This window comes from Schistocerca americana, chromosome X (assembly GCF_021461395.2).
Source record: "Schistocerca americana isolate TAMUIC-IGC-003095 chromosome X, iqSchAmer2.1, whole genome shotgun sequence".
Classification (NCBI taxonomy): domain Eukaryota; kingdom Metazoa; phylum Arthropoda; class Insecta; order Orthoptera; family Acrididae; genus Schistocerca; species Schistocerca americana.
In genome coordinates, this window is record NC_060130.1 from 892,393,448 (window position 1) to 892,465,536 (window position 72,089).

At 37.5% G+C, this 72,089-nt stretch overlaps 1 protein-coding gene across 1 annotated transcript; it reads left to right on the forward strand.

The window, feature by feature from the left end:
• The first annotated feature begins 21,851 nt into the window (after positions 1–21,851).
• Positions 21,852–52,247, forward strand: LOC124556377 (sushi, von Willebrand factor type A, EGF and pentraxin domain-containing protein 1-like). The gene is made up of 6 exons (XM_047130340.1): positions 21,852–21,911; positions 21,967–22,043; positions 22,193–22,398; positions 35,268–35,480; positions 41,556–41,628; positions 52,206–52,247. Exons 1-5 carry the CDS (start codon positions 21,852–21,854, stop codon positions 41,588–41,590), a joined length of 591 nt encoding a protein of 196 aa, XP_046986296.1. The 3' UTR covers positions 41,591–41,628; positions 52,206–52,247.
• Positions 52,248–72,089: the final 19,842 nt, after the last annotated feature.

A 72,089-nucleotide genomic window follows, 5' to 3' on the forward strand; every position in this document is an offset into this window, starting at 1 on the left:
TTCCTGTGAATTATTATGGGTGGAGGTTACACTCAACAACTGAACTAGGTTAATAATTGGCTCCTTTTACTGACCTCCTGACTCAGCAGCATTAGTGGCAGAAAAACTGAGAGAAAATTTGGAATACATTTCACATAAATTTTCTCAGCATGTTATAGTCTTAGGTGGAGATTTTAATTTACCAGATATAGACTGGGACACTCAGATGTTTAGGACGGGTGGTAGGGACAGAGCATCGAGCGACATTATACTGAGTGCACTATCCGAAAATTACCTCAAGCAATTAAACAGAGAACCGACTCGTGGAGATAACATCTTGGACCTACTGATAACAAACAGACCCAAACTTTTCGACTCTGTAAGTGCAGAACAGGGAATCAGTGATCATCCCTGAATATGGAAGTTAATAGGAATATAAAAAAAGGGAGGAAGCTTTATCTGTTTAGCAAGAGTAATAAAAGGCAGATTTAAGACTACCTAACAAATCAAAACGAAAATTTCTGTTCCGACACTGACAAAGTTGAGTGTTTATAGAAAAAGTTTAAGGCAATTGTAAAATGCGTTTCAGATAGGTACGTGCCGAGTAAAACTGTGAGGGACGGGAAAAACCCACCGTGGTTCAATAACAAAGTTAGGAAACTACTGCGAAAGCAAAGAGAGCTTCACTCCAAGTTTAAACGCAGCCAAAACCTCTCAGACAAACAGAAGCTAAATGATGCCAAAGTTAGCATAAGGAGGGCTATGAGTGAAGCGTTCAGTGAGTTCGAAAGTAAAATTCTATGTACCGACTTGACAGAAAATCCTAGGAAGGTCCGGTCTTACGTTAAATCAGTAAGTGGCTCGAAACAGCATATCCGGGATGATGATGTCATTGAAACAGAGGATGACACGCGTAAAGCTGAAATACTAAACACCCTTTTCCAAAGCTGTTTCACAGAGGAAGACCGCACTGCAGTTCCTTCTCTAAATCCTCGCACAAACAAAAAAATGGCAGACATCGAAATAAGTGTCCAAGGAATAGAAAAGCAACTGGAATCACTCAACAGAGGAAAGTCCACTGGACCTGACGGGATACCAATTCGATTCTACACAGAGTACGCGAAAGAACTTGCCCCCCTTCTAACAGCCATGTACCGCAAGTCTCTAGAGGAATGGAAGGTTCCAAATGAGTGGAAAAGAGCGCAGGTAGTCCTAGTCTTCAAGAAGGGTCGTCGAGTAGATGCGCAAAACTATAGACCTATATCTCTGATGTCGATCTGTTGCAGAATTTTAGAACATGTTTTTTGCTCGAGTATCATGTCATTTTTGGAAACCCAGAATCTACTCTGTAGGAATCAACATGGATCCCGGAAACAGCAACCGTGTGAGACCCAACTCACTTTATTTGTTCATGAGACCCAGAAAATATTAGATACAGGCTCCCAGGTAGATGCCATTTTCCTTGATTTCCGGAAGGCATTTGATACAGTTCCGCACTGTCGCCTGATAAACAAAATAAGAGCCTACGGAATATCATATCAGCTGTGTGGCTGTATTGAAGAGTTTTTAGCAAACAGAACACAGCATGTTGTTATCAATGGAGAGACGTCTACAGACGTTAAAGTAACCTCTGGCATGCCACAGGGGAGTGTTATGGGACCATTGCTTTTCACAATATATATAAATGACCTAGTAGATAGTGTCGGAAGTTTCATGCGGGTTTTCGCGGATGATGCTGTAGTATACAGAGAAGTTGCAGCATTAGAAAATTGTAGCGAAATGCAGGAAGATCTGCAGCGGATAGGCACTTGGTGCAGGGAGTGGCAACTGACCCTTAACATAGACAAATGTAATGTATTGTGAACACATAGAAAGAAGGATCCTTTATTGTATGATTATTTGATAGCGGAACAAACACTGGTAACAGTTACTTCTGTAAAATATCTGGGAGTATGCGTGCGGAACGATTTGAAGTGGAATGATCATATAAAATTAATTGTTGGTAAGGCAGGTACCAGGTTGAGATTCGTTGGGAGAGTACTTAGAAAATGTAGTCCATCAACAAAGGAGGTGGCTTACAAAACACCTATACTTGAGTATTGCTCATCAGTGTGGGATCCATACCAGATCGGGTTCACGGAGGAGATAGAGAAGATCCAAAGAAGAGCAGCACGTTTCGTCACAGGGTTATTTAGTAACCGTGATAGCGTTACGGAGATGTTTAGCAAACACAAGTGGCAGACTCTGCAAGAGAGGCGCTCTGCATCGCTGTGTAGCTTGCTCGCCAGGTTTCGAGAGGGTGCGTTTCTGGATGAGGTATCGAATATATTGCTTCCCCCTACTTATACCTCCCGAGGAGATCACGAATGTAAAATTAGAGAGATTCGAGCGCGCATGGAGGCTTTCAGACAGTTGTTCTTCCCGCAAACCATACGCGATTGAAACAGAAAAGGGAGGTAGTGACAGTGGCACGTAAAGTGCCCTCCACCACACACCGTTGGGTGGCTTGCGGAGTATAAATGTAGATGTAGATGTAGATATAGTATACCACTCTCCTGGCTGCATGTGAGTTTCCCAGACCAGAGCCGCTATTTCTCAATCAAGTAGCTCCTCAGTTTGCCTCACAAGGGCTGAGTGCACCCCACTTGCCAACAGCACTTGGTAGACCAGATAGCCACCCAACCAGGTGCTAGCCCAGCCTGACAGCACTTAACTTAATGGTTCTTAGGGTACCATACATCAGAATACTCACAGGTGTACAGTAGTTGCTGAACGCATATTGTTCTGTAGCTGTTTCATTCTGATTTTGTATACATACATCAAATGAGTCACAGAATGATGTTCTTCAAAAGTATATGTATAATAAACATCCTGTTCTGTTAGAGCAGAATGCCAGTAGTACACCTTGAGCAATAAAGGATAAGACATGAATTCTTTTGTTCATAATACTATTTATATTAGAACTTTTGAAACTATGTCAGTAATCTTCCCACCTCACATCAATTTTACGGACAACATAAAATAATTTTGTTTATCTTTCAGCTTATCAGAACATTTGGATAGGTGGAAGATATGTTGATGGAAACTGGATGTGGGTTCCAACTGGAATAGAAATACCAAGTAAAATAGGAAGTGATGGCTATCCTCCATGGGCTATCAATGTTAGAAGAGCCAATTTATGTCTAACAATGAACAGATTATTTATTACTCGCCCAGTCTTATCAGATCTCAACTGTGATCGGAAGAGGAATTTTGTGTGTGAACATGGTAAATTATGCACTACTGTCTATTTAAGAAATTATTTAAAGTAGTTTCATGAATCTTCAGGCATTCTTACCCAATACAGCTATTAATGTTATTTTTAACAAACTAATGTAGGTGCTGATTTAATAGTTAGTTACTTTCATGTTCCACATATCATTGGTATCATAAATTATAATGGTGCTGAAACAGTCATTTTATATTCGAAAAACAAATTAATTCATAAATATGGCCGTCTGATAACTCTTTTTAAATATAGTGATTTGACTCAGTAAGTCCTTCCCCCTGCTTTTACATGTTTCAATAATAGAAATTCTTCATAGAAGGAGTTGTCAAGGAGCAACTTTTTCAGTTTGTTTTCAAGTTTTACTTTGCTGTAAGTCAGATATTTTATAAGGGAACATGTATACTGTGAATAAGTAATCAAAATGCTTAATTCCTCAAACACATGTCTACAGGATGACCATGGATAAGTGTCACATATTATTCTTACAGCATGTTTTTGAACAATGGAGATTTCCTTCTTACAGATGTGTTACTTGCCCTTATATTTTCTATCACATTTAGGAAATGATGAAAGTAAATGCTGAACATAACTCGTATTGTTACTGATGATTTGACAATGGTTGATAGTAATTTGATCAGCAAAATGGAAATTCTTGCAAAATATTATTTTCCTGGGAACATTCTTTCTAGATATCATGAGTTGCTACATACTAAATCTGGCAGTTAAGACTATAGCCATTTATTTTTAATAATCAGAATGTTGTAAGCAGCCCTGCAGCCAAGCGACTAGCGCGAGGCTTGGTGTTCTCGTAAAGATAAGTTATTTTAGATTATAAAACACATAGATTAGTACTGATTACGTGGTAAATAAGTGAATTAGTGTGCCGTTTAAGTGTACCATTAAAGGTTTCATTTCTCATTACGTAATATAGCAGAAAACGCGAAAAGACCGTACAGTCGTATTTTCTGTTTACGTTCTGCTGCAGCAAATCTATAGAATTTCGTTTAGTTGTTCCTTGCTCTCTCCAGCAATTTAACTTAGCGTACCTCTTCATTATTTAACTAGCATTTCCGGAAAGTAGCGTAAAGTTTAACTTGTTGTTTCAGAAACTTTGCACTTTTGTTTTTGTTTACACACAGTTGCGTATAGGCCAAATTTGTGTAACCATATTTTCGTGTTTATCTGTAATTTAACTGACTTATTCTTAATAAATTATTACGTTTATCATGAGTGAAAAGTGCTTGACTTGCCGTAGAATTGTTAGGTCGGGGCTTTGGTGTGATGGGTGCTGTAGTTTTTTCCATGTGGGTGACTGTAGTGGCGTGGGAATAGGGGAAGTAAATGAGACTCATCAGTGGTTTTGTAGGATTTGTAGTAGAGATAGGAAGATACTGGAACAGGAGGGGAAAATTGCTGCCCTTCAGGCTGAGTTAGACAAGGCCAGGGGAGATCTTGACAGGTTAAGGAGGGAGAAGGGTAAAGAGAGGTGGGAAGTGGCAACAGGCAACAGGAGGAACAGGCCTAGAACTTTGTCTGACAGCTTTATGGTGAATGTGGAAAATAGATTTGACCTGTTGCTTCAGTTAGAAGCTGGTGAGCCTCAAGCAGTTACAGGTGTAGACAGGGCACAACAAACTTTCAGCAGCAAATTAAAAAGTAAGAATGTAGGGAAATCAGTAAAGAGAAAGAAAGTGTTGTTGTTAGGTAGTTCCCATGGAAGAGGTGTTGGCCAACTCTTGCAGGATGAACTAGGATCAGAATACCAGGTCACCAATTTTTTTAAACCTAGTGCTGGTCTGGAGCAGGTGACAGAGGATTTAGGATCACTTTGCAAAGATTTCACTAAGGAAGACACCGTGGTTATAGTGGGTGGGGCAGGTAACAGTATTGACAGAGATCCTGGGTACAGCATAGAGTGTGACCTGGCGAAGATTGCATCAGCATCGAGGCATACCAGTGTTGAGTTTGTATCTGTTCTTGGGCGCCATTACCGACCTCATTTGAACTCTTCTGTCAAGAGAGTTAATTTGGAGCTGGAACGGCTGCTCATGTCGGGTGCGGGGTCACACATTGGTGTGGTTCATGTTGATTCTGTCAGTAGGTGGGATTATACTAGGCATGGCCTTCACCTCAACAGGAAGGGGAAGGGTAAATTGGCTGGGGAAATAGCAGGAAAGTTAAAGGGGGGAGGCACTGTCATGAGTGGTAAAATACCAGTGGTTATAGGATTCAGAAAAGACCCTTTTTTAGGGTAGGGAGGACAGAAAGAAAACAAATTTTAAGAGAGGTTAGAACTGAGACAAACCTTCAGTTTGAGAAAGAAATCAAAAAACATAATTCCAGCTTATTACATCAACATAAACAGCCATTGGTTAAGAATTTTCAACTGTCAGCAGATATTTTAACTCCATCCAATTTTAAGTCAGTCAATGTGAAATGTCAGCTATCTTTATTGCATCAAAATATTCGAGGACTGAGAAATAAAATTAATGAATTAACTATCTGCATAGATGAATTAGAGTCTTCAAACCCAGCTGACATAATCTGCCTCTCTGAACATCATGTGACCACTGGTATAGAACTTTTAAGTGTTACAGGGTTTAGGTTAGCATCTCACTATTGTAGATCAGAAATGGAGAAAGGAGGAGTTGCCACATTCATCAGGAACTGTCATAAATTTAAGAACATAGACATTCATAAATTTTGCCTAGAACAGCATATGGAAGCATGTGCAACAGAATTAGATTTTCACAAAAAATCTTTCATAATATTAAGTGTATATCGAGCACCTGCAGGTAACTTTAATCTGTTTGTAAACCACCTTGAAGCTGTACTGGCCCATTTAACAACCAAAAACAAAGAAATAGTGGTTGCTGGTGATTTCAATGTAGATTTCCTTAAAGACTCTCCCAATAAGAACCTATTTGAGTTAGTAACACTATCATTCAACTTAATTCCCACAGTAAAGTTCCCCACTAGGATAACCACTTGCTCACAAACAGCCATTGATAATATCTTTATAGAAAAGTCAAATGAACAAAATTATATTACAAAACCAATAGTCAATGGCCTCTCAGACCATGACATGCAGTTCCTTCTGTTAAATGTTAATACTGAACAGGATATAAAATCTGTTAAATCTGAGCTCAAGAGGGTAATCAGTAAGCCAAAAATTGATTATTTTAGGACACTCCTCAGAGACATTCACTGGACTGATGTTTACAGTGCTCATGGCATGAATGAAAAATATAACATTTTTGCTAATAAAGTGCTTACCTTATTTGAACACTGCTTTCCCCCAAAACTTACCAAGGTTAGAGCAAAGTCTACAAAGAAGCCATGGATTACTCGAGGAATAGGGGTATCTTGTAAAACAAAAAGAAGACTGTATCTGTCAATCCGAAACATTTCCAATGTTGATGCTATAGCACATTATAAGAAATACTGCAAAATATTAAAGACTGTAATACGGATGTCAAAGCAAATATATTACAAGGAAAAGATAGTCATATCAGATAACAAAATAAAGACAATATGGGATATAGTGAAGGAGGAGACCGGTAGAACCAGACATGAAGAGGAACAAATAGCATTAAGAGTAAATGATGCATTGGTGACAGATGTGTATAGTGTTGCAGAACTTTTTAACAAACATTTTATAACTGTTACTGAAAAGATGGGGTTGTCAGGTTCGGTAGATGCTGCTATGGATTACCTTAGACCAGACATTTCAAGTAACTTCCATAATATGAATTTGACCCTCACTACCCCAACAGAAATAATGTCCATCATAAAATATTTAAAATCAAAAACATCTAGTGGGTATGATGAAATATCAACAAAGTTAATTAAAGAATGTGATTCTGAGCTAAGTAACATATTAAGCTATCTGTGTAACCAGTCGTTTATCAGTGGAATATTTCCCGAATGGCTGAAATATGCTGAAGTTAAGCCACTGTTTAAGAAGGGAGATAAAGAAATAGCATCAAATTTCCGTCCAATTTCACTGTTGCCAGCATTCTCAAAAATTTTCGAAAAAGTAATGTACAGTCGTCTTTATAACCATCTTATCTCAAATAACATACTGTCAAAGTCACAGTTTGGATTTCTAAAAGGTTCTGATATTGAGAAGGCTATCTACACTTACAGTGAAAATGTACTTAATTCATTAGACAAAAAGTTGCAGGCAACTGGTATATTTTGTGATCTGTCAAAGGCATTTGACTGTGTAAATCACAATATCCTTTTAAGTAAACTAGAATATTATAGTGTAACAGGAAATGCTGCAAAATGGTTCAAATCTTATATCTCTGGCAGGAAACAAAGGGTGTTATTAGGAAAGAGACATGTATCAAGCTATCAGGCATCATCCAACTGGGAACTAATTACATGTGGGGTCCCACAAGGTTCCATTTTGGGGCCCTTACTTTTTCTTGTGTATATCAATGACCTTTCATCAGTAACATTACCAGATGCCAAGTTTGTTTTGTTTGCTGATGATACAAATATTGCAATAAATAGCAAATCAAGTGTAGTCTTAGAAAGATCAGCCAATAAAATATTTGTAGACATTAATCACTGGTTCCTAGCCAATTCTTTGTCACTAAACTTTGAAAAAACACACTACATGCAGTTCAGAACTTGTAAGGGGTGTCCCAAGAGTATATGTCTAACATATGATGACAAGAAGATAGAAGAAGTGGACGTTGTTAAATTCTTGGGATTACAGCTTGATAATAAATTCAACTGGGAGGAGCACACCACAGAACTGCTGAAGCGTCTTAACAAATCTCTGTTTGCAATGCGAATTTTGTCAGACATAGGGGATATAAAAATGAAAAAGCTGGCATACTATGCTTACTTTCATTCCATAATGTCATATGGGATTATTTTCTGGGGTAATTCATCAAGCCAAGCTAAAGTTTTCCGGGCACAAAAACGTGCAGTAAGAATTATATGTGGTGTGAACTCAAGAACATCCTGCAGAAGCCTGTTTAGGGAACTAGGGATACTAACTACAGCTTCCCAATATATTTATTCCTTAATGAAATTTGTCATTAAAAATATATCACTTTTTCAAACCAACAGCTCAATTCATGGAATCAATACTAGAAATAAGAATAATCTTCACAAGGATTTAAAGTTACTTAGTCTTGTACAAAAAGGTGTGCATTATTCAGGAACACACATTTTCAATAACTTGCCAGCAGCCATAAAAAGCTTAACAACCAATGAAATTCAGTTTAAGAGAAGCCTAAAGGATTTATTGGTGGCCAACTCCTTCTACTCCATTGATGAATTTCTGAGGAAAACCAACTGATTTGTATATAAGTACAACATAACTTCTGCACAATTTCAGTGCAGTAATGTGTTCACTGAAAATTTGTGTGTGTGTGTGTGTGTGTGTGTGTGTGTGTAAGTATAATCTAACTTCTGCACCATTTCAGTGCAGTAATGTGTTCATTGTAAATAAGTATTACAGTAGTTGTATTACATGTTTCTTACCTTATAAATAAATATAAAACTTTTTTATTTTAAATTCAGTGCAATAGTATTTGTAAAATGACTCTTAGTGTTCATTAAAAAATGACGATCATTCCACTTGGGACCTGTGGAATGGTACATTAGCTTATTTGTTTTAGTTTAAATATTTGTCATGTATTGTTGTTTTTCTGACATGTTCCACATCCTGGAGGACCTCCTCACTACGGATCAATTGGAATGAAAGTAAATCTAATCTAAAAAATCTAATCTAAAGCAAAACGATTTGAAATCTGTGACTGTCAGGGGCTACTGAACTCTTAAAGATGTAGATTTAACTTCTTTAGATTTCAGGAAGGCATTTAAGTGTGTTCATAGGGACCTCTAGACAAACTAACCTGAGAATTTGGTGTTAAAATTAAACTAACAAATATAGCCCATGAATTATTTACAGACACAGTGTCAAAAGTAAGAATCAGAGGTGAAATATCGAAGTCCTACAAGATAAATAGATTTGTAAGGAAACATGATGGCTTATCTTCTGTGCTCTTCAACTGATTATTAGAAAAAAATTAATAAGAATTTGGAACAAAAAATTAAAGGTATATCACCAAAGCACTGCTAAGAAAGAAACAGTGTCTTGAAGTAAGAATTCTGGTACCATACTTTACAACAAGTTTGCTCTATGCTCAAAAAATTTGTCAGATGAAAAAATACAAGTCAGTCTCTATGGAACAAACAGTCAGCAGAGCAGGCTTAAACACTTACAATGAAAACCAAATTTCTCACTGACATAATAAATGCTCTACAAATTTTAGATGTCCATTGGTTAAATAGAAAAGATCAAAAAGCTCAAGTATCTACGACAGATAATTCAAAAAACCAGGCTAGAAAATTTTGCCATACATGTGACATAACTAAAAATGAAATTGACATATAGAATAAAAAACGTTTTCAGTAAAAAGTGCATGCAAAAATAATGCAATACAACATGGTAGTGAATTGCGGCACCCTTCTAGTAATAATAGTAATTTGGTACTTTTTCATCAAATTTTTGGACAATTAAGTATTTGAAGTAATGTATATGTTTAAGCAATTTTTATGTTGAATACAAATGATAAAACTTCAATGTCCTTGCAGGAGGTGATTGAGATACCGGTTCTGTATTCAAACTTATTTACTTGTCTTCATTTTCCTGTATCTAATTTTCAAAAAGTTTAGAAGCCATTACAATATTTAACCCCAAGTGCATTGTGTTTACACAAAACAACTGACATACATGAACTAATGAGAGCTTACATGAGCTTGCAAGAATAATCACTGGCACATGTTTTTACTTATTTATAACCCTTCATTCCATCTGCAAAATTTTGAGAAGGGAAAACTTCTCAAATTACGAAGAGTTTTCTAAACAAAAGTGAATTTCACTGATTATGACATTTCGAAATTACTATTTAAATTTGGAAAAGTAGATTTCTATGTTTTTAGTTAAATTCTCATTAAATGGACATGAAACCTCATTACTAAACACACAATCACATACTATTTTGTCTTTTTACTCTGTTTCTTTATTCCACAAGTAATCTGGGATGACGAATTTTGCTTGAAAAATACTATGTTTACATAGCGTACAAAATGACAACAGAAAAGATTGCCCACATTAATTGCTGACAAGTTAAGATAAAGTTATTTTTTCAGTAGCCCAAATGTATTAAATAGTTCATCTGGAAACATGTATTGCTAATTACTAACCAAAAATTCTATTATATGATACAATTTATGTTTGATATTTTTTTTTTTTTTTTTTTTTTTTTTTTTTTTTTTTTTTTTTTTTTTTTTTTTTTTTTTTTACATTAGGAAACTAGCCTAGTTCCGTTTCCGTTGTACTTTACGAAGTGAATATTAGCACTGAATTATAAATTAGACAAAATAGAAATATTAATGCAAAGAATAATGAGAGAAATTTTAGATCCCATAAGAAGCAAAGAATCCTGGAAACCAAGAAGCAGTGATGAAATGTATCAAAATATGGAAGAAATGAGAGACAATAAGGAAAATAATACTGATATTTTATAGACATCTAAATAAACACAAGCATTTTAAGCAAAATTTAAACAGAATGCATGAATAGACTGGCAAAACAGATCTTCAGGTATCTAGGGAAAAATAAATCAACAACAAACTGGATCTAACAAACCGAAATATATCTAAAAATACACAAGAGATATGGTGAAAAGATGAAAGAATATTACTGGGAAAGAAAAGAGCAAAAAAGATGGAACTGAGAGTGTCACATGTTCCCTTGGTGACCATAACTGAAAGAAAAATTAGTTTTTTAATTTTCCAACTGCCAATGAAATCTGAGGTATTACAGGAAAAAATTATGTTCCCATCCTTTGTGTTAGTGATTGTTCTGCTGATGGCAGTTAGCTTTAAAGTAATATATGACAAAACTTTTAGACATTTTCCGTAACAGCAAAGCCTTGTATTTTGTTACTCAGTTACTTGTAGCTTTCTACACTTGTATTATTTTTTTATTTTAGTTATGGAATGGAAATATTATTTTTTTTAAATTTCTTAAAATTACATTTAATGTGCATAAGTATTCAGTTTGGAAGAACCTTGGGATACATCTTAATTTGGGAGTAATAAACTAAAAACTCTATGTACAAATTTTGTAATTACTCTGCCATATGAATTTTGGTGTATTATCATGAAAAAATTAAAAAGAATTCATCAATTATGTTTCAGGCTGTGCTCACTTGAAGAATAATGAAAGGCAGACTTGGGATCCTCCTTTGTGTTCTGAGACTTTCAGTGAATTAGGGGATGAATGCAGCCTTGTTTGCAATAATGGATATGAACTTGCTGGAAGTGCTACAGTCACATGCACTGCTGATGGCTGGAATGGTACTGGTGGTTTGAATAAAATACCTGTATGTAAAAGTAAGTGCAATAATTTTTACAACTGCATCTCAAAATACATTTTATTTGCTTATTCCTTTGTGTAATTGCAATATTAGCTGTTATTAGTTTGACTTTTTCAGAAAATACTACGTTGTATTTGTGGAGGGTACATATTGACATACTGTCAGTACCAGAAATTTGTGTGCACAGTTTATGTTTTCAGTTTCTCTTTGTGCATATTGTAGGCCAGTGCATGAGTAGTCATTCATTGAAGAAAATTACTTATTGATACATAACCAACACGGATTCAGAAAATATCGTTCTTGTGCAACACAGCTAGCTCTATATGCCCATGAAGTAATGGGTGCTGTCGACAAGGGATCTCAGATCGATTCCATATTCCTAGATTTCCAGAAGGCTTTTTATACCGTTTCTCACAAACAACTATTAATCAAATTGCGTGCATATGGATTATGGTCTCAGTTGTGTGACTGGATTCACGATTTCCTCTCAGAGAGGTCACAGTTCATAGTGATAGATGGTAACTCATCAAGTAGAACAAAAGTGATATCTGGTGTTCCGCAAGGTAGTGTCATAGGCCCTCTGCTATTCCTGATTTATATAAATGATCTGGGTGATAATCTGAGCAGCCTCTTGAGATTGTTTGCAGATGCCGCTGTAATTTACTGTCTAGGAAAATCATCAGACGATCAATTTCAATTACAAAATGATCTAGAGAGAATTTCACTGCACTAAACAAAGAAAAGTTGAGATCATCCACATGGGTACTAAAAGCAATCTGCTAAATTTTGGGTATACGATAAATCACACAAATCTAAGGGTTCTCAATTCGACTAAATACCTAGTAATTACAATTACAAGCAACTTCAATTGGAAAGACCACATAGATAATATTGTGGGGAAGGCGAAACAAAAACTGCGCTTTGTTGGCAGAACACTTAGAAGATGCGACAAATCCACTAAAGAGACAGCCTACATTACATTTGTCCGTCCTCTGCTGGAATATTGCTGCACGGTATCGGATCCTTACCAGGTAAGATTGAAGGAGGACATCAAAAAAGCACAAAGAAGAGCAGCTCGTTTCATATCACGCAATAGGGGTGAGAGTGTCACTGATATGATACGCGAGTTGGGGTGACAGTCACTGAAACAAAGGTGGTTTTCTTTGTGGTGAGATATATTTACGAAATTACAATCACCAACTTTCTCTTCCGCATGCAAAAATATTTTGTTGACACCCAACTACATAGGGAGAAATGATCATCATAATAAAATATGAGAAATCAGAGCTCAAACGGAAATATTTAGGTATTCCTTGTTCCCATGCGCCATTTGAGAGTGGAATGGTAGAGAAATAGTATGAAAATGGTTCAATGAACCTTCTGCCAGGCACTTAAGTGTGAATTGCAGAGTAACCATGTAGATGTAGATGTTTATCACTTTTTGATGGTAGGTGGAGAATTCACTATGGCATTACTTTCTTTATAAATTTGAAAGCATAGTGTTTTGTTGTTGAACTACACAGCAGTATGAAAAAATTTCTGCTTCTAAAGGAAAACTTTGTGTTTGTGTTTCAGAAATCTGTCAATAGTGTTTTGGTTCAGTAAAACAGAAAACAAATAAAGTATACTGACATAACATACTTAATTCAGTCAGGCAAAACCAATGAAGAAAGTGCTTAGAAACTATTATTGTTGCTCAACAAAACTATTTCTCTCCAGTTTAGTATTCCCAAGATCTTCCTTAACATCATTGTTAATGATCTACTGTGATACCCTTTCTACTCAATCCACATACAGTTAGTTCCTTCTTGAATCAGACAACAAAACAAAACTGTTGTTTAAACAAAAATTACAAAACCAGTCCTTAGATGTGAGATTTATTATAAAGGTGTTACAGAATTGACAGATGATAGCAATAACTTAACTAAATCTGTAATACGTGAAGTTCCATAAGGCAAGTATCTATAACTAAGGATTTTTAATTCATTTTTATGTATTTCACAAGAAAAATTTATGTCTCCTTTGTATTTCAGCACCTGAAGAAGTAGGTGAAGATTTTGTGAATAAAATAAACAGTACTTTGAATGGCATTGCAGCAAATATGTTATTCTTACTAGATGAGTCAGTAAGTCTCACACCACAACAATTTGAAATGGAAAAATACTTTGTTAAATCAGTGGCCCAGGCATTCCCGTAAGTAGATGAACAATATGCTGCACAGTTTTTAAATTACAAAGAAATTCATATGAAATCCTCCGTGATTCTGGATTGTATCTACAAATTTAATGATTTACTCAATACAATCTTTTATAACTGTTAATTAATGTGATTGCAAGAATCACAGATTCAGAAATACTGATATCTGTGCAGACACTCCAGACACTGATAATTTCACACATTTTCTACACAAATTCTTGAGATTTAGTACATGATACAGTGGGCTCTATCTTTGCCATGAATTAATCAATGAGTCTATATTTCCTAATAATATGATACATTAAAGAGTGCTGGTAATCCATTCAAACTGATACTAGGATGTAAGATCTAACTATAAATGAGACTTTGTAAAATTACTAACCTGGTTGGAGACTGATGTTTCTTGGTAGCTCTTTAACTTTGTAGTCTCATGCTGAAAACAGTTTGGATTTGTAACTAAATGATTAATAACAGCTTGAGTTAAGGTTCGCTCATTTGCACATACATTCTGATTAAACCACGTTTGAGTTATTACCATTTTCCCCTCTCTTTCTCATGTACTCAGCAGTTCATTGTTGAGAATTTCATTAATAATTCTCATCAGATATCTATTCTCCTTCAAGATTACCAAATTGCTAACCTTACTTACAAATACCAGACAGTGACAGAGTAATTCATCAATAATCTTTTAACAATTCATTACGGCTGTTTCTCTTCACCATACTTCCACTCAGCACTGATTGACTTTCCAATTGGGTCCACACATAAAATATATGCATATATTCACTCATAGATATTTTTGAGCTGGTGGCTAGACATGTAATGATTTTCTCAGGAAAAAGTTAACAAGAAAGACACAACACAGTGGAATAATTTTGAATGTAGAAATTTGCATGTTCAGAACTAATCCCAGACTTTTAATATGAATGAAATGGAGTGATTCTTGAAAAATAATTCTGCCAGTGGGCTTCAACATTGAGGTATTAAATGGTTCATAGCTAGGAATGGACTGAGGACTCAATCTCAGTTGGTGGTATGTGGAGGTTCATGTATAATTTGTGAAATTGGGAATTATCTTTTACTATACAATAATGTAAAGGTTACAACTAGTGCTTGTGTCATACTGGTGTTTACATAATTATTTTGTTTAATCGGATATGACATATTTATTAATGTATTAAGGTTCTAGTTACTATTTGATGGATACACTGGCTACCCATGTGGTGGATTTACAAGTTTCATGTAAAATTTCCAGGTTTATAATTTCTCTTATTTATTAAACTTCTTGATTAGTGGTTTATTTGAATGATGATCATGGTTAAGAGGAATTAGGAAAACAAAAGTACAATGTCAAATCTTGGAAATAAACAAGCTTAAAAGTTCAAAGAACGGAAGTATTTTTGGCTGTGTCCAGACAACAATTATGAATAATTTCTAAGCAGTTAATGAATTTTTAGAGAAAGTAAATTGGTTATTGGAAAATGCAAAATTTAGGTATTTCTAATGAGCCTGATCTTCTGTGAATAAACAGTCAATAAATCATGCTATTCTTACAATCATTTGATGTGGGAACAATTTCAGTTACCAGTTTGCCTCAAATGAAAATGTTATATGGAAAAATAACAGTACCATTGCAATCAGCAGATTGTAGATTGTAAAGTGAATAATAAGACTGTAAAAAATTCTGCATGAAAAGTAACTTGTCAGTTTTGTGTACACATCCATCATATATGTATTACATGTATGATTGGAAACAGTTGAAATGCAGGGAAAAATTAATATCTAAAAGAGTAAATTGGAAGCAAATGGAGTTTTCCATTTTGCTGTATTTCAATTTCTGGTTCCGTAGTTTATGAAAAAATAAATGCAGACATTTGACAGTTATTGGATTAATGGCTACATTACGAAAATGAGATGCCTTTGCCCATCACAGTGTGTCTTTTGTAATGAATATTTAATGGAACTATCTGCATTTAATATTGCTAGTTTATCTAGTTATGGAAACTCTGTAAAAGTATCTGGTGGGAATACGCTGCATTCCCAAGAAAATTTGGACTTGATAAAACACAAAATACTGTATCATTCAACTTATTGATCCATGACATGCTGGTGAGTAAGGCTGTTATGTTTCTAAATAGCAGGAAAGGAAGTCAAACAAAAAGAAATGTGAGCATAACAAAAATTTCTAAATGTAAAAACTTTGTTTACAAAGAAAATATGTGGGAATGTAGCCAAGTTGGTGAATTTATTTTTGTGATTAAATCATCATTAGTGAAGGTAGAGGAAACATGTTCACAATCTGACTGTATTACATTTTCCATTTGGACAAATTCACTGTAATTTACTGTTACCATCTGCATTTCTCAAGCCAGCCGGTGTGGCTGAGCGGTTCTAGGTGCTTCAGTCTGGAACCATGTGACTGCTATGGTCGCAGGTTCGAATCCTGCCTCGGGCATGGATGTGTGTTCTGTCCTTATGTTAGTTAGGTTTAAGTAGTTCTAAGTTCTAGGGAACTGATGACCTCAGATGTTAAGTCCCATAGTGCTCAGAGCCATTTGAACCTTGAATTAGCATTTCTCTGTGCATTCCATAAGTTCAAATAAATTTTCACATTTACATCTCTCCTCAAAAGCATACACAGAATATCTTTTGACGAGTATTAGCCTACTCAGTACAAGGTTGTGGTTGTTTCATTCACAAAATTAGCTTCAAATTGCATCATAGTTGTACATAAAAATTTTCACAAGAAAAACCACTTGAGCCACTTAAAGCTGTAACATACGTCCCCACAGTAGACTACAACGATAATGACTTGAGCTGGCTGAAACATATGAAGTTCCCTTTTGCACCACAGGATATTCCTGAAAGGTGGTAAAATGTTGAGACCTGTTGCCAGATTAGTCCCTTCGATAAAGTACCCAGCAATTGAATCTCATTGTGACAATGCTCCTTCTTACTGTTTGGATGAAAAATGATGACTCAAGGGCTGCTAGGTAAAACTACTCCCTCTCACCTTATCCCAGCTTGATGCGATTACCATTGTATATGTCCATCTGCTAGTATGGCATAAAAGGAATAATAGTCATTAGCAGAGATGCATAGAAGTGTATGTTATAATTGTGATTCATCTAAAAGAAGCATTAAGAAAAGTCAGTGAACTAATAATGGTATCAGACAACGCATGGCCTCCATACACTGATAAGCAATGCCATAAGTTTTGCTTACCAAGAATGGAATATCACTCTTAAAACTGTGAAACCTACATTGTTAGTGAAACTGATGTTGCATAACACAGTTCAACTGTTAAATATTGGGAAATAAATCTCATGCTAGTTCAAACAGAAAATTACAATCTACAAGTGGAGAACTTTGCACAATAATACTAAAATCCAGCATATTCCTAGCCATTCAAAAGGACAACAATTTAATTTACAATGAGCGTATTGATAAGCTTTTCAAGATGTAGCAATTCATTTCAAGTGATTTCCAACTCTAGAGTAAATTAAATTTCATATTTGGCATTTCTCTAATTATTGCCAGTGGGCATACAGAATATATTTTGGAGAAATACTACATACTACATATGTGGTATGAGAAAATAGTCTTTGGAGCCAGTAGCTCAATGTCCTGATGGGCCTCTTTGATATTCCTGTGATGTATGTCAAAATAATTGTACACTGAAGCACCAAAGAAACTCGTGTAGACATGTGTATTCAAATACAGAGACATCTAAACAGGCGGAATGCAGCACTGTGGTCGGCAACACATATATAAGACAACAAGTGTCAGGCACAGTTGTTAAATTGGTTATTGCAGCTACAATGGCAGATTATCAAGATTTAAGTGAGTTTGAACATGGTGTTATAGTTAGCACGTGAGCGATGGGACACAACATCTCTTAGGTAGCAATGAAGAGGGGATTTTCCCATATGACCATTTCAAGAGCAACCATGAATATTACAAATCCAGTAAAACATCAAATCTCCAACATCGCTGCTGCTGGAAAAATATCCTGCAAGAATTGGACCAAAGATTACTGAAGAGAATAATTCAGAGTGACAGTAGTGCAACCCTTCTGCAAATTGCTCCAGATTTCAATGCTGCACCATTAACAAGTGTCAACGTGTGAACCATTCAGTGAAACATCATCAATATGGGCTTTCGGAGCTAAAGGCCCACCCTTGTACCCTTGATGACTGCATGGCGCAAAGTTTTATGCCTCACGTGTGTCCGTCAACACTAAAATTGGAGTGTTGATGACTGGAAACATATTGGCTGGTCGGACAAGTCTCATTTCAAATTGTAGTGAGCACATGGACACGTACGGGTATGAAGATAACCTCATGAATTCATGGACCCTGCATGTCAGCAAGGGATTGTTGAAGCTGATGGAGGCTCTGTAATGGTGTGGTGTGTGTGCAGTTGGAGTTATATAGGACCCCTAATACATCTAGATGTGACTCTGGCAGGTGACATGTACATAAGCATCCTATCTGATCACCTACACCCATTCATGTCAATTGTGCATTCTGACAGTCTTGGGCAGTTCCAACAGGACAATGTGATGCCCAGCACATCCATAATTGCTACAGAGTGGCTCCAGGAACACTCTTTTGGATTTAAATACTTCCACTGGCCACCAGACTCCCCAGACATGAACATTATTAAGCATATCTGGGATGATTTGCAACGTGCTGTTCAGGAGACATCTCCACCACCTCATACTCTTATGGATTTATGGACAGCCAGCCCTGCAGGATTCATGGTGTCAATACCATCCAGCATTACTTCAGATATTAGTCGAGTCCATGCCACATCGTGTTGTGGCACTTATGTGTGCTTGTGGGGGCCCTACACGATATTAGGCAGGTGTAGCAGTTTCTTTGCCTCTTCAGTGTATACTCGTTAATTATAAGGGATAGTCAAATGGAAATGAAACATCTGTCACAGTGGGACCATGGAATGGTTCCATTCAAAAATAATCACCACTCATGTTAAAACATTTATCCCACTGGGAGATGACATGATCAGTTCGTATTTTCTAGGTAGCAGTTGTCCACTGATGAATCCACAATCGCATGCACTCTTGCATTTCCTCATCAGACTGAAACTGACATCCACGTGTCTTTCATCATATTGCCAAAGATGTTAAAATCACATGGTGGAAGTACCAGGCTGTACAGAGGATGTTGCAGTGTTTCCCATCCAAATTACTGAAGCATAACCTTTGTCCGATTGGCTGCGTGGCGGTGGGCATTATTGTGCAACAGTGTGAGTCTGCTCAACACCATTCCTGGATGTTTCGACTTTATGGCACATCACAGTTTCTGTAAAGTGACTTTATAGCACTGTGCATTAATGGTGGTGCTACACTTGAAGAACTCTATGAACAGAGAGCCCCTGGAGTCAAAGAAGGACGTCATCATGACATTACCAGAACTTCTCCGAACAACTTTGGATTTCTTGTGCAGGGTATATGTGGGATGTTTCTCCTGTTGGGTTTGTCATTTGCCCTCAGGCTGTCTGATGGAATTGTCCTGTTGCACAATAATGCCCACCCTCACACTGCCAATATGCTGAAGGCTACACTTCAGTGATTTGGTTGGGAAACACTGCAACATACTCAATGCAACCCAGATCTTTCACTGTGTCATTTTCACATCTTTGGTGATCTGCAGAAATACATACATGAACATCAGTCTCATTGGCCAAGGAAGTGCAAGACTGGGTGCAGTTATGGATCCACCAGCAACCAACTGCTTTCTTTGAAACAAGCATTGATCTTCTCATCACCCAGTGGGATAAATGCCTTAATGTTGTTGGTGATTACTTTTGAATGGGACCATTCCATGACGCCATTGTTGCAGGTGTTTGGTTTTTATTTGATAGTCCCCACATGTTGGCAGTAAGCTACATATATTTTTCACACCCAAATTTTGACAACTGCAGCCTTGATATGAGATGTTTTGCTATAAATTCTACAACCCTTAAAGAAGTAGAGAGCTATGTTGGGATTGCAAATACATTTGTAAAATGAAACTCATCATTTGGGATTGGGTAGTCCAAAGACAATTTTAAGGGTAAACGATGTGCAGACTTTCCAGGAGCCTTTTTGTGGCCCTGCGTGCATGCTAGTGATTTTCACAGTGCCTGTGGCTTGACACCACAAATGATCAAGGCAGAATTATGCCACAATATTTGTCAGCTATAAGTGATCATACATCTGTGGCAGAAGGTATATATTGTACCAGTATTATTTTTCTCCCATTCTATTCCATAAACAGACAACTGGAATTTTCTTACTAATTGAAAAGTATGGGCGTGTTTATTGATAGCAAATGTAATATAGTTTTCCAACAAAAAATGGTCAAGATAAATTTCATAAAAGGATTTAGTGAAACATTACATGAATCTCTGTCCTTGTCACCCATCCAAAACACATGCATTTTGCAGACTATAGCAAGTTGAGATCTACACCATTATAATAGCTTTGTCTTGCAGTTGCCACTTAATAATTTCTGAACTCTCTCTGAAGCACTAAACTACTTAGATACTTCATGTGGGAGCCAAATATAAACATGTTGTTACTATTTGAGATTTATCTTTACCAAGGTTTCCTCATCCTCTGACCATATTTGTCTGATTTGACTCTAAACCTGTAGCCCTGTTTTCCATTGTAAACTTCATTTGTAATATAAATAAATGATTTATTGCAGCAAAATAGCCATTATAGTTACACATTAGATTACAATCATTTCAGAGTGAATTGCAAGGATGTATTGAGTGTCTGCATAATTCTTAGTAGTAGATTACATTCAGTGCAGGTATTATAACAGATTATCATTTGAACCATTTATTGCATAATCTCTAATTGATCTGGTCCTCTTGTTGCATATTTCTATATGGTATCTCTTGCAAAGGTTTGACGGTTTGTGGTTTGTTGTATTTGAAGATTTCGTCTTTATTTATTTCTGTTCTCATCTACCTTCCTGTTCCATGCATTATATATTTTCTATACCAGTAATAGGCATGGGTAATTTGGGTACCTTGTCCAGAATGCTTCTATTGCTGAATAATGTTAGATTTACATCTTATTTTTCTGACCTCCAAGGACACATATTCTCCTCCATATCAAATTCAGGTGATATACACACAGCTCTGTCATGTATTACACCTAACTACTCATCACTTAACATAAGAAACCTTCATATGTACAGCATACATACCTAAGCAAGTAGCTTCTTCTTGGCCGTGGCAAAAATTTTCCATGTTGATGGGGATCTTAAAATTATCCAACCTGTAAGGCAGCTCAAGAAAACTGCACTCAAGATCATCACAGACCTGATGGAACATCAGGCTTTAGACTTCTGCTTAGCATCTAACCAGAGGACCACAACTGGTATGTGGGATGACACAACAAATTACAGAAGTTTTACCTCAGAGTTGATGCCTAGGTAGTCATTATCGCTATTTCTGCCTAATTCCAAAAGAATAAAGGATGGCTTCTGAATCCAGGCAACTGGAATTATCAGGGATCATATGAGCCATGACTTGTAACTCAGTGAATTTAACATTCAATAGCTGGTGGCAGAGCTTTTTCCATGTTTGAAACAAGACCTCCTGGCAAATTTGCTTACTGGATTTATTTCCTGGCCAGACTATTAATTCCTGAGGGACTTCATCATCAGTCTAAAACAGGAACTTCTAACAACAATCAGTAACTCCCATTTTGAAAGTCTGAGGCTTGCAAGAATGGCGCCAATCTCAACAGATGAGAACATTTTTAGACTGGTCATTTATTGTTCTGTACATTAAATAATGTCTTTGTATCACAGTAATAGATTTATACAGCATTTTAATGATATCCTGTTATTAATACTGCTTCCAGTTGTTGTTAATGTTTACCTTCACTCATTCCACATAAAAGGTTTTCTTTATAGTGTAATCTTGCAAGACATGAGTGATGTCGCAATCACTCAGTGTGAAAAGTCAACAAAATGAGTGAAAATGAATCTAGAATACCAGCAAATCTCAAACAATTAACACCAGAAACAATGGTATCATTTCATTTCCATCTCACAAGGCCAAATCTGCTATTCATTCACTTCATAGTATAAGGAAGAAAAGCCAACAGAATATTATATATTCAGCTGTTATTGTCTTGTAGATAATATAAAGTTGATTCAGAAGCAATATGAGTGTTTGTCCAATTTCCATAGTCATTGCAATGCTACAAGTGGTTGTCATGCATTGAACATTTTTACATGTGCCCAAGTATTAGTACCTCCAAAAGTACATATAATATCTTGTAACTGAAAATGATTAACTCTTGTTTCAGGCTCTCCATAAATCGAACAGCAGGTTTGATAACATTCAGTCATGTTGCTGATGTAGACATTCCACTGACTCAGACAGACACGTGTGCATTTGTTGACTCTGTTGGTGAACTTGTTTACACAAAGGGTGGAACAAGTATCCTAGTTGCATTAAATTTGGCAGTTGATGAAATAAAGGAAAATGCCATTCATAATACAACACTTGTATGTAAGTAGCTATGGAATTACAACATAAAAAATGTGGATGAATATTGGTACTTAATTTATTTATTTATTGATCTAATTTTTTGTTAAGGGTTTTGTTGAGAATTAACAGAAAAAATGATGGGAACACAAAATTTACTCTATTAGACAAGACTTCATATTTCTTCCTGAATTAGAATATTGCTTATTTTTACCTCCTCAGCCATTTAACTTCTAAAGTGGTTAATGAGTGTAATTATTAAAAGTTGTGATACAACTTGAAAAATGTTATAAACATTAATCACTCTCCAGCAAACCCTTAGAATGTTTCTCATGTTATTTAGGTACTAGGAAGTTTGTAAGCAAATCTTGTTTCACAATACTATGAAAGTAAATTTATTCAGACCTGTGGGTTTCAGTTATGGTATTTCTTACTTTTTATTACACATTTTGGACAACTCTTGCTGTGTTTGTTTCATAATAAGCAAATTTATTCAGTGATACACATTGTATAATTTTTATAACTATCACACATCTGATCAAGGGCAGTATAGTGAATAACAATATGTCTGATATCTTATTAGTTTTGGTTTGTTGGTGATGTTAGTACTGTTGGTAGTGGCAGTGATTAGGTAGATGACTCCTGCAGATGCCTTACCAACTATACTTAGCAATGATATGCCTTAGTAAGTGTTGCAGTCATTTCTTTAAAAATCTTTGAATTCTGCATACCCAGTGGAACATAAACTTCTTCCCAGCTGGTTGTGAGAAGTGAGTATGGGTGTTTCAGAAGGACAGAGTTGTTGTACTTAACAACCACATCAGGTATCCCATCTTCACCTGGAGTCTCTCTATTTGCTCTACTGAGTTACTCATAGTAGGCATTGCATCTAGTTTTTCCATGTAATGTGATTACAAATCCTAGCTTCCAGAATCTCAATTTGGTTTCAGGCCTGACCAATCAGCTGTGGATACAATCTCTCTGTGACAACTGCTAGAGAAGTGCTGTGAGCATAAGAGGCCACTTTATATCGCTTTTATTGACCTTCTTAAAGCATTTGATTTATTAAGCAGAAATTGACTCTTCAAATTGCTGCAGAAGATTGGATGCCCACCTAAACTGTGATAAATAACTGTCTCTTTCTGTGATAAAATGCAAGCAACAGTTTACTTCAACCGTAGGCCATTGGAAGTATTCCTTGTCAATAGTAGTGTAAAGCTGGGGTGTGTGCTAGCTCATACTCCCTTTTCTTTCTGCTGAGATTTACCTTTGAACACTGTGAAGAGGGAGTGTATTTACATACTAGGCCTAATGGAAATCTTTTCAACATTGCCTACCTCAAGGCCTAGGCCAAAGTGAATACAGTTGTTATTCATGAGTTGTTATATGCAGATGATGCAGCACTGGTAGCAAACACAGAAGATGAGCTGCAGTATCTAATTAACAAATTATCACAAGCATGTGAAAAATTTTGTCTTACCATCAGCCTGCAAAAGACTAAGATCATGGCACATGGCACCAACAGCTTTCCATTAACCAGCATTGGCAACAATTCTCTGCAGGTAGCTGATGACTTTACCTACCTGTACAATATCTAACAACTTGTCTGTGGACACTGAGATTACTAATAGAGTCACAAAAGTATCATCTATCATGGCTAGATTGAAAAACAGAGTATGGAACATACATAACATACATACATACATAATAAAAACTAAATTAGAAGTATACAACCCTTGTGTTACCAGTACCCTTCTCTGTAGCTGTGAGACATGCACAACTCTTGCTAAGCACAAATCTCAACTGAACAGCTTCCATCTCCGCTGTCTCCGGAAGATCATTCAAATTTCTTGGAGTGGTAGAGCACCCAACATCAAAGTATTACAGCTTGCAAGCACACCCAGCATTCATGCACTCCTGTGCCACTGTAGTTTAAAGTGGCTGAGACATGTCAGGCACATGGATCCTGAGTGAATACTAAAAAAACTGCTGCATGGAGAATTTCAGGAAGGTGTGAGGCCCAGTGGGAAGACCACATCTTCACTCCAAGGATGTCTGAAAGAGAGACCTGACCAAGGCCAACATTAATCCAAATCAGTGGGCAAGTACTGCTGATGACTGTTTCAAATGGCAAGTAAGCGTGTGAAATGGGGTCAAACTTGCAGAGGACAAATGCACACAAGAACAAATCGGGAAGAGGACAAGACAGAAAGGGAGAGTGGCTTCTGTTTGAAGTCCTCTACGTTTCACTTCCCCAAACTGTAGTAGGACTGCCATTCTCAAGTGAGACTTTTGAGCCACAGTAGACATTGCAGACTCTGAACCAAGTATGCTAAATCATCATCTTTTGAGGATGGATGGATGGCAAGGCAAGGATTAGATGGAATGATATACACTTATGGTTACCACAAAATTGAACCAATCTATTTTATACAAATGATGATATAACTTGACAGACATGTGTTAAGACAGGCAGCATGGAATGAATTGGTTTAAGAATACATCAAAACAAAAGATGTTGCACACATTGGTCTCGATTTCATTCTCTTTATCAACCTCTGCAAGTTGCTGTCACCATAGAGCCCACTTTTCCAGTGCAGAGCACAGAAGACAGGGTGGATGGTGATATCACTGTTCCCCAAAGTATTCATGCAGGAACAGAGGGGTTCATAGTTCTTGGCCGTACTGGGAATTGGGAGCTGCTTTGATGAAGTCTTGAAGTGATGGCATTGGTACATTGTATCCCTCATTGAAGGAGGAAGAGCTGGGGCACAGGCTCTTGTTGGGTGAAACAGAAGTACATGTTGAATCTTCTTGTTGATGTACTAGGCTGCAGTCATCCTCCTGAGCCAGCATTATCCAAGCTAGCATAAGGTGCTGACCACAGATGGTCATAAGTTTGCTGATGAGCCAAATAGAACATGTTTGAGCCCATGCTGTAACACCCTGTGAAGGTTGCAATACAGTTGTTGCAGGGCTGCCCATGTGGGATCATCATTGAGCATCATATGATTACAGTCATTCAGAGACTTATTTACAAAAATCTCCTGTACTCCATGTTCTTGTATGGCTGGTGTGTTGCTTGACCCTAGTTACAAGAACTGGTAACTCAAGAGGCCACCAAATGTGGTGATTTTGGGGCGGTGGCACTGTCTGTTATGAGACACTGAAAACTAGTTTTGTAATCAGCCAGTAAGCGATGGAGAACATACTGACCATAGTTTCCAGTCTGCAAGTCCACATTCTTCTTTCATTCACTGAAATGCTTGTACTCTCAATTTACTCTGCAGGATCAGGAACTATGATTATATATGAAAGTTTTGAGTTCTAATTGACGAATATACTTGATAAAATTTTGCACACACAACATAGTGAGATAATAATAATAATAAAAATAATAATAATAATAATAATAATAGGGAAAAGAATCGGCCTCTGGTATGTTCTGCCAGTCGTAAAAGGCGACGAAAAGAACAAACCACTAATAGGGCTAACCCCCCTTTTAGTGTGATTAGTTGGTTCACGACAGAACTAAAGAAGCCTCGGACAAGCGCCGTCATGGTCGGGGATGACCCTTGAACCCTATGCCCGCCCACAATGGTAACGACACTGCTAGCCAACTGGAAAATGATTTAAATCCAAATAGAGGTGTTTTGCAGGATATGCTTCCTGCAACCACCCTAGAAGGAAAACAAAGACAGAGGATGAGATGGTCAGATGAAGTTAATCGACACCTCATGTTCTGTTATTACCAAGCAACAAATCTAGGAACCAACACAATTGGATACAGATCACAAGTATACACAACATTTATTACCAGATACCCAGAATTAAAATTTTTAACAGAACAATGACTAGCTGATCAGATCCATGTAATAATCAAAAATAACAGGATACCCCAGTCAGAATTAGAAAACATCAAACAACAAGTACAACAAATACTGGAACAAAATAATGTGCAATCAGAAGAAGAAGAAAATACAGTAATGGACTCAAACATCTCAGAGCAAACAACAAAGAACAACACGCATCAATTAAACAATCAGAGGAAAACGAAATCTTAAGACAGCCACCAGAACAAGCACAAATAGAACACGAAGTGACTAACATGTTAGATATAGAAGAAAAATTTCAGCTGACATATATAGAATACAAAGACACAAATACAGACATTAGACCATTCTTGCATAGACCGCCAAATAACCCACAAGTCGAAACAACAATAAAAACTATCAACACAATCATACACAACAAAATAAATGAAAACACAACTATGGAAGAGTTACAACTACTTGTTTATATAGGAACACTCACTACACTAAATATACACACTAGGCAGAGATCAGAACCAACCAACACACAGAAGAAACCCACAAAACCAGCATGGCAACACAGGCTACAGATCAGAATAGAAAAACTGAGAAAAGACATCGGACAGCTAACACAATTTATAAGAAATGAAATCCCAGAAAAAAAACGAAAAAGGTTAGGTAAAATCTCACAACAAGAAGCGATAGAGCAATTAGATGAAAAGAAGCAGAAATTACAAGCATTGGCCAAACGACTTAGAAGATACAAAAAAAGTGAAAATAGAAGGAAACAAAACCAAACATTCAACACAAACCAAAAGAAATTTTACCAGACAATAGATAACACACACATTAAAATAGACAATCCACCAAACATAACAGACATGGAACACTTCTGGAGCAACATATGGTCAAGCCCGGTACAACATAACAGGCGCGCATGGTGGATACAAGCAGAAACAGACACATACAAGATGATACCACAAATGCCTGAAGTGATAATTTTGCAACATGAAGTCACCCAAGCAATTAATTCTACTCACAATTGGAAAGCCCCTGGAAAAGATAAAATAGCAAATTTCTGGCTATTTCACCTCAACACATTCATATCTAACTAAATTATTTAACAGTTACATTGCAGACCCATACACATTCCCTGATACACTTACACAAGGAATTACTTATCTGAAACCTAAAGATCAAGCAGACACAGCAAACCCAGCTAAATATCGCCCCATAACATGCCTACCAACAATATACAAAATATTAACTTCAGTCATTACACAGAAATTAATGACGCATACAACACAGAACAAAATTATAAATGAAGAACAAAAAGGCTGTTGCAAAGGAGCACGAGGATGTAAAGAGCAACTGATAATAGATGCAGAGGTGACATATCAAGCTAAAACTAAACAAAGGTCGCTACACTATGCATACATTGATTACCAAAAAGCTTTTGATAGTGTACCCCACTCATGGCTACTACAAATATTGGAAATATACAAAGTCGATCCTAAATTAATACAGTTCCTAAACATAGTAATGAAAAATTGGAAAACCACACTTAATATCCAAACAAATTCAAATAATATCACATCACAGCCAATACAGATTAAACGTGGAATATACCAAGGAGACTCATTAAGTCCTTTCTGGTTCTGCCTTGCTCTGAACCCACTATCCAACATGTTAAATAATACAAATTATGGATACAATATTACTGGAACATACCCACACAAAATCACATATTTGCTATACATGGATGATCTAAAACTACTGGCAGCAACAAATCAACAACTCAACCAATTACTAAAGATAACAGAAGTATTCAGCAATGATATAAATATGGCTTTTGGAACAGACAAATGTAAGAAAAATAGCATAGTCAAGGGAAAACACACTAAACAAGAAGATTACATATTGGATAACCACAGCAACTGCATAGAAGCGATGGAAAAAGCAGATGCCGATAAATATCTAGGATACAGACAAAAAATAGGAATAGATAATACGAATATTAAAGAAGAACTAAAAGAAAAATATAGACAAAGACTAACAAAAATACTGAAAACAGAATTGACAGCAAGAAACAAGACAAAAGCTATAAATACTTATGCTATACCAATATTGACCTACTCATTTGGAGTAGTGAAATGGAGTAACACAGACCTAGAAGCACTCAATACACCTACACAATCACAATGCCACAAATATAGAATACATCACATACATTCAGCAACAGAAAGATTCATATTAAGCAGAAAGGAAGGAGGAAGGGGATTTATCGACTTAAAAAACCTACATTATGGATAGGTAGACAATTTAAGAAAATTCTTTATAGAATGAGCAGAAATTAGCAAAATACACAAAGCAATCACTCATATAAATACATCGGCTACACCACTACAATTTCATAGCCACCTCTACAACCCTTTAGATCACATAACATCAACAGATACGAAGAAAGCAAATTGGAAAAAGAAAACACTACATGGCAAGCACCCGTATCATCTAACACAGCCACACATCGATCAAGATGCATCCAACACATGGCTAAGAAAAGGCAATATATACAGTGAGACAGAAGGATTCATGATTGCAATACAGGATCAAACAATAAGCACCAGATATTACAGCAAGCATATTATTAAAGATCCCAATACCACAACAGATAAATGCAGACTTTGCAAACAACAAATAGAAACAGTAGATCACATCACAAGCGGATGTACAATACTAGCAAATACAAAATACCCCAGAAGACATGACAATGTAGCAAAAATAATACATCAACAGCTTGCCTTACAACATAAACTTATAAAACAACGCATTCCCACGTACAAGTATGCACCACAAAATGTACTTGAGATGATGAATACAAATTATACTGGAACAGAACCATTATAACAGATAAAACAACACCACATAACAAACCTGACATAATACTCACCAATAAAAAGAAGAAATTAACACAACTAATCGAAATATCCATACCCTATACAACAAATATACAAAAGAAAACAGGAGAGAAAATTGAAAATTACATCCAACTGGCTGAGGAAGTCTAGGACGTGTGGCATCAGGATAAAGTTGACATTATACCAATTATACTATCAACTACAGGAGTCATACCACACAATATCCACCAGTACATCAATGCAATACAGCTACATCCAAACTTATATACACAACTACAGAAATCCGTAATTATTGATACATGTTCAATTACCCGAAAGTTCCTAAATGCAATATAACATATACCATACAGTTAAAAGGAAGTCACGCTTGATCAAGGTCCGCGTCACTTTCCATTTTTGACCAGACATAACGTCTGAGAAAAGAAAGAAATAATAATAATAATGTCTCTATCATAAACAGCACTATGAGTAGTTCAGAGACAACCTCTATGTTAAGTTCCCATTAAATGGTCTTTTGCCCTGACTTCTCATAATCAAAGTTAATTGCTCACCACAAAAGTGTAAAATAATGTCACCACTTGCCACGCAGTTTTGGTAACATTACAGGCAGCACACAAACAGTTACTTCCGCTAAATCTAAGTGATCCAGGATGGTATACAGTCCTCACAAGTTCACTTCCTATTTGTACCCAAAAAATGTGTTTAGTTGCAGTCTGGCTGTGACGTCACTGGAGGCAGTGTGTAAGCTGGTGTTTGACTGCCGCGGATGGTAGCTGGGTGTGAAGTAAAGTCAAGTCACTGCCTCTCAGGCTGTATTTATTTATATATGAGTGTAGTGGATGGATGGGTAAAGGGAATACCTGCCGTCATCCACTCTATCCGCAGGAAGCAGCAGTTAAATGGCCTCTTCCTCAGATATATATCATTTTATAACACTGTTGTGTATCAATTTACAATCTTCATAATTTTTATATGAATGGAGTAATGCTGGCTTATATACAGGAAAAGTTTTAGCTTACCTGCATTTAAACATTGCTGTCTAAAATTTGTAGAACAGAACTGACAGTAGAACATGACCTCTGAACTACATCTTTAAGAGATCTTTTATTTATTGATATTTACATCAAAGTCTTGAAACTTATTATAGCTCTATTATTTAATAGGTTTCATGAGGTGCTGTAATTGAAACTTTCTATCATTAATACAAATGATACTTAATCTATTTTAAGTAAGGGCGTTTTCGTTCCTAATTTAGTTTTCAGTAAATTACTCAAAAACTATTAGAGGTAGCTTAATGAGGTCCCATAGTTAATGTTTTTATATTAAACAAGAGCTTCATACGAGATTTCATTCTAAGTCTAACATTTAGAGCCTTCAATTTTTAGTAAAAACTCTGATTTTGACCTAAATATTGTTCTGATCAGGTTGAGACTTGTTATAGTTGCACGCACTGAACAATTTTTGGTTTTCTAGCTTTTTTTATCTAGCACCACTTCTTTTTTTCTTAAAACAATGTATTTAGGGAAAGATATTCACCAGATCACTCTGAGATTTACAATCTAAACATTAATATACTGCAGTATATGCTGACAAAGTTTGGAAAAGCAACTTTAATTTTTAATTTCATCCTTAGATTATGGTGCAATAGTATGCTAGACACAGATGCGCTATGATGACGTGGCACTAGTAACAGTGAACTGGGGTACAGCCCATCACACCCGCTTGCCTCTGTAACTCTCAAAATGATACAGCGCTTGTTTTGCCACATGATGGTGGCGGAAAGTTAGAGGGAAAAGTTAAGCATTCATCATACAGTATTCCATCCAAAGATGACTGTAAATCGTCCTTATATGCTGTGTGAACTCCCAACAAAATCCATGGCATTTCTTCAGTCCACAGTGAATCATGGTACATCAGGGTGGCTTTAAGTGTGCAGTGTTATCTTTCAACTAATCCATTGCTTTGTGGCTGGTACACTGTAGTGTACGAACATTATATGCCACACAATGTACACAATTCCTCAAAAAGATGCAATTCGAATTGGTGTCCATAGTCAGTAGTTATTGAAGATGGACAGCAGAAGTGAGCTTTCCCCATGTTACCAAAGGACAGAGCAGTAGATTCTGCAGTCATGTCTTTTAGAAGCACAGCTTCAACCCAGCTTGCTGTCCAAGCAGTGGTGGATAACATGTACCAGAACACATTCAATTCAGGCACAGGGTCAATGAGGTCCAAGTGAACACGCTGTAACCTCCCTCTTGGAATGTCAAATTTTCCTTTTCTCAAAAATGCATGGCAACCTATCTTGCTGTGTTGGCAGTCTAGACAAGCGTGGATCCACCACATATTGTCAACTGTGCTGATTGGTGTGTCACTTCCAGGGAGGGGAAGGATGAGCCAAGGTGATGGTGTTTTCTAAGCTTCAAATGTGTGTTGCATCTCTGGTGTACAGTGCAAGGACTGTTGTCCTTTAGTACTTCTGCCTGCCAGAGCATTTAAGGGAGCCTGGATTTTTGCAGCATACAGGATATGCCACCTGTGAAAACTGATTATCTCTAGAAACCCACAGAGTTCGTGGAATGTGATAGGAGGTGGAATCTGCCTGATGATTTCAATTCTCTCTTCCATACATCTGATACTGGCCACCATCATTGAATATCCCAATAATGCAACTATGCTTTTGCATTTGTCTTTGTTCACTGCAATACCAAATTGTTTACGTGCACAAAAGTCAGACCTGGTGAAGATGCTGCTTGCATTCTTATGGTGAAGAAAAAACTGGAATATTATCCATGTTTGGGAAACAGACAGCAAGGTTGCTGAGGGCCAAATCAATTAAATGCTGCCATGTTTCCTCAGTGTTTTTTAGGCCTAAAGACATATACAAGAACTTGAAACAAACCAAAAGGAGTAATGATGACAGTCTTTAAAATGTCCTCCTTATCCCCTGGTACCTCAAGATATACTTTTTTTCAGGCAACCACAATAAAGACTGAAGCACCAGTCACTGAGTGGGTGAAGTCCCAAATATTTCAGATGGGACACCTGTCTGGTATTGTGCATGTGTTTACTGTCATTACTCAATGCATATCCTATATGTACCACCATTTTTCATTATTAAGTGGATGCAGGATGCCCAAGCACTATATCAAGGATTCACAATTCCCTTTTTTAATAATTCGTTGATAACTATTTCTGTGATATCTAATTTAGATGGAGCAAGTCTCCATGCTTTATGGAAGACTGTTTATTCTGTTGTCCCTAATGCCATAGTGGATGTGGGTTGTAGAAGCACTAGTAAAACTAGAGTGGGGAGAACTATCACTGACCTGTAGGTGCTCCATCATTCCTGGTTGAAGGCCATTGTTAGAAAGAGTTGGTGCATCCACTGAAGATTCCAGTTGGTCATTGCATTTCTGGATGTTGCATACTGCCTCTTTATACAACCCTTTCATGTCCTTGTCACCTTCAGTATTCACTGCATCCAATTTTAGTAGGTTTCAAGTAAGCATCTCATCCAGATCTTTGAATTCTATATCATCCTCGGCACTGCCTTTATAGTTGCTTATCATACACTTAAAGTTCTCCACAGCTCATAATATCTCATGGATATTGGAATCGGGAGCTGACGTATGTCTGGTGTTTGTAACTGTGGTAATCCTTAACAAAGACAGCTACTGCCAGGCCTCTGCCAGTTTGCTGCTTCTCTCATGCAAAGTTACATTTTAATTTCAAATTTTCATCCTGTAATGTAAGATGATCCCTTTCATGTGACTATATAATGTCTCTATCATAGCCAGCTGCTCAGTTTGTGGGCACCTTCATTTTTGAACCCCATTTACCAGAGCCACAAGGAACTCTGCTTACCAAGAAGAAGTAGGAATAGGAGGTTTGCCAAAAACTTCCTGGCATAGAATAATTATTTATGTTGTTAAATCAGGGCACAAGTGATAATTTAACAGAAAATTAGTGCCTAACAGAGGTTTTTCTATGCTAGCCAGTATAAACATGTGTCTAAACAGTGTGCTGAGACCTAAGTCAACAGTGCAGGTAGTGCTGTCGTGTGCCTAAATAGGGGAATCATGAGCTGGTTGAAGCAGTAGCAGAGACCTTGAAGTGCGAGAACTGACAGTTATTCTTGGCATCATGCTGACCACTAGAAGAAGTTGGTTTACACCCCTGTCAAGAACATACAGACAACTGTTATGCCTGTAAGCATGAGGCAAGCTGGTTGGGTTCACATGAAAAATGTGTATGTATACTTTCTTATTTTTGCAATCTGTGATGCCTACAGGAGAACATGAACAGCATTAGCTGCATGTACAGTATAGTGAATTTGAGAGCAGTGGTGCTAAAGCATGAGTGAAATCATTATGTGCTCTGCTGTCAGTTGCTGGAACACTGAATGGCATCTGACAGTAGCTGGTCTGCTGTAAGCAGATGATGACACAGAATCCTCGAAGCAGCAGGTGTTGATTCCTAGTTGGCATGCTCATCAAATGTGTTCAGCTCATCTCAGTTACTGATCTGCTGTTGTGACATGCTAGTGGCTTGTGGGTAGTAGTAGTATTCATCTTGTAGTACAAGTACAGAGTTGGTGATCTGTATTTTGATATGACATATGAGTCCTTCATTAGTAATCAAAGAAACTTGGATGTAATGAGGCTGTTTTCTCACTCTTACTATCCACAATGTACCATCTGGCATTATATTAGGATCCAGTAAGACTCCTAGGTGCTGCGAGAGCTGTGAAGGTGTTCTGCCACTTAACTGTCCTGAATAAATTGCTTGACAATCTTGTAGTTCAGGTGATTTGCACGTCCATTGCAGTGAAGCCACCTTCTCAGTTTTGAAGTTGCAGGTAGCTAGAGGTGACAGAATGACATCACTGACAACAGATGAATGGTCTCCAATGTGACACAACTAGGAAAAATATTTCACAGCATCATGAATGATGTTATGCAACAAAAATGCATATTCTACAGCAATGAACCAAGTTCAGGCAGAAATGCTGACAGTTTAAGTAACACGTGCTGTACTGTAGGAACATTTGATCAGGGGATGTTGTAGTACATAATGGAACTGATTGTGTGCAGTGTGGTTGGTAAATTTGACACAGGTTCATCAGCTCAAAAACCAGAGTGGAAATGCAATTGGAATCATATGCTGAGTGATCTTAATCATGCTCTATAACATGAAAATATGATTCTGGTCCATGTACACATGTTTGTAACAGTGTATTTTGATCCCACTCTTTAATGAACTCAACAAGGACTGAGGGATGTGTCACATTAATTTGATGCACATGCTACATGTAGTCTTGCACATGAGTGGGATGGGAAGTGTAACTGTTCTCACTATTTACCTTATAAATAAATTGTTCCATATTATTTGTTATGCCTGTTAGAATTTCATTGTGGTAACAATGTGACAGAAAATGTAAATACATAGTATGGAAAAATGAAAACAGATATAATTTATTGTGTAAATAAAGGGAAGAAGTTACAGAATGTAATTATGAGAAAACAAATAACAAAGAAATGTAATTTAGAAAAGAGAAAATATGGATGGAGATCTAAGTAGGTAACAATATTTTAGTAAAATAGTACAGCATAAATGGAACTGTGACATGATCCATTAATGATCTCAGTAACTCAAAAAAATTATAGTGCAAAAATATAAGCATTATAGGTCTAGTGACTCATATTATTTGCTTGAACAAAGTTGCTTAACATTTATAACAATAACAGAAATTCCAGCCTGGAAAAATATGTAAAATAAGGGAAAGGCAACAACTTACCTGTTGATTTGTGTGTGGCACACAGAAACATGCAATAGGAAACAGTTAACACTAGCTTTTGAGCTCTTCCTCTTTTTCTAGTAGCAGTACACACATTAACACACATGTGTGTACTCCAACAATAAAAAGAGCAAGAGCTCAAAAGCTAATGTTAACTGTTCTCTGTTACATGTTTCTGTGCACCATGCACCAATCCTCTATAAATAAACATATACATAGTTCTTGCATTCCATTAATCCTCTTAAAATGTTTAGCAGAAATTTCAGTGAGTGATCATATCCTACAAATAAGTACAATTATAATTATGATTTCCTTAGAAACATAAGCGATAGACATCATTTTATCTAATTTTTCTGCCTCCAGTTCTAATAACAGATGGCATCAGCACAACTGATCCAACTCCAGCTGCTGACACATTGAAAGCAAATGGAGATATTGTGTTTACAATTGGTATTGCTGATTATCAGCGAGATCAGCTTGAACCACTGGCTACAGTTTCTTCAGATGGAACTCCCAATTTCTTTGGAGTTTCAAGCTTTGAAGTGTTCCTGACGATTGCACAGTACCTTAACACAAGTACGTTTTATTGCACTTCAATATAGCATATCCATTTTTACAACTTATTTATTTTTTCTAATTTTTATTTATTTATTTATTTATTATCATCCCAATGATCACATTTGTGATATAGGATTTGTCAGGGTACATTTTAACAACTATATAATATCTTTACAAAATTTGTATCTGTGCTGAATTCATACTAATCTATCTTATGTTTAATACAATATACAACTAATAAGTGTTTTTATAACATAATTTATTATGCACTGATGTAATTTCATTTGTCACATTAACTTAAACATATATTTTATACAGTTGCGCAGAGATATTCACTTATGCTGTAATAGCATTTGTCAAGCATGTGGTTCTTTAGAACAGTTTTAAATTTATCCTCATTTTCCAGCTCTTTGATATGTTTTGGTAGTGCATTAAAAAGTTTGATGCTTTGATTACATACATGTTTCTGCCTTCGGGTCCTTGTTACAGCTTGTATGTGGAGATCTTTACATTGCCGTGTATCGTAATTATGGAAGTCTGTATTGGTTTTCATTTTGTCCTGATTTCTTTTGATCACCAACAGACATTTCAGAATGTATAATGATGGAATTGTTAAAATTTTCAATGCTTTAAAAAGGGGCCTATAATGTGTTTGAGGTGGGCTGTGGGTCATTATCCGAATAGCACGTCTTTGCAATTTGAAAATCTCATTTAGACGACAATTTGTTTTTCCCCAGAATACTATCCCATAGGATGCAATGGACTGAAAATAGTCAAAATATACTAATCTGGTACAGTCATTACTACAAACTCTTGAAATTATTCTAAGCACAAAACATGCTGAATTTAGTTTTAGTGCTAAGTTCACCACATGGTCCTTCCAATTAATCTTCTCATCAATGTGCATACCCAGGAATTTTGCACACTGTACTCTTTCAAGTTGTTTGCCCTCCATGGTGGGATTTAGGTCGTCCTGTTCACTTATTTTTCCATATTGCACATAATTTGTTTTTTTTGCATTCAGTGTTAGCTTGTTAGCACTAAACCATTTTTGTATATCTTGTAGGACATGGTCCACAGTACTGTGCAATGACTGCTTCATATCACTAACTATTAAACTAGTATCATCAGCAAATAACATGATTCTAGCTTTTCTCTCTGACACCTGAATATCATTAATGTAAATGAGGAACAGCAAGGGGCCTAATACACTTCCTTGAGGTACTCCTACTGTGACCTCCCTTGGATCTGAGCTTAGTTTAATTTTTTGATTAATATTTGATGCTGTAATTTCAACCACCTGCATCCTCTTTTCCAGATAAGACTCAAACCACTTTTTTACCTGTCCTCTGATACCTATAGCTTCAAGCTTTTTCAAAAGTGTGCTGTGGTCAACAGTGTCAAAGACTTTTGACAAATCTAGATTTATCCCAACTACACTATTTCCCTCTTCCAATTTGGTGATTATTTCTTTTGTGTATTCTAGTACAGCTGTTTCGGTACTTCTCCCAGCTTGAAATCCATGCTAATTACTGTTTATCAGATTGTGCATATTAAGATAATGTGTGACTCTATATTTCATTAGTATCTCTAAAACTTTAGAGAAAGTTGGGAGGAGTGAGACAGGTCTGTAGTTTTCTATTTTAAGTTTATCACCCTTTTCCAACAGGGGAATGACTTTAGAAATTTTCAGTTTTTGTGGAAACACGTCCTCAGCCATTGACAAGTTTGCTATGTGCGTCAATGGTTTCGCTATCTGATTAGCTGTTTTCTTTACTAATATTATTGGCACCTCATCTACTCCAGCTGACATCTTGGACTTCAGACTTTTAATCACTTTTAAAACTTCTTTTTCGTTTGTTGGAACTGCCATCATACTGCTGGCTACCTTGGGTGCTTCCATCTTAATCTGCTCCCCAAGATTCCTGCTTAATGTCTGGGGTACATTTAAAAAGTAATTATTTATATAATTAGGCATGGAATATTTATCTACCGTTTTATTCTCCTCATCTTTTAGAATAATTTCCTTGTCTTTGGTAGGTACCCCGGTTTCTTTTGTCACAATTTCCCATGCTATTTTAGTTTTATTTCTGGACTGTTTTATTTCCATATTATTACTTAATAACTTTGCATTTGCAATTACTCTGCTGTATATTTTCCTATACCTCTTTACATATTCTATAAAATCAGTATTTGTACACTCCCTCAACTCTGAATTCAGTTTTTTCATGTTTTCACATGATTTCTTAATTCCAAGAGTCATCCAAGAACTTGACTTTATATATCCAGTAGACTTGACTCTGGTCAGTTTCTTTGGAAAACACATCTCAAAGTTCATCATATAAATCGATGCAAATACACTATACGCCTCATCTGTACTTGACTGTTTCAAAACATCTAACCAATTTTCATTTTCTAAGATACTTATGAACTGATGACAGCTGTCCACAGAGAAGTTTCTTTTGTAAATATTATTTACACCTTTATCTTCCTTTGACCTTAAAGGGATTTCAATGGTGAGAGCATTGTGGTCAGACAATCCTAAATCTATGTTTGTTACCTCTATGTCAGTTTCTGACATATTTGAGAAAATGTTATCTATGAGGCTATTGGAGGTGTTTGTTATTCTAGTTGAATTGTTTATGTGTGGTGACATGTTGAAACTCTTTAATATGTCCAAAAATTGCCTTTTTTGTTGACTTTCAACTAGAAGATTAATATTGAAATCACCACAAAGAATAATCACAGTTTCTTTTTTGTAAATAGTATTTAGCAACAATTCTAATTTATCAAAAAAGACTTCTATGTTTCCACATGGTGACCTATACACTGTTATGACTATGACTTTTTTCATCAGGCCATATAGCTGGACAGCACCTGCTTCAAAAAACTTTTCAATACTTAAGTTCTCTGCTTCACATCTCTTTTTAAATTCTAATTCTTGTCTAAGGTAAATACCGACTCCACCACCTTTTGCAATTTTCCTACTATAATTATTTGCCAGTTTAAATGGATTAATATGAATACTACTAATTTCTTGGTCCTTACACCAATGTTCTGTAATACACAAGACATCAGGTTGGGTGTTACTTACTGCTATTTCAAGTTCACAATATTTGTTCTACAATATTTGTTCTTGAGGCACTGCACATTTAGAGTCATAATCTTCAGAACAGGGGAGTGAGCACTGGTGGTATTTCTCCTTTCGTTTAACACTGTTATCTTGGAGTTTTCATTATGGCTGGATACCAAAAATCCTGTTGTACCACAAGTTTCTTGTTTCAGTTGCTTTTCCTACTTGAAGTTGATGATGCTGATTGATTGTTTATACTAGCTGTGACAGCTGATGACATTTTAATATTTACAATAGCAGATGATGATGTTTTTAGTGCTTCAGCAAATGTTGCTCTTGTTAAGGTTTTCTTTTCTTCTGCTTCTGTCCTCATTTGGAGTGGGATTTTAGGGAGCTTTTCTACTGTTATGCGGCTTATTTCTTCTAGTATCTTTTCACCCATCATCTTTTTTCCATAATAGTTCCTGTGCTGTCCATGCCTCGTAAAATGATTTCTCACTGAGCTGTTTGCATCCACAAAAGTTGCACACTTAAAAGCACAGCAGATCTTCCTGAATTTATTATTTGTTGACTTTATTTCTTTGTTTACACATGATTCCTCGATTAGATCATGTCTATGTGGCACACCGACAACGAGAACCTTTAAATTTAGATCTGACAGCTTTTTTAGAGCTGTTTGAAGTGCCCTTGTCGCTAGTTGGCTTTCATTTTTGTATATGTCATTTGCTCCACCTATTAGCACACAGCATGTTCCAGTCTTAACTAAGTTTTCACAATTATTTACTATTTCATTAAGGGGAGCACCAGGTTTGACAATGGCTGTTACTCTGAATTGCGACTGCCGATTATTTATTATTTGTGCCACACCCTTTGCATGACTATCACCTAATACACAGACTTGATATTTGTTGTTCTCCAGGTGCCCTCGTTCCGTCGTTTTTATAGTACACTTTGGAGAAACATTTCTCTCGTTAGAACACACAGATGATCTAGATTCACTTTCACGTGTCTTATTTTTTGAGTTCACATTTCGTCCTGTCGTGTCTTTATTACCCGTTTTTCTTTGCACTCTATTTACTGACGATGTCATACCGCCAGAAAGATTTCGTTTACTACTAGCAGAAGTTTTGTTTGAAACGAAAATTGCCGGTATGTTTTCATTACACTCGTTTTTTAAATCGTCATAATTCCGCTGCTTTATCAGTTCCTCTAACTTATTTACGTAACGATTTGCAAGCACGAGGTCTTGCTGAAGCGATGTGGTAACACTTTCTTCTATGCAGTTATCGTATCCTGACAAAGCTACCGTTAGTAGATCGCAGCATTCCATGCCACAGTTACATTTCGCGTCCCATTCTTCCGTTCCCGCGAAACACTTTGTATGAATCCACTTTTGCGACACTGCACATAACTTGATACCTTTCGCGATGTAGTTATTGCACTTTATACAATTTATACTCGATATGTAGCAGTTTATCGTGGAACTATTTATGCACACTTCTACACGCGACGCCATCTTGACTAATTTAAGACACATCCACAAATGAAAGTGTAATAGGAAGCTCTTAAGATAAAAAAATGCGAACAGCATAAAGTTTTTACACCATTATACATTGCTATTCATCATCAAGTGTCACTTAATAGACATAAATGGAGTCTCAATATATTTTCTTGAAACTTTGAATGTTAGATGCCTGTTTTTACCTGCTTTTCCTGTCTTTAGCTCTCATAATGTTCATGTGTTCATACAAGGATGCAGCATAATTCACATCCACTGCATTCATTATGTTATGTGTACATAAATTGTATAGAGGCACTCTCTGTTAAAACTGATTATCATTGGCAAATTTCAAGCTATGATTAAAACAAGTCAATCTTAACACAAATCATCTCCAAAAATATTTTCATTTCATTCATTGTTATTCCTGCCATAATGCTGAACTACAATGGTTGCTAATGTTTTTGATAAAATCATGGAAAGAAGTACTGATGACAATTTTCACTCTGTACTTGTAGGTAAGTAGTTTTCTTGTTTATAGAGCTGAGCATTAATAAAGATAACAATGCTCTATAGAGTGTCACTCTACAAATTAATTCACAGTAGGAGTTTCGCGTCATATTGTAAAGTAGGGGTGACAAACCTTTTAGCTTACCTGGGCCCCTGGGACACATTGGAAGAAGATGAGTGTTTTTGGGCTGCACATAATACACTTAACACTATTAACTATAACCACTAACAAAAAAGAAGTGCCTGGGTTGAAGGACTGATTTTTCCCCCCGGTCATGTGATACATACTCACTTCTTGGGCTGCAATGATACTTACTATGGGCTGCATGTGGCCCATCAGTTAGACATTACTGCTATAAAGGAAGATGTTTTGCCTATTGGAATCTTCCTTTCATACTTTTGTAATTCATCATGATCATAGCTTCAAAATACTTCAAAATTTGAATCATGTAGTACCATTAGTGTCAATGACTGATATTACAGTGCAAGATGATTTATATTTCCATCAAAAATCAGAGGGCACGTTTTAGAATATAGATGTTCACAATATGCTTAAATTCAATAAAACAACTTTTTCGGAAAGAGAAAAGTGGAATTGTGGTTAATATATTCAGCGTTCATTTTGGTGAAGCGGTATTGAAAAAAATTATTCTGACATTGCCAATCTGAAAGGTATCACCGTATGAATAATGTTAAGAATATGCTAGATACTGCCTGAAGGTGAACTCCAGATTTTAGAACTGATTATGGCCATAGTTGAATTTCTTTGTAAAGGAAACATCACCTGCAGTCCACACAGTTAAATTACGATCAAATACTACCACTAATTTATTTAATTAATTATCATCTGCTCACTTAAAAGTTGTCCTCCTTTCAGTAGTATAACAAGGGATTCATTTCTTTGAAATGGATATTTTTAAAAAATGTTTTACTGTAGATTAAATAATGAATGTTTCTTAGACTATGGATGCCCTATTACACTTTATGAAACTGAAATGAATTTTCTTTGCAGCTTACATTGACCAAAGCCAGATAAACTGCAACTAATCCATCATTTAACACTGCTATTTTCCTTGAACTTACACGTAAGTAGATATTTTTGCAGATACGAGTTTGATTACGATTATTTGTACTTTAATACGTGTTTTTATCAGTAATGTTACAGTAACAAGCTGTTCACTTATTCTTGGATAAAACAGCATTTCTCTGTGTCCATTACTTGTAGCCAAGAAACTGTGATGTATTAGGATTTCTTGGTACCAGTACATAAGAAACATTTTCACCTCATCTTACTTAACACCATAGGTATGTTTACTTTTGGCGGTACTCTCCAAAGGAAATTACTGTCTGCTAATTAGTGCCATAATTTGCCCATGATTGTCTGTTATCACAAATGGAAGGACACATGATACCTTCAATTTCATGGTTACGACTTAATATGACATACACACAAGTTCATTTCACGTTGTATTAATTCCAAAATTAGGCCATAAACTTTCTGTCAAAAAAGAGAAGAAAGAAACAGAGAGACAACACCAACTCTTTACACTGTTACTAAGATTTTTCTGGCAGTTACATGCATAAATTATATAGCGTTACTGAAACAGTGTAGGATTGTTATTAAATCTGAATGTTAGTCAACATCTACGTAATTGTGGCACAGAAAAATGACTTAAGTTTGACACCCAATATTTATTTATTGAGACTTTAATGAGCTGTACTCTATGCTTCTGCATACCTTGGCTCTGATACTGTGATTTACTGATTGACTAATTTATTTTTATTTGGTACCTTTTGTTAAATTACGTACTTTTGTGCTTGTAATATAGGACAGACTAACTTAACCTATTATTGTAAAATATTTAGCCTACATGTACAACATAAGACAACATACTGCACTGTAAGTTATTTATGTACATCATACTACAGTATTTTCAATCAATTACAGTACATACATACAAGTAATAATACGATTACTTATTATTTATATATGTATTCCTCTACATTATAAAATTCTTTTTCCATTAAGTAATCCTTTACAAGTTTCATGAGTGTTCTTTCACTCATACTGTATTGTAGACTCTTGGAAAGATGCTTTATCAGTTGTACACCTGAGTATTGAGGTCCTTTTTCAATAGCTCTTAGTGCGAGAGATATACTTGTCAGCTATCTTTATTACCTGTGCCATATGAATGAACATCTGTTTTGTTTCTAGTAATGTATTAATGAAATTGTTGTTTTATATATATAAATGAATGGAAAAGTTAATATTTTTACAGTATGCAAGGCATTTCTGCATGAATGTGTTTGTTTTTTAATTCAAAATGGTCCTCATGGTCTTTTTTCGCAATACAAAAATTCTCTTCATGTTATTGCTTTAGGATTTTCTCCTAACACTAATTCCATATTTGTAAGTATGGTTCAAATAGAGCATGGCACATTAGCTTCATCCAGGAAATGCAAACTAGCCTACACTCTCACCAGATTTACCACCTGATGACTTTTATGTGCAGAGAAAATTAAAACAAGAAGTCTATAAAGAAGTACAAATGACTTCTAAAGACTTTAAATGTCATCTAATAGGGGCTGTGCTGTGATAGATACAAATGAAATTCAAATGCATAACTTTATTTATTTATCTACAAAATCAAGTTTGTCATATGGAACACATGTTCCTTCAGTTGTTGAAGCAACACATAACATTCTGTTACAATATTTTTTATGTACATGCACTGTAAAGGACATAATATACATACCTATTTGTCAAAATAGTTTTTAAATATCTGTGTACTGTAGAGGATGTATTATATCTATCAGTGTAAGAATTAATTGTAAGTTAGTACCATAACATTGAAGATTATTTCATTGTAGACAGAATTAAATTTAAATTTGACGTAAATTGGCCTCCATAAATTCAGTAACAGAACTAAAACAATGATGGGACATTATAGTGGTTACATTCTTCCTGAATGATTTCCTATTACTTTTGGTTGAGCAAGGAAATTTATTATAAAGTGTGCTGTCTATGTGCCTTATACTGTCATGGAATTTACTTAGTGCCTAGATTGTTAGATGAATGTTACCAATACCATGGGTGTGGTGATCATGCAAATTATTATTTCTGTAATCTTGAGCTTTCCTGGTGAATTGACTGTTGTACTGCTCCCAGATGTACAGCGGAGTGCAGTCATCTTTGTAACAGGATATTTCAACAGCATATCTCTCTGTCACCTTCAAGTGATACCTGTAAAATGAACATCTTCACTAAATGCCACCTCCTTCCCATCCCTTCCCCCACTACTTGGCCACACAATGCGTTGAGTGGAGTGGTGGGGGGCTGGCATCACTGAATGCTGGGCATGAACCCCAGTCTCTCCATGCTTCTGTTGCCCCTGTCAGTGTGGAATTGGCTCTTGGCCAATGCTGTGATTTTAGTTGGCTGAGCACTGGGTTCCAAACTTTGCTTAGGGTATAGCCACTGTCTCTGTTGATCAGCCCGTCGACCACTTGTATTTCAATAGCGTTCTCCAGAACACAGTTCCAAAATGACAAAGGCTGTCTTAAAACTTCTGTTTTGCAATACTTCATAGAGTCCCCTGTAGCTGTGCAATGTTCTACAACCACAGCTTTTGTTGGTTGCTTATGTTCAGTGTGCTCCTTGCATCTTTCTGTGACTGTCTGCCCAATTTGCCAAATGTAAGATTTACTGCGTTTAAGTGGAATTAATTCAACACCCAGTTTAGAGATACCCAAGTCATCTTTCACCATACCTAATAGTGCATGCGTTTTCAGGGGTGGACAGAAAATCCGTTTAATGTTACATTAAGCCAGAATTCCACCAATTTTATTTCAAACCTTTCCAGCATACACCAGATATGCCAGTGTCCTATCCTTCTCATCGTGTTCTATTTTCTGCGCCTGTACCTTCTGCCTGAATGCATGTTGGATTTGTCTGAAGGAGGCTATTGAAATTCAAGTGGCCGACAGGCTGATCAACTGAGACAGGGGCTACACCCTAAGCAAAGCTTGGGACTCAGCACTTAGCCAACTAAAGTCACAGTGTTGGCTGAGAGCCACTTTCATGCAGAACAGGGGCTACAGAAGCACTGAGAGACCGGGTTTCGCATCCAGCCTTCAGTGGTGCCATCCCACCACCACCCCACCCAACATGTCATGCGACTGGGTAGTGGGGGAAAGGGTTGGGAGAGATCACAGCATAAAAGAGGTGGGATGTAGGAAAGACACTAATTCTACAGGTATCACCTGAAGCTGACGGCAAGGTATGTTGTCGAAATATTGTGTTCTGAAGGTGACTGCACTCAGCTAGGTACCTGAGGACAGTAAAAACAGGCAATTAACGGGGAAAGCTTAAGGTCACACACCATATTCCTCTATGATTAGGGGATATATCAGAGACTTAAGAAACCCGATAAGCTTCATGACAGGAAAGGTATCTACTCAGCTCTTTCAGCTTCCTGATGAGGTGTTGTGAAAATAGCATAAGAATTGTCCATTATAAAAAAACTGCACCTTGCGGTGGGGCGGGGTCGGTCGTCTGCTTTTTTTTTTTTAAATGCTATCGTTCAGTCCACCTACCTCAATAGGATTCGTGCCAATGTCCCTTCACTCTGTGGTAGCAAATACGTGCTAGGCAGTGTAAAGCAGCACTGATGAAACCACCACCTAATACCTACCACACAGAGGCTGTGTAACTCCAGTTGAAAGTCAGTTCCTGAAAGTTCATGATTAAGATATCGGCCATTCGGGATCTTCAGTCTACTGCAGAAAAGTGTTTAAAATTAGATTAACTCTGCTTTTTATTCGCACTGAAAAACGTGAATATTTAATATTGTAAAAAGTTATCATTCAAAGTTCACTGTCTGTATAACAAATATTCACTCAAAAACCAGCCAGAATTTTAGTAAGTCCGATCTGACTAATTTTCGTGTTCTATAAGTCACAGACCCACAACTATTTGCGAGTTAAACATTCAGTCATTTCAGTGGTCTTCTTCGTAAGAGATGCTTGCCTAAATATTCCATACAGAGCATAAAACATGCCATGTAGAGTTGTTACTACGACCAGAAAGTTCACACGCTCATATCTCTCAAACTATTTAATTTAGAAACACCAAATCTTCATTAAAATGTTCGTAACTCCAGTTGCTTGAGTCACAATATGTACGAACTGAAATTAGCTCACTATTTCCTTATCTTCCAGAGTATTTTTAAGGAGCAATGTGACATTGTGTTATCCGTAGCGCGGCTAGCAAGCAACTCTTATCGAGATACTCTCCTATATGCCCACTCCTCTTTTCCCACAAGAACAGTTTAATTCTGATTGTCTGTTGATCTAAAGGACCAATCAGAATGTTGCTTCCAGATCATTCTCATGGCAAATCTTGCCTTATCCAATTACTAATTTGATGGTAATTCATGTCAGCAAAACTTCAAATTCTTGTATTTTGTTTAATCAAAATAAATGAAGAGCAAAATATTATTCAAATTGATAAATAACCTTATTTTGCCTCTAATTTCCATTCTGGCTACTTTTCTACAAAAGCATGCACACACCGACATACGTCACCTGAATCGTGGTTGCAACATAACTTTCCCATGGTTTGTTTGTACAAGGTTTTACATAAAATGAAATAATAAATTTTAACATACGTCCCACATACACTCTCTCAACAATTCTCATGCACTCACACAGCAAAATATAGTCAAATAATAATTTTGAGTGATTTTTGTATTATGTAATGCACAGTGACTAAAGTTTTAAAAAGAAAATTCTAATTAATTGATTTTTATGCAATGATTACTTTGTAATTGCTTCAAATGATAATGAAAGTCAATCTGTTATTGTTTCTAACTTGGTTTTGAAAAACAAGTGTAGGTTTTAGGAGTTTTAGGTAATTCTCTTTATCTCCAAAACTATAACAAATAAAAATCTGGAATTTTGACAGCAGCATTCCATTAATAACAAAAGGCTGTGCACCAAATTTCAACAAAATAGGATAATAACTAATATAGATTATTTACACTCATAGAGGGTATGAATCTTCATATCTATTGAATGTTGCGCTATGCAGTTCTCTTGGCAGGCAGCGTCAGCTGTGCTGTGAGCAAAGCGGAAGAAACATAGCCATCCTGCAGCCACCATACTAGATGACTGCGTGCCTTACTGCAACAAATGTCATCTCATGATAACTTGCTGCGTTAAAATCTGCCCACTGGATCACAAGAAGAGCTAGTCTGGCTCTAATAAGGGAGAAGATCAGGTACACAAGTCAGTAACTGGACACAACATCTAAGGAATTGCTCACACTCCACTTATATATGCCTCATATAATCCAGATTCTTGGGAGTGGGTTGAGCCATTTCTTGGGCTCATACAGATAATTCTCAATGCAATGCTACTACCAAACAAGTCTCCATGTTTGAACATCTGGATGCAAGATAGCAACAGCCACACCAAGAGCAATGACGAACTGTAATCTGCCTCATAGGGATAGAGATTGAAGACACGGCAAAATCAGTTCTGGAAAAGAAACTCAATTCCACACCAAAACCAACTGCTATATCTGTTGCAGGTGCTATCAGTGGTGTAGAACTAGTAATTTTTACCCTCCTCAGTGATGATGCAGAAGAAACATGTTGGGAAACACGCCATACGCCGACCTGGCATTTATCTTAATCCAAAATGAACTAGGGAAACTCACACTGACTATATATGCAAGAAGTTTGCCTGAGTCGCCTAACTGATATTCTGAAAGCAGTGAAACATATTTTTTCATTTCTAACAGACAGCCAAACTTAAATTTTCATATATTTAATTTTGAAAGTGCTTTCATAAAGAAATAATTTCATAAAATTTTCATCCCATATCTCACACTCTTGCATTTCCAAAAACACAGAAACATGTATTATTTTTTTTATTTCTAACTGAAAAGTCACATACCAATTTATCACAGATGTAGCTTTAAAAATGCTTTAATAGTTCCTTTAGTAATTACCAGTATTTATTTTCAGAAAAACTTTCACCCACTATTTTAACTTCCTCAGTTGTTGAATTTTCAAAAATTCAGAATCGTGTTTTTTTTTTTTTTTTTTACTTCTGGATAAGTAGCCAAATACCAGGTTTTGCAGTTCTAGCTTCAAAATTGCCTTAATACTGGTATATTTTCAAAAATCCTGCACTATTTCACCACCTTAGGAGTGTAATTTTTGACAATACCTTCTTGAATGATGCCTGAATTATAAGTTCCACACTCTCTCCACATTTCAAGCACCTATCCTTAGTGGTCTGCGCTGAGCAATGATGAGTTAGTGAGTCAGTATCACCCCCTTAGGGGACGAATTCCCAAAAAACAGTGAAACACATATTTCTTCTTTTCTAACTGAAAAGCCAAACACTAATTTTCAAAAGTTTAGATTCAAAAATGCTTTCACAGTAAAAAATTTTTCGTAAAAGTCTCATCTTTTATTTCACTCCCTAAGAACCCAAATCTCCAAAAGCTGTAAAATGCATATTCTTTTTATTTCTAACAGAGAAGTCAAATAAATATTTTCAAAGATTCAGCTTCAAAAATGATTGTATAATGAAATATTTCCATAAAAATTTTCGTCCCCTATTTTATCCTGTTATGATTTGAACTTCTAAAAACAGTAAAACACTTTTTCATAGGTTTAGCTTTAAAAATGCTTTCATAAGGAAATATTTTCATAAAACATGTCATCCCCTATTTCACCCCCTTAGGGACTTAATTTCCAAAAACTCTGTATCACCAATTTTTTATTTTTAACTTTGAAGTCAAATACCAATTTTCATAGATGTAGCTTCACAGATACTTAAATGGGTCTTTAATAGTGATTTATTTTTAATAAAAAATTTCTTTTGCTATTTCAACCCCACAGTGGTTACATTTCTGGAAATGCTAAAATACATATGTCTTTATTTCTAACCAAGAAACCAAACACCAATTTTTCTAGGTCTAACTTGAAAATGTCCGTAAAAGTAACATTTTTCGAAAAATATTTCATCCTCTATTTGACCCCCTTAAGGGTGAAAATTCTAAAAATCCCTTCTTAAATGATGCCTACAGTATAAGATCAACACATTCTCCAGATCTGTAATTTCTATCCTTAGCAATTTGTGAAACTTTCTGGCAGATTAAAACTGTGTGCCTGACCGAGACTCGAACTCGGGACCTTTGCCTTTCGTGGGCAAGTGCTCTACCAACTGAACAACCGAAGCACGACTCACGCCCTGTACTCACAGCTTTACTTCTGCCAGTACCTCGTCTCCTACCTTTCAAACGAGGTACTGGCAGAAGTAAAGCTGTGAGTACAGGGCGTGAGTCGTGCTTCGGTAGCTCAGTTGGTAGAGCACTTGCCCGCGAAAGGCAAAGGTCCCGAGTTCGAGTCTCGGTCGGGCACACAGTTTTAATCTGCCAGGAAGTTTCATATCAGCGCACACTCCGCTGCAGAGTGAAAATCTCATTCTTAGCAATTTGTGCTGGGCGATGAAGAGTCCGTGAGTGAGTCAGTCAGTTGGGAGATTTCATTATATATATAGAGACTGGACTCTCATTTTAGGTGATTTTCCATATTTGTTTGACACAAATTTTGGGCTGGTTCCCAACCTTCATGTCAAATAACTTTATTGCATTTTTTTGATTCTTTTAATCATTAATTTGTTGGACAATTCAATTTGCGTTACTCTAATATATTGTGAACTGGTGAGGTGAGTTATAAAATTGTGAGGAGATAATGTCAAAAGAACAGTTCGACAGTTATGTACTCACATAGTGTGATGTATACACATTGAATGTCAACATTGTCTGATTATAATAGATCACATTTAACAATACATTTTTTTGCTGACATTAAAGGTTTTACAATTTTAAATTTGGCAATAGTTGTTAATGTCACAAGATATTCATCCATACTGTAATAACACTTTTGAAACAAGTAATTATGGATAACTGTATCTATTAACAGTTTGTATATCTTATAACAGTTTGATGTCGTCAGGCAGTTTATGGTTTGTATCCTGTTTGTAGTAGACCATTTTGTGTCAGTGTCATGTATGCATACTGAACATGTGTATCCTGTTATCTCCTTATGCCATAACTAATCATCATCTGGTTTCTAGATACAAAATCACTGCTACCTTTTATTATTTTTCTGCTCATTATTATTACTTGCAAAATACACTACTGGCCATTAAAATTGCTACACCATGAAGATCACGTGCTAAGGACGCAAAATTTAACCGACAGGAAGAAGATACTGTGATATGCAAATGATTAGCTTGTCAGAGCATTCACACAAGGTTGGCACCAATGGCGACACCTACAACGTGCTGATATGAAGAACATTTCCAACCGATTTCTCATACACAAACAGCAGTTGACCGGCATTGCCTGGTGAAACGTTGTTGAGATGCCTCGTGTAAGGAGGAGAAATGCGTACCATCACGTTTCCGACTTTGATAAAGGTCGGATTGTAGCCTATCGCAATTGCGGTTTATCGTATCGCGACATTGCTGCTCACGTTGGTCGAGATCCAATGACTGTTACCAGAATATGGAATCGGTGGGTTCAGGAGGGTAATACGGAAAGCAGTGCTGAATCCCAATGGCCTCGTATCACTAGCAGTTGAGATGACAGGCATCTTATCCGCATGACTGTAATGGATCGTGCAGCCATGTCTCGATCCCTGAGTCAACAGATGGGGACGTTTGCAAGACAACAACCATTTGCACCAGCAGTTCGACGACGTTTGCAGCAGCATGGATTATCAGCTAGGAGACAATGGCTGCAGTTACCCTTGACACTGCATCACAGACAGGAGCGCCTGTGATGGTGTACTCAACGACGAACCTAGTTGCACGAATGGAAAAACGTTATTTTTTCGGATGAATCCAGGTTCTGTTCACAGCATAATGATGGTCGCATCCGTGTTTGGCGACATCACGGTGAACGCACATTGGAAGCGTGTATTCGTCATCGCCATACTGGCGTATCAGCCAGCGTGGTGGTATGGGGTGCCATTGGTTACACGTATCAGTCACCTCTTGTTTGCATTTTATGGCACTTTGAGCAGTGGACGTTACATTTCAGATATGTTACGACCCGTAGCTCTACCCTTCCTTCGATCCCTGCGAAACCCTACATTTCAGCAGGTTAATGCACGACCACATGTTGCAGGTCCTGTACGGGCCTTTCAGGATACAGAAAATGTTCGATTGCTGCCCTGGCCAGCACATTCTCCAGATCTCTCACCAATTGAAAACGTCTGGTCAATGGTGGCCGAGCAACTGGCTCGTCACAATACGCCAGTCACTACTCTTAATGAACTGTGGTATCGTGTTGAAGCTGCATGGGCAGCTGTACCTGTACACGCCATCCAAGCTCTGTTTGACTCAATGCCCAGGCGTATGAACGCCGTTATTACGGCCAGAGGTGGCTGTTCTGGGTACTGATTTCTCAGGATCTATGCACCGAAATTGCGTGAAAATGTAATCACATGTCAGTTCTAGTATAACATATTTGTCCAATGAATATCCGTTTATCATCTGCGTTTCTTCTTGGTGTAGCAATTTGAATGGCGAGTAGTGTATATAAGTATGGCAGTAAAAGAGTAGCCTACAGAACTTCTTAAATACAGGCTTTCATGATCTTATGGTAGCAACACATTATGACTTTATGTAGCTCTTGCAATCCTCTTTTGTGACATGAAACGAAGGTTGACAGCAAATGAGATTCCCCAGAAAATTACTCCATATCAAAATAACGATTCTGCAATGGAAATGTATACATTTTTTATTGTATTTTTTATTGGCAGCTAGAAAGAATTTATATATTATGCATCCATACTTCAAGGGGCAACTACATCAGGCCTATAAATATTCCCGAAATCTTCACCATTGCCAATTTGTCTCATAAACCCCATGCTCTGTTAGACACAATAATGAGGTATTTTTTAAGTCATCATTTAAGAGAATTTGTATTTCAGTTACTGGTTCTGTACACTTCACAGACAGACAGTCCTAGCAGATTTCCTCCCTTATGTTGACTGATGAATGTTGTCCTAAGAAAATTATCCAACTACAACATTTAAGACAATTGCCAAATGATGAAATAAAAAAATGAATCCTGTGATAATAAGAAAATTTTAGGAAACAGAAGAAGAGAAAGAAGTCCCAACAAAAATCAAATAATAATCTGCAGTAAAAGGAGTGGGTGAGATATATACACCTCTCCAGTTAAAACTCAAATAGCTGTTTAGCATATAAAACCTTATAAGCATTGTACCTACAGAAAAATATGGTAGTACTAATAAATTTCTATTGTTATGTGATGTAAGAAACATTTTTATTTTCTCACCTCCTGAAACATCTTTCTAAATTTATACCCCTATCTAAAAAACCATGAGTGAAACTGAATGAATAATTATTCGGTTTTTTTTTCAAATATCAGGAAATTACAATACAAGACTTGCATTGGAAAATTTGATTTAATTCAATTGAAATTTCAAAATGAGTGAAACAGGAAATGCATCAGTTTACAGTACTCTGATTTAAATTTAAACGTGACAAAAATTTAATAACTATATGTCTGTCTAACAGTTTATATATTTTATGTTCTTCCTTACAGGTTAGAAGCTGAACTGGTTCCTCTACGCTGGATACTTTCATGAGATTATGATGTAATGTGATCTAATCTAACTTTCTTGATGTATAATTCATTGGATAGAATAACATTGGTTCGATTATGCCTTGCATTTATGTAATCCATTGATTTATAGCTGATATTCTGAATGGTCTGTTTGCTTCATGAAATAAAGATGAATTTTTACTGTTATTAAAGATAAAACTATGTTTCATAATTCACAAAACGTTATCCTTTCTGTCACACACTCATATTATTTTATAAATTTTACAGTGGGGGACTGTTAAGGTTGCTAACTGAATTAAATAGACAACTGCACCCAACAGACATTTCCTTTGCCTCATCCTTGGTCCTCTTAACCACTTCATGGTTGTCATTTGTTTTCTGACTAACATTCTTCCCCATTTCCTACATTACAGAAGCTATCTCTGTTCTTTCTCTGAAAAAGAAATCTGTTTTCACAGTTCATACTTAACTCGTTCATGGTATGATTAATCATAAACATGGTTAGGGAGTAAATGTATTACCATCTAAGTGTAAGTACCCCAAGGTCAATAAAGAGATTTTTGCAAGATGTCTAGCAATCCAATTTACAATTTATACTTACCACACATTTCTCTAGAATAAATACTATTTTGACCTTACCTGTTTTGGCACAAAAGACTGTGCCACAAGACAATACTGAGTGAAAGCATCCAATGTATGATAGCAGGTCATCACAATAACAGAGATTTTTAAGTGACAGCAGGCTGAACTGAACTTTTTGATTAACTTATCCAAATGCTGGTGCCACATCAGATTACTATACTGATGTCTAGAAACTTCACACATGGTGCTTATCCAGTGTTATCCCATAGATATCTACTTCTACTAATAGGTTACTGACTATTAAAATTGCAAAAGCATGAAGGCAGCATGCAATAACATCACACTGGCTTGAAGTATACATGCCTGCATATGTAACTGGTTAGCATTTCGAAGAAAAGATATTTTTAAATGTTTGACACCAATGCTGCTAATTATTTATTGGCTGATTATTTCTAGCCTTTGTTTATTTACACAAGCCACATTTTGTATTTAGCATACAGTTCATTTAACTTTCAGCATCATTTCATTCGTATTTCAGTGGAATCTACATATGAGACTATCGTTATGCTGTTATAATTTTCAGCAAGTAGTCCATAATCACGTATGTGGTGAGCAATTAAAGTGGTGTGGGCTATTCATATGCTGATTAAGGTGCTATTGGAGATATGTATGAATAATCTGTAATAGTGTATTTGGTGATTAATACAGGATGGAGAGCATTTCATGTGCCAATTAAGGTGCTATGGAAATTTTCTATGATTTTTTTTTCTTTTTAATTCTGTTTTAAAAGTTCTGCCTGTCTATCCAATCTAGGCTGTATTACATTCGCAACATGCTCTTTTGTTAACACCAGAATGACTATATAGTTGTGTTTTATCTATTTTGAGAACATATTTGCTATTTTGAGATCTGCTTTTCTTAGTGTGTATTTTATTCTGTCTGATACATGTCTCCAGTATAAAAGTAATACAAATTTATATTTATTTTCGTTTCGAGCTTTATGAGCATAATTTTGGTTTTAATGATTTTCCGTTTTGCGTTTAATTTCCCTTTATACAGCTGAGTTCGTTGATAGGTCGTCAAAAGACAATAAACAACACAAAAATTCAGTAGTAAACCTCTCCGTGAGGTGCCACGTCTCTCTTGCAGCATCTCCGACTGGTGTTTATTGAGCATCTGCAATGCTGTCACGCCAACTAAATGATACCGTGACGAAACGTGCAGCCCTTCATTGGATCTTCTCTATCTCTTCTATCATTCCTGCCAAGTAAGGGTCGCAGGTAGATGACAAATACTCAAGAATCGGTCGAACAAGTGCCTTGTAAACCACTTATTTAGCAAATGGATCGTATGAAACTCAGTTTGGCATTTGCTATTCCTATTATTTGTCTTACGTGGTCATTCCGTTTAGTGTCACTCTGGATAGATACTCTCATTTATTTTACGGCACCGGTGGTTACCGTACTGTTTCCAGCGATTAGTCATCAATATTATAGAGTATGGCAGTTGGTTTCTTGTCCTACGTATGTGCAATATATTACATTTATTTACATTCACTGTCGACTGCCAGTCCCCACCCTTTTCATCAATTCTCTTTAGGTCTTTCTACAGATAGTTACCGTCCTCTGGCGTTGCTACCTTCTTACCCTTAGATACAACTGCATCATCTGCAAACACCTTAAAGAGCTTCCGACGCATTCTACTGGATCATTTATATACACTGAAAACAATAACGCTCCTTCACACTTCTTTGGGGTACACCCGAAATTATTTTTACATTTCTCGATTTTTTTCCGTTGAGAGCGCCGTGTTGAGTTCAGTCTAAAGGAAGTCTTGAATCCAATAGCAAATCAGGCCCGATACTCAGTAAGCTCGTATCCTTTACACTAAACGGCACTGTGAGACAGTGTTAAATATCTTCCTGAAGACGAGGAACACGGCATCAATCTGAACGATGTCTTCAGCGCTACAGATCTCATGGAGAGACAGTGCGAGCTGAATTACACAAGATCTCTGTTTGCGGAATCCATGTTGATTTTTATAGAGGTGACTTCCGTACTCCAAAAATGTCATAATACACGAACATAAAACATGTTACATAACTCTACAATTTTGTGCATATCCTACAACCCTTGTTGAAAGTGGGAATGACCTACGCTTTTTCCAATCATTGTTCCAGCGGCCTACGATAAACTGCTCCTAGAAGGGGAGTAAGTTCTTTTGCATAATGTCTGTAGAATCTAATAGCCATTCCACTACAAAGCGATTGTAGCTGTTACTATGTTCCGCTATCAGTTACCTCAATTAGCTATCTGAGACATTTCGAGGTTCGTATAATGGTTGAAAGGAGGGCATGTATTACGACCTTCTGCGGTGAAACAATGTCTGAAGACCAAATCCAGTATTGCGGCCTTCTGTCATTTTCCCTTTCGGCTCCATTATGATCACTGAGTGACTGAACAAGTGATTTCGAACTGCTTACTAGAATTCATGTAACACCAAAATGTCTGAGGGTTTTTAGTCAGAACGATTGACCTTCAAAGTCATTCATCGCTTCTGCCATTACTCTCCTTACGTTCATTTTCACTTCGTTATCCTTTTCTTTGTCAGCTAGGTTTTGATTACTCTTGAATCGGTGACGAAGCTCTCTTTGTTTACGTAGCAGTTTTCTAAAATGGCTATTAAACTGTCGTGGGTCTTTCTCATCCTTTAAAACCTTGCTCGGAACATACTTGTTTAAGGCTTATTGAACGATGCTTTTGAACAGTTTTCATTTGTGCTCCACATCTTCGTTCCCAGCACTGAATATTTGATGTTGACTGCTCACATACTCCGATTTGTATTCTGCCACTCTCGTTAAGCAAAAATATTTCCTACCTTTCTTAACATTCCTTGTAATACCGGTAGTGAGTGATTCTGTCAAAGCCTTTTGGTCACTTATGCCCTCCTCGACGCTAACTGATTAGAGAAGTTCAAGTCTGTTTGCTGCTAGGAGGCAGTGAATGATACATATGGGGCGCGAGTGCCCCCCACCCCCCTTTCTTGCGGGGCCAACCGCATTGCCACCCGCGCCGCCCCTGCCAGTCAGCCCACACGCTATTCGTTCCTTTCTTTCGACAGTCGAATCGAGTAGTTGTACTTTCCTATGTAGCACGCGCGTCCACGTCATCGTATTTTACACATAGATAGCTAACACATACGTGCATCAGTTGCTACAGTAGAGAGAAGTTTTTCAACATTGCAGCGTACAAAGACATGGCTGAGGTCGACAATGAAGGAGGATTTACTTAATGGCTTAGCTCTGTTGAACACTCAGTCTGACATTGATTGTCCTATTGACACTGTAATTAACCAATTTGCCAGGAAGAATAGGCGCGTAGAATTCATCATTTAAGGAAGAGAACCACGGCGTAACTTTTTTATATAAGAAGATGGCATTGTCTTGTATATGTGTATAATAAGTTTAAATAATTTTTATTACGGTAAAAGTAAAGGTAGCTCAAGATATCTTTAGCGCCCCTTCCTTGAGGTTTTTCTGTATCCGCCACCTCTAGAAGGTCTAGGATTTACCTCACAAGTTGTTTCTCTGGCTATCTGGTGGAAGTACGAAGGTTATTCGTTTATTAAGGTCCGATCGGTCGCAAAATGAAAATCACAGTGAACATACCATGAAACTTTTCACAGATGTGTGGGCAGTGGCCCTAGTATGCCAGTCGATGACGTGACGTCGCTCTTTTCTGTTCGGAGCGCACAGTGAGCATTTAGAGACGCTTAGAAAATAGTGCCTCCCACCAAATATGAGTGCCTGCTGAGAGATTTCGCCAGATTTCATGCAGCCCATAAATCGAACGTAACTGTCATATATTTCCTTCTTCATACACACTACAGGGACAATGAAGACGCTCTTGCAGCGTTTTCGATGGGAAGAGTTTGATTACCCATCAGTCACTACGTTTACAGGCGACACATCTTCCGAAAGACGAAAACAGAATTCGGGAAACCATTTTTCGTGTACTATTTACATGTCAAGTTCTGTAGCGGATTTTCTACCCCAGTTAAATATGGGGCATGGTTTCTGATTTAGTCAGCACAATCGCTATTTCTCTTCAAGTACATGAGATGTTAAAAGCTTCAGTCTAATATTTCTATTTATCTTTAACTGTACACAGAGCCACTTCGTCCATATTAGCCGAAAATTCTTAAAAACAAGACGAAACCTGACAGCCCAAGCATGTTTCAAAACCGGTTGCGTTTATATGGAAGCGAAAATCGATTGCGGGATTGGAAAAACGGCAGCTTGAAGCAGATTATAGGAGTCGATTTCGAAGTGTTTACATGACTACCAGAAGCGGTATTGGGAAATCGATGTACGAAATCCGGTTTTAGGAGCCCCATGTAAACGGGGTGATACAGCCCAGACTTGGTTCGCTCTGAGTTTCATCGCTCACATACATACATTAATCCTTGTTCCATAGATCATGAATACGATATTTCGTAATGATGTGGAACGTGTCACTTTAACGTAAGTCTTCTTTAGATAAAATAATTAATTAATTTTTTTTACAGTTGCTACTTCATATTTAAAAATTCATCTATTGAGTAGAAGGAGTTGCCATTCAGAAATTCTTTTAATTTGCTTTTAAATGTTGATTGGCTATCTGTCAGACTTTTAATGCTATTTGGTAAATGACCAAAGACTATTGTGGCAGCATAATTCACTCCTTTCTGTGCCAAAGTGTTGTAGCTATGCACTTCGCTGTTATTTTTGAATTGAGATGATTCATTAATACCGAATTTCATAAGTGAATATCTGTATTGCGAAGGTACTGTGAATATCCCGAGTTCCTACGTAGCATGCGCGTCCGCGTCATTGTATTTTTACACGTTTCTGTGTGCCACATAGATAGCTAACACATACCTGCATCAATTGCTACAGTAGAGAGAAGTTTTTCAACATTGCATCGTAAATGCCATCTGTGTCACGTCTGCTGTGCAGCGAGCTACGTTAATTTAAGTATTAACTGTATTCTTCTTACTTGTCACTTCTTCTTCCGTGTGTTTTTGCTTTTAGGAAGCTTTAATTGTCGAGTGCTAGTAACAGTGTTCCATAGATTTCGTGTTTGTTTTGAATACCGTACAGAGAGAGTCCCTTTAGTCAGCCACAGTGCCAGTAGTGCTAGTGTTTGTTTGAATACAGTCCAGAGACAGGTAGTGCTATTTTCATTGTTTTCTACAAGAAGTGTCTAGTAACCACAGTTTAGTCAACTATCAGCTGTCTTTAGTGAATTAGCAGTCTAGTTAAAAGTTGATTAACTCTCTACAGTAAATTGATTTATTAGGATGGATAGGATGTGTGACTGCTGTGTACAGACGCAGGAGCAGCTGGCCACTGTTCGCGAACAGCTGAACGTGTTGATGGCCGCGGTCACCCGTCTTCAGGCTGCTGCCTCGGAGTATAGCGGCAGTGGGGAGTCTGATGCGTCGCATGGCACACCCCAGGTGTTACATGCTTCACCCACTGTCCCTGCTGTCCAGACATCTTCGCGGGTACCGGTCGCGGTTGGGCCACCCTCTCCCCAAGGGGAGTGGCGGGTTCAGCGGCGTTCGCGGCGCACGAGGCGGAGGGTCAATGTGGAGGCTGGCTGTGTGGCGTCGCCCGCTCTGCCTGTCAGGGGACATGTGGCCGCCCCTTCAGCAAGGTCCGAGCAGGCAAATGGGGGGAGGGGTTTATTAGTGATTGGGAGCTCCAACGTTAGGCGGTTGATGGAGCCTCTTAGGGAAACAGCGGAAAGGTCGGGGAAGAAGGCCAGTGTTCACTCCGTCTGCTTGCTGTGGGGTCTCATCTGAGATGTGGAGGAGGCCCTGCCGGCGGCGATAGAGAGCACTGGGTGCTCCCGACTGCAAATTGTTGCTCATGTTGGCACCAATGACTCCTGCCGTCTGGGTTCAGAGGTCATCCTCAGTTCGTACAGGCGGTTGGCAGAGTTGGTGAAGGCGGAAAGCCTCGCTCGCGGGCGGAATCTGAGCTAACTATTTGTAGTATCGTTCCCAGAACCGATCGCGGTCCTCTGGTTTGGAGCCGAGTGGAAGGCTTAAACCAGAGGCTCAGACGATTCTGCGGAGATCTGGGGTGCAAATATCTCGACCTCCGTTATCGGGTGGAGAAATGTAGGGTCCCCCTAAATAGGTCAGGCGTGCACTACACGCAGGAAGCGGCTACAAGGGTAGCGGAGTACGTGTGGAGTGCACATGTGGCTTTTTAGGTTAGAGAATTCCCTCCCTAGGCGCGACAAGACGCCTCCTGAGACACGGCAAGGTAGAAGTAGGCAAAATGCAACAGGGAATAACAATATTAATATGCTAACAGTAAACTGCAGGAGCGTCTATAGAAAGGTCCCAGAACTGCTCTTATTAATAAACGGTCACAATGCCCACATAGTACTAGGGACAGAAAGTTGGCTGAAACCAGGTGTAAACAGTAATGAAATTCTAAACTCAGATTGGAATGTATACCGCAGAGACAGGCTGGACAGTGAAGGGGGAGGCGTGTTTATAGCGATAAAAAGTACAATAGTATCGAAGGAAATTGACGGAGATCCGAAATGTGAAATAATTTGGGTGAAGGTCACGATTAAAGCAGGGTCAGACATGGTAACTGGATGTCTCTATAGGCCCCCTGGCTCAGCAGCTGTTGTGGCTGAGTACCTGAAGGATAATTTGGACAATATTTCGAGTAGATGTCCCTACCATGTTGTAGTTCTGGGTGGAGATTTTAATTTGTCGGATATAGACTGGGAGACTCAAACGTTCATAACGGGTGGCAGGGACAAAGAATCCAGTGAAATTTTTTTAAGTGCTTTATCTGAAAACTACCTTGAGCAGTTAAACAGAGAACCGACTCGTGGCGATAACATATTAGACCTTCTGGTGACAAACAGACCCGAACTATTTGAAACAGTTAACGCAGAACAGGGAGTCAGCGATCATAAAGCGGTTACAGCATCGATGATTTCAGCCGTAAATAGAAATATTAAAAAAGGTAGGAATATTTTTCTGTTTAGCAAAAGTGACAAAAAGCAGATTTCAGAGTACCTGATGGCTCAAAACCAAAGTTTTGTCTCAAGTACAGATAGTGTTGAGAATCAGTGGACAAAGTTCAAAACCATCGTACAATATGTGTTAGATTAGTATGTGCCAAGCAAGATCGTAAGAGATGGAAAAGAGCCACCGTGGTACAACAACCGACTTAGAAAACTGCTGTGGTAGCAAAGGGAACTTCACAGCAAACATAAACATAGCCAAAGCCTTGCAGACAAACAAAAATTACGCGAAGCGAAATGTAGTGTGAGGAGGGCTATGCGAGAGGCGTTCAATGAATTCGAAAGTAAAGTTCTATGTACTGACTTGGCAGAAAATCCTAAGAAATTTTGGTCTTATGTCAAAGCGGTAGGGTGGATCAAAACAAAATGTCCAGACACTCTGTGACCAAAATGGTACTGAAACAGAGGATGACAGACTAAAGGCCGAAATACTAAATGTCTTTTTCCAAAGCTGTTTCACAGAGGAAGACTGGACTGTAGTTCCTTCTCTAGATTGTCGCACAGATGACAAAATGGTAGATATCGAAATAGACGACAGAGGGATAGAGAAACAACTAAAATCGCTCAAAAGAGGAAAGGCCGCTGGACCTGATTGAATACCAGTTCGATTTTACACAGAGTACGCGAAGGAGCTTGCCCCCCTTCTTGCAGCGGTGTACCGTAGGTCTCTAGAAGAGCGTAGCGTTCCAAAGGATTGGAAAAGGGCACAGGTCATCCCCGTTTTCAAGAAGGGACGTCGAACAGATGTGCAGAACTATAGACCTATATCTCTAACGTCGATCACTTGTAGAATTTTGGAACACGTATTATGTTCGAGTATAATGACTTTTCTGGAGACTAGAAATCTACTCTGTAGGAATCAGCATGGGTTTCGAAAAAGACGATAGTGTGAAACCCAGCTCGCGCTACTCGTCCACGAGACTCAGAGGGCCATAGACACGGGTTCCCATGTAGATACCGTGTTTCTTGACTTCCGCAAGGCGTTCGATACAGTTCCCCACAGTCGTTTAATGAGCAAAGTAAGAGCATATGGACTATCAGACCAGTTGTGTGATTGGATTGAAGAGTTCCTAGATAACAGAACGCAACATGTCATTCTCAATGGAGAGAAGTCTTCCGAAGTAAGAGTGATTTCAGGTGTGCCGCAGGGGAGTGTCATAGGACCGTTGCTATTCACAATATACATAAATGACCTTGTGGATGACATCGGAAGTTTACTGAGGCTTTTTTCAGATGGTGCTGTGGTGTATCGAGAGGTTGTAACAATGGAAAATTGTACTGAAATGCAGGAGGATCTGCAGCGAATGGGCGCATGGTGCAGGGAATGGCAATTGAATCTCAATGTAGACAAGTGTAATGTGCTGCGAATACATAGAAAGAAAGATCCCTCATCATTTAGCTACAACATAGCAGGCCAGCAACTGGAAGCAGTTAATTCCATAAATTATCTGGGAGTACGCATTAGGAGTGATTTAAAATGGAATGATCATATAAAGTTCATCGTCGGTAAAGCAGATGCCGGACTGAGATTCATTGGAAGAATCCTAAGGAAATGCAATCCGAAAACAAAGAAAGTAGGTTACAGTATGCTTGTTTGCCCACTGCTTGAATACTGCTCAGCAGTGTGGGATCCGTACCAGATAGGGTTGATAGAAGAGATAGAGAAAATCCAACAGAGAGCAGCGCGCTTCGTTACAGGATCATTTAGTAATCGCGAAAGCGTTACGGAGATGGTAGATAAATTCCAGTGGAAGACTGCAGGAGAGACGCTCAGTAGCTCGGTACGGGCTTCTGTTGAAGTTTCGAGAACATACCTTCACCGAGGAGTCAAGCAGTATATTGCTCCCTCCTACGTATAGCTCGCGATGAGACCATGAGGATAAAATCAGAGAGATTAGAGCCCACACAGAGACATACCGACAGTCCTTCTTTCCACGAACAATACGAGACTGGAATAGAAGGGAGAACCGATAGAGACACTCAAGGTACCCTCCGCCACCCACCGTCAGGTGGCTTGCGGAGTATGAATGTAGATGTAGATGTAGAAATGTCTGCAAGATGATCTTGGGTGGGCTCCAGCTATTATTCTGAGTAGACACTTTTGTTCAATGAATACTTTCTCTCTTAATGACAAATTGCCCAAAAATATGATGTCATATGAAAGCAGTGAATGAAAATGGGCATAGTAGGCTAATTTACTGATATCACCAAAATTTGCAATAACCCTAATAGCATACATAGCTGAACTTAACCCTTTCAGCAGATCATCGATGTGTTTCTTCCAGTTCAATTTCTCATCAATGCATACACTCAGAATATTCTATCTTAGCAACAAACTTCTGTTCATGGTCTATATTTATCAATGGTGCTATGCCATTTACTGCATAGAATTGTATAAATGGTGTTTTCTCAAAATTTAGTGAGAGTCAATTTTGCTGAGAAACATTTAGTAAATTTCTGAAAGACGTTATTTACAATCTCCTCAGCTGGTTATTGCTTGTTGGGTGTGATTACTATACTTGTAACATCAGCAAAAAGAACTAGCTTTGCATCTTCATGAATACAGAGTGGCAAGTTATTAATATATATTAAGAACATTAAGGAACCCAAAACCGAACTCTGTGGGACACCATTCTTGATACCTCCCCAGTTAGAGGACTCTGCTGATTTTTGCAGACTATCTCTACTGTTAATTTCAACCTTCTGCGTTCTTCCAGTTAAATATGAATTAAAACCATTTGTGCACTGTCCCACTCATACCACAATACTTGAGCTTATCTGGAAGAGTTTCATGATTCCACAATCAAACACCTTCGAGAGATCACAAAATACCTTAGTGTGTGGTTTGCGGTTATTCAATGCTTTTAATATTTGATCAGCGAAAGAATATATTGCATTTTCTGTTGAAAAGCCTTTCTGAAAACCAAATTAACATTTTGTTAGTACTTCATTTTTACAAATATGCGATACTGCTCTTGAATACATTACTTTTTAAAGAATTTTGGATAAAGCTGTCAGAAGTGCGATTGGGCTGTAGTTGTTAGCATCAGACCTATCCCCTTTCTTATGCAATGGTTTATCAATAGTGTATTTCAGTCTATCTGTAAAAATGCCCTGTTTCAGTGAGCTACTACATATGTGGCTGAGAATCCTACTTATAGGTTGGGAACAAGCTTTTAGTACTCTGTTGGATATGCCATCAGTTCCATGTGAGCTGCCGGCCGCGGTGGCCGAACGGTTCTAGGCGCTTCAGTCCGGAACAGCGCGACTGCTACGGTTGCAGGTTCGAATCCTGCCAGGGGCATGGATGTTTGTGATGTGCTTAGGTTAGTTAGGTTTAAGTAGTTCTAAGTTCTAGGGGACTGATGACCTCAGATGTTAAGTCCCATAGTGCTCAGATCCATTTGAACCATTTTGAACCATGTGAGCTTTTACTTTTGAGTGAATTTATTATTTTCCCGATTTCAGTAGGAGAGGTGTGTTGAAGTTCAATTTTATCAAATTGCATATGTATTGCCTCTTCCCTATACTGCCTTGCATTTTCTAATGAATAGCTGGATCCTATTTTCTCTACAACACTTAAAAATGATTATTAAAAATGTTTTCTACTTTTGATTTCTTGTTAATGAACTTTTCGTTGCATTTGATAGAAATACAGTCTTCCTGTGCGCTCGGTCACCCTGTTTCCCTTTTAACAATATTCCAAGTTGTTTTCATTTTATCATCAGATGTGCTAATCTCAGATATAATGCACATACGTCTGGATTTTTTATAACTTTTCTTAATACAGTGCATTAGTTTTTGTAATGTTTCACTATTTCGGCATCATTACTCATCCTGGCTATAAGATACATTTCCCTTTTCTATTTACAAGATATTTTTATCCCTTCAGTAAGCAATGGCTTTTTACATGGTTTTATACAATTGTATTTCACTGTTTTCTTAGGGAAACTATTTTGAAATATACTCACAATGGTTTCATGAAATAGGTTAAATTTTAAATTAGCATCAGGTTCTCTGTACGACTCATCCCAGTCTAACTGCTGCAGACCTTCGCTAAAATTTTGAATTGTTAAATCTTTAATTGAACGCACTATTTTGGAAGACTGTTTTGCATTACTGTACGGAGCTATATCATATACTAATCTGTTGTCTATGAAGACAACATTTTGGCACAGACAACGAGATGCAGACCAGCGTAGAGAATTTGTGGAAAGCAGATGCGGCTGCTTTTATGACTAGGGTTTTGGAAAGTTGGTACAGCGCTATGACATATGTCTAAGTCGCAGCGGCGGCTATGTAGAGAAGTAGCTGGAATTTGTAACGAACTACCGCAAATAAAAAAATTTCGATTTTCAGTGTGGTTTCCGTTTCGCGACCGATCTGACCTTAATAAACAATGTCACACGAATCGCTGTCTCTGGTACCAGTTTTGATAGCATGACTCTCCCAATCTATACCTGTCAAGTTGAAGTGTGACCAGGAAACTTATTCATGATTTTCTGTGAGTTGTCTCTGAAGTGCTTTACCACTACAGCTGCTGTTGTAGATGGTCTATAAAAGCAACCGATTACCATCTTTCGCCCACCTTTCATGCTCAACTTCACCCAGATTAAATCACATTTGAAATCTGCGATAACCAGGCTAGACATTATCGAGTTCTTTACCACAATAAATACACCGTCACCACTGCCGACTAACCTATCCTTACAATAAATATTCCAATCTGAATCTAGGCTTTCGTTGCTACTCACTTCTTCAACCAACTTTCTGTTCCTCATACAATCTGGGTGCTATAACCCTCAATATATGAAACTAATGCTGGGACCTTACCGTGACTACTCCTGCAGTTTAGTAATATCATATTAATCTTTTCTATTTCCGATCTGCAGGAACGGGAATTCTCTGAGAATAAAGTGACTAATGAATCTTCGATTTCGACAGGCAGTTCATCTCTGATTCCAAGCAAGGGGGAGGGGGGATCGCCTAATTTAAAAAAATCCCATCCACTCACCATACGTAATCCGCTACCCCAGTAGCCTCTTCCTGCGTGTAATGTATGCCTGCTTTATTAAGGGAAACCCTATTACTCTCCTGAGCTTACACACTACTTAATCTAACTTAAAACTAACTTACGTTGAGGACAACACACACACCCATGCCCGAGGGAGGACTCGAACCTCCGACAGGGGGAACTGCGCGGACCGTGACAAGAGCCCTAGACCGTGCGGCTACCCAGTGCGGCTGTCTAAAGATCGCAGTAGTATCGTGTACACAAGGTATAAAAGGGCAGTGCATTACGTTAAACTGTCATTTATACTCAGGCGATTCATGTGAAAAGATTTCCAACATGATAATGGCCACATGACAGGGATTAACATTGTTTGAGTGTGGAATAGTAGTTAGAGCAACATGCATGGGACATTCCATTTCGAAAATCGGTATAGAATTCAATATTCCGTCAACAGTGTGTTGAGAATACCAAATTTTCGGGCATTACCTCTCACCACGGATAATTCAGTGGCTGATGGCCTTCACTTAATGACTGACAGCAGAAACGTCTGTGTAAAGTTGTTAATGCTAACAGACAAGGTACACTGCGTAAAATAAGCATAGTAATCAATGTGCGATGTACGATGAATGTATCCATCAGGACAGTGTGGTGAAATTTGACAGTAATGGGCTATGGCAGCAGACGACCGACGCGAGTGCCTTTGCTAACAGCACGATATCAGCTGCAGCACCTCATGAGCATATTGGTTGGACCCTAGACGACTGGAAAACAGTGGCCTGGTAAAATGAGCCCGATTTCAATTGATAAGAGCTGATGCTAGGATTTGAGAATGGTGCAGCCCCCATAATGCCATGGACCCAAGTTGTCAACAAGACACTGAACAAGCTAGTTGTGGCTAGATAATGGTGTGGGCTGTGTTTACCTGGAATGGACTGGGTCCTATGGTCCAGCTGAACAGATGATTGTCTCGAAATGGTTAAGTTCGGGTACTCAGAGACCATCTGCAACCATTCATGGACGTCATGCTGCCAAACAATAACGGAATTTTTATGAATGACAATGCACTATGTCACCGGCCACAGCTGTTCGCAGTTGGTTTGTAGAATATTCTGGACAGTTCCTGCGAATGATTTGACCACTCAGATTGCAAGACATGAATTCAATTGGACATTTATGGGACTTAATCGAGAGGTCAGTTTATGCCCAAAATCCTGCACCAGTAACACTTTTTCGCAATTATGGACGGCTATAGAGGCAGCACAGCTCAACATTTCTGTGGGAGAGTTCCGACGACTTGTTGAGTCCATTCCACGTTGATCTGCTGCACTACGCTGAGCAGAAGGAGCTCCGACATGATATTAGGATGTATCCCACGACTTTTGCCACGTCAGTGTAAATCTTCCACTCTGCTCAAAACCAGAGGACTGCGATTGACCCTGGGAGAGATGCTACAAACAGGAGCTTAATCTGTACCCTGTGTGTGATGCTAGCTATTTTCATTAAATTTGCCATCAACGCCATTGTGCACTCAGTATGTTTATCAAGGGGTCACGTCTGAGATGTTGAGAAGACCCTGTCTCCAGCTATCGAGTGCACTAAGTGCCACTGGCTGCAAATCGTGGCTCATGTCGTCAGGAATGACGCCTGCCAGTTGGGTTCTGAGGCCATCTCAGAACCCAACTGGCAGGCGTCATTCCTGACGACATAAGCCACGATTTGCAGCCAGTTGCACTTAGTGCACTCGATAGCTGGAGGCAGGGTCTTCTCCACATCTCAGACGTGACCCCTTGATAAACATACTGAGTGCACAATTGCATTCTTTCCTGTCTTGACTGCTATTTTCTGAGGGCCTCCATTACCCACCTAACGTTGGAGCTCCCAATGACTAGCATAACCTCCCTCTCCACTTGTCCAGACTGGGTAGGAAAATCGGCCACTGCCCCAACATGAGAGGTGTCCTGTGCTGGCTCATAAGTGTTATCGACAGTGGGTAGAACCATGTACCTATTGCTATGGCGTAAGAAGTCAGTCATGCAGCCATTTCCCCCTTTTACCGTTCACTCAAAGATACGCAAACCTGCCACTGTTCGTCACTCACTCCTGAATGAAGAATTACTGGTCAGATGTTGCGTATCGGAAGTAGCAGTGACAACTAGGTCCAATGGCACCAAAGGTTTCACAGGTCTCATCTCTTGTGCTTCAATGTCACTACAAATTTGAGCAGTAGCTCAAAGCGTGTTGACCATGGCCAACGCAGTTTTCAGCTGTTTAAGGATTGTGGCCAATTCCCCTCGTGTTCAAACACAACAAACGAAGTCCCTTTCCATTTCATACTGTGAAAAAAAAGTGCATGAAACAAACAAAGAGGTCTAGACTAACTGAGAAAGAACAAGCAGACCTCCACAAAAGCGAAAATTACTCGACTGTGGCGCTTCTGAAGTTGGGATGTACAGAAGATCTAAATGAGAAGAATGAACAACCACTAAAACCTGCTCTGTGTAGTTCTCACTATAGCCTAAAATAGCAAGACCGCGAGGTCTTATAATACACTCCTGGAAATGGAAAAAAGAACACATTGACACCGGTGTGTCAGACCCACCATACTTGCTCCGGACACTGCGAGAGGGCTGTACAAGCAATGATCACACGCACGGCACAGCGGACACTCCAGGAACCGCGGTGTTGGCCGTCGAATGGCGCTAGCTGCGCAGCATTTGTGCACCGCCGCCGTCAGTGTCAGCCAGTTTGCCGTGGCATACGGAGCTCCATCGCAGTCTTTAACACTTGTAGCATGCCGCGACAGCGTGGACGTGAACCGTATGTGCAGTTGACGGACTTTGAGCGAGGGCGTATAGTGGGCATGCGGGAGGCCGGGTGGACGTACCGCCGAATTGCTCAACACGTGGGGCGTGAGGTCTCCACAGTACATCGATGTTGTCGCCAGTGGTCGGCGGAAGGTGCACGTGCCCGTCGACCTGGGACCGGACCGCAGCGACGCACGGATGCACGCCAAGTATTTAAGCTTACCACTCACGGACAGGGAACCACCCTAACGAAGATATGGGTTGCAAATGAGGAAATCCATTGCATTAAGTGACTCTGACAGAGGGCAGACTATTATTACACAGAGCCTGTGAACGAGTATCTCGAAAATGGCGAATTGGTCAAATGTTCTCGTGCTACTCTCGTGAGCATCTACAGAAAGATATAGGGCGGTGAAACTACCACTAGGACTTAAGTGGTTGGTCGTCCAAGACTCGTCACAGAACGTGGGGTTTGAAGGCTTCCCTGCTCTGTGAAGGAGGACAGATAATGATCTCTGGCATCTCTACCAAAACAGCACAATGCTGGTGCACGCACAAGTGTTTCAGAGCACGTCGTTCATCGGACGTTGTTGAACGTAGAGCTCTGCAGCAGACCACCTTTACGTGTTCACATGTTGACCCAACAACATCGTCAATTACGACTGCAGTGAGCGCGGTACCATCGGGATTCTACCGACGACCAATGGAAACTTGTCGGCTCTTCGAGTGAATCTCATTTTTGCTACACTAGCTCGATGGCAGTCTCCACAAACGCCCTCTGGGCTTGTATGGGACCGGCGGCAGTAATCGAATACACATCACCTGCATCCCTTCATGTTTGATGTCTTCCCCAATGGCGGTATAATCATTTAGCAGTACTATTATCCGTGGCCTGTGAGTAAAGATCTAATGCTGTATACTCCCAGAAACCTACAAAAAACTGTCAGGTCCCTGCTATGCAGAAGTAGTGATGTATTTCATTCCAAAGACGGACGAACAATCTATTAAAGAGGTGGTCATAATGTTTTGTCTCATCAGCATAAATACGCAAGCTCCAAATGTAAATAAACACTAGTCAATCACACAGAAACACAGATAATTTTCGCTTCTTGTTAAAAGCTACTTTCAAAACGAGGAACTGATCTAACATAAACGCTGTGCACTAACACAAACTTTATTGGTGGATGAAAATACACACTTGAGAAAACCTTGTTGCTATTTGTTGGCAGTCTCATCGGCAGTGTCATAGCAAGTCTAGATTTACTTCTGGAGGAGGTCGAGCAGTTACTACAACACACATAAATATTAGTTTATTTTACTATAATCCTTTAATATATAATATTAACTTATATGTATTTCATGTTCTTTTGAATGAGGTATTATTTAGTACCGCCACACGGTACAAGAATGGCTGTTTCTATGAAATTTACTGAAATTTGCAAACTGCACAACACTACGTTCTGCTCAATACAGCACTGAACAATAAGTAGCAGACATACAACAATGAAACTTCCTGCGTTTACACATAAACACAGGCGTGTGCAGGAATGCTAACCGCATTTCCTTCCAACACATCACTTGTGGGAAATTGCGTAGGTTCCGGAATTTTTTGAACAGACCTCGTACTTGAACAGTACTGAAAGACAATCACATATCAATTTAAATTTAACTTTAAACTTTGATCCACATTTATGACTAATAACACCAGTCTTTCCAGATGTAAACTATGTTGATGCCGCTCTCTTAATCGGCGATCACAGATTGGGGCGAGCGGCCCTGCACTCTGATGTAAGTAGACATCTAGAAGTGGTGGCGCATGGAACCTCTTGAGGCCGGTTCTTCGCTAATGTCTCTCATTCATGGCTGCATCCTGCATCGACTGACTTTAACTTGTGGCTCCGTCTTGAGGTACCAACTGTAACCCGGGATCTCACTCTTTGGACGACACTACACAAACTGCTAGCGCAGCCACTGCTGCTCAGTCCTCCTGTCTACTATGTGTGCCAAATATTTGACCATGCAATGTACTGTGTGATGTGTTTACAAGCAATTTTTACTGATAGAAAATTTGATAAGATGGCGTATGTTTGTGTTGATACTTCTCCGCATACGAGTAGGTTGTTTTTGTAGGTTCTGGCTCACTAGCTCAATTTTTTTAAAAATAAAAAATGGCCCATTAACACAATTTTTTATTTTCCATAAAATTGATCTAATTACCCAGAATCTAAAAAACAATCTACTTTATTTACTAAGTAGAACCTTTAATAAATGCTTTATTAAGTAGAATAATTTTAATAAAGAACTAAAAAATTACTTATTTTACATACATTACCCATAGGTGAACATAATAAATAAAATATAATAAATATATAATATATAAGAAATTAAATATATAATATTATTTACTTTCTGCTTTAGCAGCCATAAGATTATTATGATCTGTTGTTCATAAATGTTTATTGAGTGATCTCTTTAATACAATTCTACCACATTCACAAGTAACTTTAATTTTCTGACATTCTTTCCAGTATCCTTTACATACATAACAATGTCCACCTGTTCGATATTTATCTTTATAAAATTCCTCGATACTTTTTTAATCATACATTGACTACACTGTCTTAACTGTGGCATAGTGCTGTCCATTTAAAGAAAAAAAAAATTAATGAGAAAAATAATTTTTTTTAAATTTTACATTCTGAACGTAAGTAAATTACCTAAATTGTATTAGTTAAGAAAAGTACATTATTTTAAAAATCACATTGTGAATACAAGTATATAATTAAAATGTATAAGTTAAAAAAGTACATTAATTGAAAAAAGCAGTTTTTATTTTTTCTATCTTTCTTAAAATGTTTCATAAATGTATATAAGCATGAAGTTAACACTTTTATAAATTTTTAAGTTTTTCATTCATTTATATAGAAACAAATGTAAATAATTAAAAATTATCAGTAAGTAATCTATGTTGTGCATCATATGTAAGATTCTTTTTACCATACATAATTACATAAGCAAGTGTATCATTTGGAATTTTATCATTAAAAGTTGCACAAAGTTTCATAGTTATTTCTTGTGTGGTTACAACATTTCTTCTACGTGTCATATTTATTACATAAATTGGATAATTAGTTATCAAATAAAATGGATTAATAAGTATATCTGAATTTAGTAAAGCAATTATTTAAAATCAAGAAATGCATCATATGCCTTTAGAAAATTATTTGGTGGATTAATATTCCACATTTCTTGAGGAAAAACTTCATTTCTGCCATTTTTAAATACATATTCTGTAGATTAACATGATCAAATAATGATGAATCAATTAACTGATTATTTTTTAGATTTGTCTGAAATACAACAAAAACAAAATATGGCATATCAAATTCTGTAGAGTTATAGTAATTTGTTATATCTAGTTCAAAACCCTTTTTACCAGATAATCCACCAACTTCTTCTGTTTGAAGTTCAGAAAAAGAAATAGGAATTTTAGGATTTCTTAAAATATTTTCACGTTGTTCAATTTTGTAATTTGGTTCCTATTTAACAACTGGTACACGTATTTCCACATTTTCTGTTAGTATTTACCTTCTTTTGGACGTGTAGTAATATATTCAACACAACATCATTTTTAACAGACCAACGAAGAAATACATCCCCAGAAGATGAACAACGAGCAAAAATTACAGTGAAGTCTCCTTGAAACATAATTTCTTGGTAACCTTTAAGAAATCCACCAAGCATTGACAATCGATAAAGTACTTCAATTCTTTTACTATTTATTTTTCCTGTATTAAGAATATGTCATTCTAAACTTATTTTGTCGGTACCAGATGAAGTTCAATGTAGTAAAACCGTGGATGAAATAAAAGAATGTTCAGTTCTAAATAATATATTGATTCCTATTATATTGTTATAAAGTCAAAGAATTTCGCTAGATGTTTATCAACAAATTTTTTGTTTGATTTTCCATCATAAGTTGGATAATCTCTACCATCATTTCCAATATTACTAAAATTCATATACAATTGTGCATGATTTGGATGTAGCCAACCATCACCAATATTTATATCAGTTTCTGTATATTTGTTAGGAATATTTAAATTTTTTTTGGTTTTCTCATTCACAGGGAATGAGTAAAACTGATGACATCTTTAGTTTGACGGTGATTTATTAAGGAAAATATTTATTAAGACATTAAGATACTTCTAAAACAATTGTTACTGTAGCACCACTAAAGTCAATTAAATTATCATTCTCATCAGTTATAGTAACTTCTAAATTTTGAATTGTATTCAGATTAGGAATATTTACAAGATAATTTGTTTCATAAACTATTGGTCCACCAAATTCTGCATTATGT

Coding starts and splice junctions, on each gene's coding strand:
- LOC124556377 (XM_047130340.1), top strand. CDS start 21,852: ATGAGTGAAAATGAATCTAGAATACCAGCAAATCTCAAACAATTAACA. Junction 22,044..22,192: donor AATATAAAGTTGATTCAGAA/GCAATATGAGTG, acceptor CTCTTGTTTCAG/GCTCTCCATAAATCGAACAG. Junction 22,399..35,267: donor TCATAATACAACACTTGTAT/GTAAGTAGCTAT, acceptor TTCTGCCTCCAG/TTCTAATAACAGATGGCATC.